This window comes from Camellia sinensis, chromosome 8 (genome assembly GCF_055761805.1).
Source record: "Camellia sinensis isolate YWXY chromosome 8, ASM5576180v1, whole genome shotgun sequence".
NCBI lineage: Eukaryota > Viridiplantae > Streptophyta > Magnoliopsida > Ericales > Theaceae > Camellia > Camellia sinensis.
The window spans coordinates 13083590-13155521 of record NC_138968.1 but is presented as its reverse complement, the minus strand read 5'-3'; the positions used below and the strand labels follow the sequence as shown (position 1 = coordinate 13155521).

General features: G+C 37.2%; 5 protein-coding genes and 1 long non-coding RNA gene across 7 annotated transcripts; 5 read left to right on the top strand and 1 right to left on the bottom strand.

Moving 5' to 3' along the window:
- Window positions 1-17529: 17529 nt before the first annotated feature.
- LOC114291553 (receptor-like protein EIX1) lies at window positions 17530-20848 on the top strand. Its single transcript, XM_028235401.2, has one exon. It carries the CDS (start codon window positions 17864-17866, stop codon window positions 20819-20821), a length of 2958 nt encoding a protein of 985 aa, XP_028091202.2. The 5' UTR covers window positions 17530-17863; the 3' UTR covers window positions 20822-20848.
- A 4151-nt stretch (window positions 20849-24999) lies between these two features.
- On the top strand, window positions 25000-31504 carry LOC114291756 (protein IQ-DOMAIN 21). 2 transcript variants are annotated; one of them, XM_082882083.1, is made up of 5 exons: window positions 25000-25175; window positions 25330-25435; window positions 28130-28435; window positions 29513-29815; window positions 30609-31504. In XM_082882083.1, the coding sequence occupies exons 2-5, from the start codon at window positions 25352-25354 to the stop codon at window positions 31278-31280; spliced, it is 1365 nt and encodes a 454-aa protein (XP_082738209.1). In that variant the 5' UTR covers window positions 25000-25175; window positions 25330-25351; the 3' UTR covers window positions 31281-31504. The 2 variants fall into 2 exon arrangements, with proteins under 2 accessions (XP_082738209.1, XP_082738210.1); XM_082882084.1 differs by having other exon boundaries at window positions 25006-25175; window positions 30612-31504.
- A 6226-nt stretch (window positions 31505-37730) lies between these two features.
- On the top strand, window positions 37731-43009 carry LOC114322154 (uncharacterized). Its single transcript, XR_014339264.1, has 6 exons — window positions 37731-38047; window positions 39750-40067; window positions 40188-40280; window positions 40423-40524; window positions 40620-40724; window positions 42835-43009. It is a non-coding gene; the product is annotated as an uncharacterized LOC114322154 (long non-coding RNA).
- A 3507-nt stretch (window positions 43010-46516) lies between these two features.
- LOC114292108 (SNARE-like superfamily protein) lies at window positions 46517-47980 on the top strand. Its single transcript, XM_028236025.2, has one exon. The coding sequence runs from the start codon at window positions 46928-46930 to the stop codon at window positions 47750-47752; it is 825 nt and encodes a 274-aa protein (XP_028091826.1). The 5' UTR covers window positions 46517-46927; the 3' UTR covers window positions 47753-47980.
- Window positions 47981-48463: 483 nt separating this feature from the next.
- LOC114292100 (PP2A regulatory subunit TAP46) lies at window positions 48464-54669 on the bottom strand. The gene is made up of 9 exons (XM_028236017.2): window positions 54385-54669; window positions 54176-54298; window positions 52441-52527; window positions 52156-52260; window positions 51863-52024; window positions 51005-51040; window positions 50831-50902; window positions 49229-49506; window positions 48464-48966 (listed from the first exon to the last, which is right to left on the bottom strand). The coding sequence occupies exons 1-9, from the start codon at window positions 54478-54480 to the stop codon at window positions 48717-48719; spliced, it is 1209 nt and encodes a 402-aa protein (XP_028091818.2). The 5' UTR covers window positions 54481-54669; the 3' UTR covers window positions 48464-48716.
- Window positions 54670-69162: 14493 nt separating this feature from the next.
- LOC145797559 (protein FAR-RED IMPAIRED RESPONSE 1-like) lies at window positions 69163-70167 on the top strand. Its single transcript, XM_082884941.1, has one exon. The coding sequence runs from the start codon at window positions 69163-69165 to the stop codon at window positions 70165-70167; it is 1005 nt and encodes a 334-aa protein (XP_082741067.1).
- Window positions 70168-71932: the final 1765 nt, after the last annotated feature.

The window sequence follows — 71932 nt, the reverse complement described above, 5'->3', positions numbered from 1 at the left end:
TCCAACATCTTTTGATATAATCAAAAGACAATCCGTCCAAACCCAGTTCATCCAACAGTTTTTCTTGATTTCTCTAATACAAAAACCATTTTGGAATTTCATCGAACAGGTCATCCACATACTCTCACCATAACCAAATTCATATAACAATTATATAGTATATATATAGAGAGAGGGAGGGGGGAGAAACAGGGGGTAAAAGGGAAAAGAGGGCTGATGGTGGTTGTTCACGGTGGAGAAGGAATATACTCATGAAATGACTTCTGAGGAGTCCATTAGCAGAGGAGGTGAGAACAATAATTAATTCCATTAGCAAAGGAGGTTAGAATTGAAAACAAGATTGAAAGAAATCTAAATCGAAATCTAAATCTAAATCTAATTCGAAATTAGCTACACATATATTTGTATGTATAGAGATATAGATATATATATATATATATAGAGAGAGAGAGAGAGAGAGAGGTTACCATTGTTTCACTTTGATTTGTAATGATGCGCGACAGCGGAAGATCGAGGGTGAACGACGGTGGAAGACCGACGGTGATTGTGAACGGTGAATCAACGATGGTGAGTCTGAGAGAGAGAGAGACAGAGAGCGCAAGAGACTGAACTTGTTTGGGTCTATGTACATATTGATAGAAAATAAATTCGGTGGTAATGTAAAAGTGTATTCCCACCAAAAACATGAATCTGTGTTTTTGAAATTGTTTAACTTTATTGCCGACAAAATGTTTTTTGGTCACTAAAAATAAGTATTTTGCCGACCACATTTTTGGTCGGCAAAGATCAAAAGTAAAAAAATTTCATTAATATTTGGCGAAGAAAATATTAGTCGTAGAAAGGTACCTTCGCCGACAAATCTTTTTAGTCGCCAAATCTCAATCAACGGCGACTAAAATATTAGTCGCTAAATGTATTAATTTGGCGACTGATTTTTTTGGTTACTGAAAATAAGTTTTTGGCGACCAAATTTTTGGTCGCCAAAGAAAAAAATAATTTTTGGCGACTAAAAGACCATATTAGTCACAAAAAAAATACTTTCGCCGACAAATATTTTTAGTCACCAAATCTCAATCAACGGCGACTAAAATATTAGTCGCTAAAAGTACTAATTTGGCGACTAATTTTTTTTGGTTGCTGAAGATAAGTTTTTGGCGACCAAATTTTTGGTCGCCAAAAAAAATGTGACCTTCCGCGACCAAATTTGTAGTTGGTCGGCAAAAGCATACTACTTTCTGCGACCAACTCATTTTTTGGTCGCCAAAATATAACATTCTGCGACCAATAATATTTGGTTACCAAAAATAATGATCATTCACGACTAATTAATATTTGGTCGCCAAATATCATTTTTTTGCGACCAAAATTTTTTTGGTCAGCGAAAGTGGTCGGCAATTGTGTAAATTCCTGTAGTGTGGCTTGCCTAGCCTTCGCAATCAACTCAGAGATTAAACAGACTATCGAAGTAGGTTTCATCCCGGAGCCAAGCATTGGCCCTTCGGAGGAAGTCCAGGTCAACGTTATAGAATCTACACCAAGTTGGATGGACCCCATTGTTGCATTCTTATTTTCCGAACAACTACCAGAGGACAAGAAAGAAGCACACAAGCTGCGAAACAAAGCCATGCGATACTACTTGGATCCGCAAGGAAGGCTTTATAAAAAATCCCTCTCTGGCCCATATTTGGAATGTGTGCACCCGGACAAAGTCGAGGAGCTTCTGACCGAGATACACGAAGGCAGTTGTGGTGCCCATTCTGGCGAACCCTTTTTGGCCCATCGAGCTATGACGCAGGGGTATTATTGGCCGACAATGAGAGCGGACGCCGAATGTTACGCAAAAAAGTGTAAACAGTGCCAGAAGTTCTCCCCGTTAAACCATTTACCTGCTGAAGAGTTGAACTCTATCACCAGTCCCTGGCCGTTCGCCCAGTGGGGGCTCAATATCGTAGGACCATTGCCAAGGGCCCTAGGAAACAAGCGATACCTGATCATCGCAACAGATTACTTCACGAAATGGGTCGAAGTGGAGGCATTAATACACATTCGGGATGCTGATATTAAGCGCTTTGTGTGGAGGAACATCATAACACGATTCAGCATTCCAAGAGCTCTTATCTCAGACAACGACACCCAGTTTTATTGTGGCGTGTACCGAGAGTTGTGCAGCAAGTATGGTATCCGGCCTTACTTCTCTACGCCGGCTTACCCCCAAAGCAATTGTCAAGCCGAAGCCTCTAACAAATCCATCTTGGACGACATTAAGAAGAGGCTGGAGAAAGCCAAAGGCAAATGGGTCGAAGAATTGCCGAGTGTATTGTGGGCCCATCGAACTACGCCGAGAAGATCAATCGGAGAAATGCCGTTTGCCCTATGCTTCGAAACCCAGGTGATCTTACCCTTGGAGATCGGCCACCTGACCCTCAAGTCGCAAGTTTTTGATACGGGCCGAAACGACATGATGCTAGCTTTGGATTTGATTTTAATCGAAGAACGAAGAGACCGAGCCCTTGCGTCCATGGCACAGTACCAGCAGCAGCTGGCAAAGTCGTATAATCAACGCGTTCGGCTGCGCCGCTACACACCAGGAGAGTTGGTCCTGAAGAAGGTGCTTCCAGCCGACAGGAAACCGGCCGATGGAAATCTGGGTCCAAACTAGGACGGCCCCTACCAGATTGATTCTATTGCGGGAGCGGGGACGTACCGGCTGAAAGATATGTCAGGAAGGAATCTCCCACGGTCTTGGAATTCAACACATTTACGTAAATTCTATCATTGACCCGACTTGTGAGACTTGATATTTGTATAAAATTTCACTTCTGCAATGCGAAGTTTTTTATTTCTTAATCACGCGATTCAGTTCACGAGCTTCTTGGGCTGATAAAGCCTCCAGATTCGGAGCGCCTTTCGTAGATATCACGATTGGCCGATTAAAGCCTCCAGATTTGGAGCGCCTTTTGTGGATATCACGATTGGCCAATTAAGCCTCCGGATTCAGAGCGCCCTTCATGGATATCACGATTGGCCAATGCATGTCTCCAGATTCGGAGCCCCTCTGGTGCATGACACCTTTGGGCCGGTTAAGCCTCCCTATATGGAGCCTCATTAGCGCATTACGCTTTCGAGCCGATAAGGTCTCCCTATACGGAGCCTCGTTGGCGCATTACAACTTTGAACTGATACAATGCCCCGAATAAGGAACCATGTTTGATGAAGCATGTAAACGTTCAGAATGAAATGCTTAAACAATAACACACGAAAATATGTGTATGCCGAATAAATATTCAATGTTTATACATTTATTCAAGAATTTATGCAAACACGAGAGTGCTGAATGAAAATTACAATAAAACATTTTACTCAATCAGGCAATAATTACATAGTTTTGAACGCGCTCTGCGTTCGAACGTTACAATGTGTTTTTATACGACGTCGCCCTCACCCTCACTCTGCTTGACTTCAAAGGCGGAAAATGAAAAATGGTTACGTTGGTAGAGTGGCAATGCCGAATCGACGCCCGCTGCTCGGAGAGCTTCCTCGGCCTGAAGCGCCGTGATCCAACCATGCTTAAATCTACGATTTTCACATCGGCAAACTTCCTCGGCAAGTTTTTCCTTGGTTTTCTGTATCCCTACTTTCCGGCCTTCATGGAAGCCTTTTTCATAGGCCCTCCCCTTCACGGACTCAATTGCGGCAAGGCAGTACTGATGAGTCGCTGGGTAACCCTTTCTTCCATGATTTGGTTAGCTTGTCCGGCAAGTTGTGTCTGAACGGCCTTGGCCTTCTTTAGTTCACGCTCGGCCGCTTCCACGCGAGCCTCCAAGCTTCGAATGCATTCATTCTTCTTTTCTATTTCTCAGCGAGCAGCACGGAGACGCATGCCGATTTCGTAGGCAGTGTAGAGCCTCTTCACCGCACCGTGAATACCTTCACGAAACACTTCGAAGTCCTGTCGACCTACCATCGACTGCTGGACCTCGGGTGGAAAAATCTGTCGAGCAAACTCGACTGCCACATTTGGATCTCGAATGATCGAGTCCGCCTCTATCATAGGTCTATTCCCCACGAAGACTACAAAACTCAATGGGCATGGGTTCGCGTCGGGCTCCCTTTCAGAACGGGGTTGTGGGGATTTGCCATGTGGCTCCTTGTCCTTCCTAGGTGACCTACTTCAACGACGAGGAGACTGGTGTCTCCCCCGATCCCTCGAAATCCTACCTCCCCTGCGCGAAGGTCCGCCACTTCGATCCATGTCTCCTCCCAACTCAGCTAGCGTCCTCGCTTCCCCTTTGCTGTTAAAAAAGAGTCTATTCGACATTCGCACTTGTTTAATCTTCCCTAAAAAGCTGGACTAAGTTGTTCATTGAGCACATAAGTAGGACGTCCATTCATTTATTCCCTACGAGGGCAGTACCTCCGAGGCAATCTCATTAATATTGAAAAACTCAATAGCCTGTCGCCGACTGAGTCATATGTCCCCATCAAATATTACTATTCAGCAGTCTTAACGTCCGCAAGGGCAGATTGATCTCAATATTTATAAGCTTGTGTTATTCGGCGTTTAATGTTCATGAACCAGCTGGGGCAAGGGCAAATTCATCAATCTATTCGGCTTGAGTGCCCCAGCCGCCCCATGAAGTGACTCAATATTCATAAGCTCGTGTTATTCGGCGTTTTAATGTTCATGAACTAGCCGGGGCAAGGGCAGATTCATCAATCTATTCAGCTTGAGTGCCCCAACCGCCCCATGAAGCGACTCAATATTCATAAGCTCGTGTCATTCGGCGTTTAATGTTCATGAACCAACTAGGGCAAGGACAGATTCATTAATCTGTTCGGCTTGAGTGCCCCAGCCGTTCCACGAATTGATTCATCAGTACAATATTCGGCACCTCATGAATTCATTTCAAGTAGCTCAGATCCATAAATTTAATCGGTTTTTAAGTTCGCCGTCTCATGGGGGGCAGATTCATCGATATATTTGGCTTGAGTGGCCCAGCTGCCTCATGAAGCGACTCAATATTCATAAGCTCGTGTTATTCGACGTTTAATGTTCATGAACCAGCTGGGGCAAGGGCAGATTCATCAATCTATTTGGCTTGAGTGCCCCAGCCGCCCCATGAAGCGACTCAATATTCATAAGCTCGTGTTATTCGGCGTTTAATGTTCATAAACCAGCTGGGGCAAGGGCAGATTCATCAAAATATTCGGCTTGAGTGCCCCAGCCGCCCCATGAAGCGATTTACTAATAAAATTCCCATGAACTAATCCTATTCGACGCCACAGTAACGAAAAGCAAAACTGCGTACAAGTAATAATGAAATGGAAAGGAAATTTTCATTAATAAATTGAGCGCAGAAGTAACTAATTTATACATGAAAATTACCTTGTACTAACAGAAATCCACTAAACAAAAACATACATTGAAATTGAAAATAATTAATAAAACTAGAGTGTCTCCCAAATCAATCCTCGAGATTAGACTCAAGTGGCTCAACGTCCACTTGCTCGTATGGAATTGGCAAGGCCAATGTAACTCCACCGGTAGCAAGAGCCTTGAGCCACCCATGTTTGAATCCCCGATTCTCGAATTTGGGGACTTCTTCTACATAATCTTTAAAAATGGCACTCTTTCCAACCTCGAATGCTACAGAAGCCTCAGAGTCGGCTTTTTTCTTGGCCTTCTTCAACTCTTCTAACTCGGCCTCCACCTTGGCAAGCGCCTCCTTGACTAACTTAAGCGATTCCTCGCTCGCATTCGCTCTACCCTCGGCTTCGCATCTGAGTTAGTCAGCAGTCCAAGCCCTTTCATTCTCAGCTTCGACCCGAGCACTTTCCATTGCGGCCCTCATCGCCTCGAACTTGGCCCTACTCTTCTCACATTCAGCTTCAAACTTCAAGCTGCCAATTCTTTCAATGGCATCGTGATGCCGGCGGCCTAGTTCGGCTATCCTTCCAACCGTCTGCAAAACAAGGAGTTGGGATCAGCACATACCAAGAAATATCGTACGAAAACCAAACCAAACAAGAAAAAGAGTCATATACCAGAAGGGCCGACTGGGCAGCTAACGCTACAGCTACCAAATTCTGGCTCTCCACGAAAGGTGGCCTTGTCAGCCGGCAACGAAACTGAGGTGGCCAAGCTCAATGCTACGGCTGGATCCTTCATGGCGGATGCGTCAGAGGAGATCGGCGTGTTTTTGATCTTTGGCTAAACGACGAAAGGAACCACGTCTGATTCCTGTAATCGAGGCCGTTTGCTAGTAGGGATATCCTCGGAGCCGACTTCTCCCTCGGCGGTACGTTTTTTGCCCCGCCCTTCTGGAATCAGTCGTTCTTCTGTAAACTGCTGTTCAACTTCCTTTTTCGTCTCGGCCATAATAACTTGAGCCGTCTCTCCTCCAATAACGGTTTGCGAAGACTCAATTCGGGTAGGTTCAGAACGGGTGACCTCGGCTTTCTTTCATGTGGCCATTCGTTCGGCATTTCTCTTTCGCGCCATCTGCGTAAGATTTTTCCCAGCCATACCTTCAGAAAGAGAGTCGGGTAGATCTTCCAAATTTATAAAATATCTCCGAAGGAAAATTTCGCCCGACCCGAAGTGGACGGTGAGTTAGGGTGGTTAAGACCGGCTGCCTCGAACGCTGAGGTTAGAGCTTCGTCGACCTCTTCGGCCTCCGTAGCAAACTCTCTCATTGGTTCGGCAACTACCTCGACCACCGGCGCTACGTCTTTCTCCGAATCAGAAGCTTCGAGACCAATTTGCCTAAGGGTCTTGAAGTTGGGGAAGATTAGAGCCGTAAGGTGATGTTCGCCGGTTGGGATCGGAATGTTGTCCGCAGCCGATAACGTAGTGTAAGTAGGCTTGTACCGCAAGAGTATATGAACGGATCTCCCTTGATTCTGTATGTTTAGACGGCCAAAATACTTTAGTGCAGCCCTAATTTCCGTAAGGACTGCGTCGTCAACCAAGGTCAAAATCCTCTTCAACTTACTGCTTGTAAAAACAAAGAATTAGACTTGAATAAAAAGCCGAATAAAAGAAAGATCAATAGACACAAGGGGTTACACGGCAACCTGGTTCACCTCACTTTCTGGGAATAGGGTCTAGGCGATCTTCGCCCTCGCCGAATTTCCAATTGCCACGGACATTGACCATTACATCGTCAACTCGTTTGCCAGAGCTGGCAATCATGGTAAGCAAGTGATGGTCAGTGTCCTTGGCCCTGAGAAAATAGCCCCCGAGTCGACCGGAGGATTTGGCTAAGGCATAGCAGTGCCGAATCGCCGAAATGCCAAGGTTGATCCTAAGGTGCCGGTTCAACTCTACGATTCCCATTATGACTTGAAAGAAGTTCGCATTGGGTTGGGAAGGAATCAGACCCCAATGACGGAGGACGGCCCTAAGAAATGGGTGAAGGGGAAAACGAACCCTGCCCTCCGCAATGGATAGGAGAGGAAAAAAGATGGTATTTTGGTCTTCCCTCTCCATATCAAGGGTATTATCCGTTACTAGAGATAGATGGACATCGTTAGGGATAGAGAAATGTCGTCGGAACCCAGAAATTCGACCCTCGGAAAGGAGGTCTTTCAAATGTTTAGCCATTCTCGTAAGGACCTAAGGATATTCTAAATTAAAAATAAATATGGAAAGTAGGATTACAAAGAAAAGAGAATAAAACTTACGAAAAGCAAAGGAGACAAGAAGAGACGGAGAGGAGTTGTAGAAAACATGAGTCAGAGAAGTGATACCGACTGGCAATCCAGGAGGCTCAAATATTCGAAAAAGCGTGCATTCGAAAGGATTGAAGTTTCAAATCGTAATAAATGCGAGAGAAGCATGAATGCGGTGGGAAAGCGTTACAATGACCAAAAAACATGTACGCATTCTGCAACACATCGGGGAGAGGATTAACCGTCGAATCTTTGACTTCCCAGACTAGAAGCCAAACACGCCGACTAACTAGTGCTAGTAGGGGAGTTTGGGGGGCAATTGTGGAGGCCAGATATTTGGAAGAATCAGAAGCGTACTCTAGAAGACAGATATTACTCGACTCTTTTCTGCATGATCAGGAAAGCCGAATAAAACAGATAAGCCGAGTAGATACCGAACTATAGAGCCGAGTAAATAAAAGGATAATGAGTGAAAAGTGGACCTGGCCCCGAGGCCCAGGAAACGAGTATAAATAAAGGAACAACAGACTAAGAAAGGTATGTGAGAATTGTGTGCTTAAGTTAGAATATAAGTAATCTTGAGAGTTGAGACTGACTTGTCCGTCGGAGTGCTAATTCTGGCACCCCCGACCGGAGTGTTTATTCCTTTTCAGGTGACTATCAGCGGATCACGAGCGTCCCCCAGGATCAGAAGAGTATTTCTAAACCACTTCTCCACAAGTTTCAATTTTACAATTGTTCATAATCCTAAAGAATTCAAACCCAAATATGTAACAGGTTGTGTTGCTCAGTGTAAATCCTTTAATTGCCACATAATATCTTTTTTTGTGAGGTCATGTCTATAACAATTCTTTAAAGTGCCATACCCGATCAGTAGTTCCATTGCTATGATTTCTGCTGTTTTGAATTATCAAGTCACCCAATTGTCCAAAAGCTTAAATGAGCCCAACAATATGTATCATGCTACAAAGATCAAATTAAAGAATATTACGTAAATTAAAGAATAGACCTATATAACGGATTATGAGAAAATACATATACTTCAATCAAACTCAAGTCCAAGAGGCTTAGGCCCAATAAGATGCTTGCCTCCTAACTGAAGTATATGATGCCACAAATAAGTAAGTACACTAAAGATATTATATGGAAGCAAAACAATGACTCACCAATATCAGGCTCCAGCTTTGCTCCATTCAAGTCAGAGACAACCTTACTAATAAACTCTTTTGTCCCATTCTAAATAAAAAAAAAATAAAAGAATAGTCAATAAAATTAAAAAGAATAAAATACATGTACTGTTTACAATTTCCAACAGCACGGTAAGTAAAACAGTGTAAAAACAAAGTTCGTAAAGTGTATGGCACAAAAACATTGAAATATATGCACGAGTAACAGTACAATACTCAAAAGTTGCAGAGCGTAGTGAATACAATATAATTTGTGGATTAACACTTTCAAAATCTTGGAATGAAGTTGAAACCAGATCAAATGGATAGGAAGTTCCAAATGAAAACAACAGCATACATCACTATTATTGCACTATTTCAATTTGAGGGACCAATGAAAAGTATACTGATGTAGTTATTACATAAGAGTCATACTAACAAAGAAATAATCAGCTTATTTTCTTGTTCTCTTTTAGTCCTTAGTACTACGTATTTTTCCTATATTATCTTCTCCAAACCTTATCTTCCAATAAATACTCCAAGATACTTAAACCACATTTTTTTTTTTTTTTTGTGATAGCTCATGACTAGGAACCTTCAAACCTATTAAAAATAGACTGAAGAAAGAAAATCAGTGTGGTTATTGTTTTTACAAATTCTTTTGAAACTCCTCAATTTCATCATCCCAAGTGAAGCGCAACAGAGAAACTGAAAAAAATGAAACCAACTGCCCCAGACATAATGTTGAGTAAATCTACCTTCTCAACATTAAAACAAGCCCCCCCAAGTTTCTAAAAGAAATTTAAGAACAGGAAGAAGAAATTCTCCCTGGTGAAGTCTCCTTCTGAGTTGAAAGGAATAGACACCCATCATCGAGTAAAAAGGGTAGACGGCCAAATGCAGACTCTAAACATTCCCCGTAAGTTCAATACATAAGCAAGTAAGCAGGAGTTCTTAAATTGATGAGATATTATGGTGCCTACACATTTCACTCGCCAAAAAAGAAAAGAAAGGAAATGAAACAAAATTACTTAATTGGCAAACCCATTGACCACATTTATTATTTCTTGGTGAAATAGCAGATGTTTGGGCCGTTACACCTGAAGGTTCACATTATCCTATTAGGACCATTCAAGTTAAGTTTCTCAAATGAATCCTTTTGTAAGTTTTCTTTGGTGTGTAAAAATGACAGGGCTCCTAATTTTTGGAAGAGTACAATGTCATTCTTTGAGTTGCAAAATTCCCTTGCTTATATCCAATAATATCTTAAATAAACTTATATAATGTGTAAGGTGACAATTTCAAAATTGTTTCTATGGAAGTATCATGGCTCGCAAATCTCAGTATACCCAGGTTAATTTCTTTCTAAATATATAGATTGGCATCTAAGTGGCTGTCCAAAATCAAGCTCATCAGCTTGAATTTGGGATTTATGTCTAGAAATCAAACCCTATCGCAAGTGTGAGAAATCAACACAAAACTGTAGACCAAGTGTGAGAAATCAACACATAATGAACACAAAATTTGGAATTTTGAGTTAACAAATCAACACACAATAAAACAAAAAAAAAAAATCAAATAAAACCCTAGAGCAAGTGTGAGAAATAGGGAAATAGAGGAAGGAAGAGAGATAGAGAGAGAAAGAGAGAGGCTGAGATGGACAGAGAAGGAGATAGACTGAGAGCGACAGAAAGGAAGAGAGCCCGAGAGCGACAGAGAGAGAAAAATACATGTGATTATGTGGCGGTGGTGATTTGCAGGTGGCGGTGGCGAAGTGCGACAGTGGCAAACACCAGTGGTGAGCGCTAGTGGTGAGTGGGGGTGAGGTTTGGTAGTGTTTGAGATAGAAGTGTGTGTGTGAGAGAGGAACAGAGCGTAAATATATCGGGCGCCAAAAATAATTTGTTTCCCTCTAAAACAAATAGTACAACCTTTAGCGACTAAATAAATTTTTGGTCGCCAAATAAAAATAAATAACGACTAAGTATTTTGCAGCCAAAGATTGAGTAAATTTTTGGCGACTAAAACTTTAGTTGCCAAAGAGAAAAAATAATTTTTTTATTTTTCATTCGGCGACTAAATATTTTAGTAGCCAAAAGTCAATATACGATGACTAAATTTTTTTTCGTCGCTGAAAGTAAGTTTTTGGTGACTAAAACTTTAGTCGCCAAAGAAAAAAAATAATTTTTTTATTTTCCATTCGATGACTAAATATTTTAGTACCCAAAAGTCAATATACGGCGACTAAATTTTTTTTTGTCGCTGAAAGTAAGCTTTTGGCGACTAAAACTTTAGTCACCATAGAAAAAAAATAATTTTTTTATTTCCCATTCAGCGACTAAATATTTTAGTAGCCAAAAGTTAATATACTGCGACTAAGTTTTTTTTTTGTTGCCAATTATAACATTTTTAGCGACTAAATTTTTTTTAGTCGCCAATAATGAATATACCCCGACTAAAAAAAATGCTGGTAGCTAATTTCATAACTTTTGGCGACTAAATTTTTTTTAGTCACCAATTTTGGTAGCCGAAGGTGCTTTTTTTTGTAGTTGAATTTTAGTAGTTGAATTTTTTTGTAGTTAGATGTGATATTTGTGAGAAAAAAGTGAAATGATTATGGGTTTAATGTGACACTTTATCTTATTAGCTATTTTAGCCTATTTTATCATTTTGTGAATTTTAATCCAAAAGGCCAAAAAATAGCCTTTGCCAAACATCCCCAGTCAATGCATGGGAGAGTTCTTAAAAATATATATATATAGACTCCAAAAAAAAATTTCTTACAATTTAACTATGTTGACATGCTTCCTTTTGTGGTAGATTTAGAATTGTCCTATTGTGGGCTTCACCGCATTGCACCTCTACCGTATGTTAACTTTACTTCTTTGGTTGTCCTAAATCTTTCTGAAAATGAGTTTAACTCCTTGATACCTAGGTGGATTTTTAGTCTTAGTAATCCCATTTCTCTTGATTTAGGTTTTAGCTATTTTGAAGGTCCAATTCCAAGCGGTCTCCAAAACATGACCAAACTTAGAAATCTTGATCTTTCTCTAAATTATTTCAATTCTAGCATACCCAACTGGTTGTACAATCTTAGCCATCTGGAGTTGCTCGACCTTAATACAAATCAGTTGGAAGGTATGATCTCAAGTTCTATTGAAAATCTGACTTCTATTGCCACTCTTGATCTATCATCCAATGAACTAAAAGGAAGAGTAGCAAGAGTGGTGGGAAAAACCTGCAACTTGGAAAACCTTGATTTGTCACAAAACAAATTTTGGGGAGATATGTCAGAATTGTTTGAAAGTTTGACTAAATGCAAAAGTCTAAAAATGCTTGTCTTGGGCAAAATTCATTTTCTGGTCCTATTCCAAAGAGTATTGGAAGATGTCTATCCTTGGAAGACTTAGACTTGGGAATGAATCAATTGAATGGTACTCTTCCTAAAAGTCTTGGACACCTTTCAAAGTTGAAAAGTTTGTATATCGATCATAATTTGTCAGAAGGATTTGTGTCTGAAGTTCACTTCGTCAATCTCTCGAGTCTCAAGGAATTTGGTGCGTCTAGAAACCAGTTAGATCTAAAAGTTAGTTCTGAATGGATTCCTCCGTTCCATCTTCATAGAATAGAACTTGGCTCTTGGAATTTGGGTCCTCAGTTTCTTGCATGGCTCCATTCACAAAAGGGGTTTGTGGACCTATATCTTTCATGTACTGGAATTTTAGATAACATTCCTAGTTGGTTTTGGAATTTATCTCCCCATTTTAATTATTTAAACCTTTCTCACAGTCAAATCCAAGGGAAAATTCTTGATATTTTAAAAGTTAGTAGTGAGTTTTCAATGATTTACTTAAGTTCCAACCGCTTCAGTGGTCCATTACCCCGTGTCTCCTCAATGGTAACTGAGCTAGACCTTTTCAACAATTCATTTTTTGGAAATATTTTTCATTTCTTGTGTGATAGGAAAGATGAACCAAATAAACTAAATATCCTTCATCTTGGGGAAAATTTTTTAACAGGAGAAATTCCTGACTGTCATTGAACTAGGAAAAATTTCAAACTCCTTGGGGTATTTAAGACAATTGCAATCGTTGCACTTGCAGAACAATAGTCTCTCTGGAGAAGTTCCTTTGAGTCTAGAGAACTGCACAGAGCTGATAAAAATCGATCTTGGCTGGAATCAGTTTGTTGGAAGAATACCAACATGGTTGGGAGGAAGCCTTTCAAAATTGATGATTCTCAGTCTTCGTTCAAATAATTTCCATGGAAAAATTCCTTTTGAATTGTGCTACTTGACTTCTTTTCAAATCTTAGACCTTTCAAATAACAGTTTCTCAGGATCAATACCACAATGTTTCAAAAATTTCACAGCCTTGACCGTAAAACAGAATTCAACCGTTCATATTTCTTATTCAATTTACTAGGGAGTATGCTTTGAAAAAGCATTTGTAATGACCAAAGGACAAGAGTTCCAATACAACACCATACTAATATCTATTCAACTTGATTTTTAGTGAAAAGGTTATTAATATCTATTCAACTTGATTTTTTTGTATATTTATTCTACTCGATATATTTCAAAAAATGAACAATTTGGATCATTAAAATAGATTCTAAAATAGGCCCAATAAGTCATGCTTCGTGAAAGATAAATTGATAGAGAGAGAATAAATTGTATGTATTATGATTGATGTTAATTTACAAAGAGAGCCTAGCTCTCTTCTTATAGCCTGTGATGTACATTGGATGCGAGGCACCGAAAGCATAAAGTTGAAACATAAAGCTAAAGTGGTGTACACTAACAAATGTCTAGGCTAATGGGTCGTGACTGTACATAATGGGAGGACAGCTGGTTGCTATGAATAATACACTAAATTAACACTAACAGCCCCCCTCAAACTCAAAGAGGATAGACACAAACCAACTTGAGTTTGGAAAGAGTAATAAAACAAGAAAATAAACTAATACATAAAATAAAATAAGATAAGAAACACTGTATGGTCGTATCAGACCGTTGGTGAAGACATTGCATGATCGTGTCGGACCGTTGTAGCAGCTAACCGGAATCAATGTCGGGACAGTTTACGGGGTCATGCTGGACCATTGTAGAAGCTGACCGGAATCAATGTCGGGACAGTTTACGGGGTCATGCCGGACCTATGTAGAAGCTGACCGGAATCAATGTCGGGACAGTTTACGGGGTCATGCCGAACCGATGTAGAAGCTTTTGGTGGTGCACGAAGGAGGCGACTTAGGGAGTGCGCCATGGGGTGGCTAGGGTGGTTCCCATGGTGTATAACCATGCTCACCAGCTTTGGTGGTTCACATGGTGTGTAACCATGCTCACCATGAAGTATGTATAATACCCCCCCGCAAACTCAAATAGGTTTGAAAATAGAAACCTATTTGAGGTTGAAACAAATTGATGGATAAAGTGGAGCGGAACGGCTCAACACAGAGTAGAGATGTTATAAAAAAAAATGCTAGAAAGAGTTTTTTTTTTTTTTTTTTTTTGTAGGTAGAATATAAAAAATAATAAGAAAATGGAAAAAGGGTTGATTGTCACCAACGGAGTTGTATAATAATAAAATATTGATGGAAAAAGAAAGATAGAAAAAATAAAATAAAATAAAGGTAGTGGGAACAGGAACCTGAAAGGGCTTACCAACTGAGTGTTAAAATAATGAAATTTCGAGAGAAAAGGGATGATGGTTTTTTTTTTTTTTTTTTTTTTGGAATGAAAAAAAAAAGAAAGAGAAAATAAAATAAATAAAATTGCTAGAGAGAGAATAAATTGTATGTATTATGATTGATGTTAATTTACAAAGGGAGCCTAGCTCTCTTCTTATAGCCTGTGATGTACATTGGATGCGAGGCACCAAAAGCATAAAGCTGAAAACATAAAGCTAAAGTGGTGTACACTAACAAATGTCTAGGCTAATGGGTCGTGACTGTACATAATGGGAGGACAGCTGGTTGCTATGAATAATACACTAAATTATCACTACACTAAATTAACACTGACACTTCGAAAGGAAGAAATATGCGGCATGAATAATGGGAGGAAGGTGTTAGGAAATTGCTTTGGGAGAAAAAATTATTTTAATCCAAGTAAATTCAACCATCAACTACATAAATTAATTAATTTTTAGTCATTCTAACTAATTGTATTAAAGAGATATTTTCAAAAATCATTCTATTTTATTATATAGATTATATTTGAATATTATGGATATAGTCGTGAGTACTGTAATTATTATAATTGTTAGATTATTGAATGCTTTAGACTTTCTTACAATCCAGCCAAATTAGACCGATGAAAAAATCATATACTATAAACATTAGCAGTCAACTCTCGCTACATGGGAGAGTTCCAATATATATATATATATATATTTGAGACACTAAAAAAAAATTTCTTACAATTTAACTATGGTGTAAGATAGATGTTGATTTTTTATTTTGTTACACATCTACTGATATACGACATAACTTCTTCTTTTTTGACTAAGATTATAGAATGTTAGTTAATTGTTTGTAAAGTTAAATTACAACTTAAGAGGTTCACTGTTATTTTATCAACTTGAACCCTAAGCCTCCTTCTAACCACATCTTAAGTTATGGCTAGACTACTGGGCCAAAGCCCAAGATTTAGACCCAACTCTCTTGTCACATCATTGTGACTGAATTTATAGATTCAAAAGTGTGAAATCTAAAAATAATAATAAATTAATTAATTGTTATGGATTTGAATAATTGCCTTCTGGGCGATTTATTTATTTATTTATTTTAGTATGACACATATGACTCAAGGCCCTATTTGTTTCATTGGATATAAAATGGAGGATATAATATGATATAAAATTTAGTCAGGATATATAATTAATAGGATATATGTATTGGATAATATATCCCCCAATTCATGTTTGTTGACTTGATATATAAAACTGGATATGTATTATTCATGTTTGTTTTACAAAATATATTGTGGGATATAAATAAGTAATTTCCAAGATTGCCCTCATAATATATTTTAGGAAAAATTACAAACACCCCCCTCGAGCTTTGGTAAAAATACAGATTCCCCCCTGAGGTTTGAGAAATTATACATTGCCCCCTGAGGGTCAAATTTTCATAACAAATTAGGGGAAATTAGGAGGGAATCTATATGAAAATAAAAATCTCAGAGGGCAATTTGTTGTGGAAATATAAACCTTAGGGGGCGGGATGTAATTTCTCAAACCTCATGGGAGAATCTGTATTTTCACCAAACCTCGAGGGAGGTGTTTGTAATTTGCCCTACATTTTAAATACCCATATTGGAACTAATGCAAATAAACAAATTAAAAATTCAGAACTAATGCAAATAAACAAATTAAAAATTCATATTATTTTTTATTAGAACAAATTAAAGATTCATATTAAATTCAATAATTTTTCCAAACAAAAAATAAATTATATTATATTAATGTCAACTTGATAATGATAAAAAAAATTATATTATATGAAATTCAAAAATTATCTTAAATTAAATTCAATAATTATATTATATTAAATTCAAAAATTATATTATATTATATTAGATAGACAAGGGGGTAAATTGGACTTTTTAAATCATATCCCAACCTATGGGATATGATATAATGGGGGATGGTGGTATTGTATATCCTTCAATTTTGGGGATATACAATCCCATAGTATATTATATCCTCTTTAAAAAAAAATTGCAAACATGGGATATGTGGACCCCATTGTATATAATATCCAATCTCACCCTTTATATCCTAGAATCAAACAGGGCCAGGGTCCTGTTTAATTGTCCATATTGGATATAAAATTTGAGAAGAATATGTAATACCTAAGAAAAAGATGAGATATAATATGTTGTAGGATTCGAGATGAATTATATTTACTATGAAGTCACTTATATTATGTTTGGTTAAGATAAGATATATGATGGGATAAGAGGGGAGAGTGATTATTTTTTACCTTTAGATGAAAGATTTCCTACATTCGACGTTGGGGATATCCAATACCATGTGGGGGTGGTATTGCATATCCCCTTTTACATCGTATACTATCCAAACTCCCTATATCCGAAGCGACCAAACACGGGATATAAGGAGATAAGAAAACATATGGGATCCACCTCGTATTATGTCTAGCCCCATCCTCATATCCACCGCTTATATACAATAAACACATAGGGCCAAAAAGTTTATGTGCATATTACATTTAGAGGAAATTCTATTATACAAACCCCTTGCAAGGGTGTACCATATGCACTTTTAGTTATGACATTTTCTTCTTTAGTTATGACATGATTCATGAGATTTTTTGTTATGCCTCATGTGGTGTTAATTGGTTATGACTTTTCTTTCTTTTTTTTGGTTATGACTCAGAAAATATGAAATTATACCATTTTTTTAAGCATATGGTACACAATAGTCTTTCCCTACATTCAGTTGTATTTTAAGATTTAACTTATTTAAAATATATAAACGTAGAAATTATTTTTTGCTATGTAAATTAAATTAAGAACAAAATTTAAATATTTGGTTTAATCGGATTATAAATTTATTATATCTGTACCACAAGCAAAGATTAATAATTTTTTTCTCATGGAGTTTCTTATTGACTTCGTTATTGTGCTGATAATTTCAACTCTATCATGAAGTTCTTTGGTAGGGTGGTTATTGGACTTCTAACATAATTGGATTATGTTTATGTGAATGTAAATAACGAATTTTTTATTTTTAAATTTTTTTTGCCAAACTTTTTCCATGAATTTTTTGTTTATTTGATATTTGACTTGACCAAGAAAGATAAAGAAAGACCAAAAGGGTTCCCATTCTATTTGGTCAAAGTTGAATTCGCCTAGCAACAAATCTCCTGGAAGTTCCGCAAGAAAGAAAACACAAGATAGATATGTACACATATATATATATATATATATATATGTGCATAGCTAGTTAATGGAAATTAATAAACCGCTCACCAATTAACATATTGTTCAGAGTTGCATGGGTGAATCCAAGAGAGTTGTTCAAGTTCTTTTTCTTTGCTTCCTTATAATAGCAACAATTAGCATAATTCCCTGCTATGGAAACCTTGAGGTGGTTTGTTTGGAGAGCGAGAAACGAGCTCTTTTAAGCTTCAAGCAAGGTTTAAAAGATCCTTCAAACCGACTTTCCTCATGGGATTTGGAAGATGATTGTTGCAAATGGTCAGGAGCTGTTTGCAACAACTTAACTGGCCATGTCCACGAGCTCCACCTTCAAAATACCTATGGTTACACAACTCAGGCTGAATTCAAAGTTTATATGAAATCGAAGTTGAGTGGTGAAGTGAATCCTTCTTTGCTTGATTTGAAGCATTTGAATTACTTGGATCTAAGTGGAAATGATTTTGGAGGGATTCCAATTCCAAGCTTTCTTGGATCTCAAGTATGTCTCCAGTATCTTAATTTATCTGAAGCAGGATTTGCAGGAATTGTTCCTCATCAACTTGGAAATCTCTCTAGTTTACGCTCTCTAAGTCTAAAAGGTCCTTCTCCATATGATGAGTTGATGTTGGAGGTTGAGAATCTTCAATGGCTTTCTGGTCTTTCGACATTGGAACACCTCGACCTTAGTCAAGTGAATCTCAACAAGACACCTAACTGGCTGCACGAAATTAACATGCTTCCTTCTTTGGTAGATTTAGGCTTGTCCTATTGTGGGCTTCAGCGCATTGCTCCTCTACCGTATGTTAATTTTACTTCTTTGGTTGTCCTAGATCTCTCTGAAAATGAGTTTAACTCCTTGATACCTAGGTGGATCTTTAGTCTTAGTAATCTCATTTCTCTTGATTTAGGTTTTAGCTATTTTGAAGGTCCAATTCCTAGTGGTCTCCAAAACATGACCGAACTTAGAAATCTTGATCTTTCTCTGAATTATTTCAATTCTAGCATACCCAACTGGTTGTACAAGCTTAGCCATCTGGAGTTGCTCGACCTTAATACAAATCAGTTGGAAGGTATGATCTCAAGTTCTATTGAAAATCTGACTTCTATTGTTACTCTTGATCTATCATCCAATGAACTGGAAGGAAGAGTAACAAGAGTGGTGGGAAAAACCTGCAACTTGGAAAACCTTGATTTGTCACAAAACAAATTTTGGGGAGATATGTCAGAGTTGTTTGAAAGTTTGACTAAATGCAAAAGTCTAAAAATGCTTTATCTTGGGCAAAATTCATTTTCTGGTCCTATTCCAAAGAGTATAGGAAGATGTCTATCCTTGGAAGACCTGGATTTAGGAATGAATCAATTGAATGGTACTCTTCCTAAAAGTCTAGGACACCTTTCAAAGTTGAAAAGTTTGTATATCGATCATAATTTGTTAGAAGGAGTTGTGTCTGAAGTTCACTTCATCAATCTCTCGAGTCTCAAGGAATTTGGTGCATCTAGAAACCAGTTAGATTTAAAAGTTAGTTCTGAATGGATTCCTCCATTCCATCTTCATAGAATAGAACTTGGCTCTTGGAATTTGGGTCCTCAATTTCCTGCATGGCTCCATTCACAAAAGGGCTTTGTGGACCTAGATCTATCATGTACTGGAATTTTAGATAACATTCCTAGTTGGTTTTGGAATTTATCTCCCCATTTTAATTATTTAAACCTTTCTCACATCCAGATCCAAGGGAAAATTCCTGATATTTTAAAAGTTAGTAGTGAGTTTTCAATGATTTACTTAAGTTCCAACCGCTTCAGTGGTCCATTACCTCGTGTCTCCTCAATGGTAACTGAGCTAGACCTTTCCAACAATTCATTTTTTGGAAATATTTTCCATTTCTTGTGTGATAGGAAAGACGAACCAAATAAACTAAATATCCTTCATCTTGGTGGAAATTTTTTATCAGGAGAAATTCCTGACTGTTGGATGAACTGGTCAGCATTGAAAGTCATTGAACTAGGAAACAACCATCTAAGTGGAAAAATTCCAAACTCCTTGGGATATTTAAGACAATTGCAATCCTTGCACTTGCGGAACAATAGTCTCTCTGGAGAAGTTCGTTTGAGTCTAGAGAATTGCACAGAGCTGATAACAATTGATCCTGGCTGGAATCAGTTTGTTGGAAGAATACCAATATGGTTGGGAATGAGCCTTTCAAAATTGATGATTCTCGGTCTTCGTTCAAATAATTTCTATGGAAAAATTCCTTCTGAATTGTGCTACTTGACTTCTCTTCAAATCTTGGACCTTGCAAATAACAGTTTCTCAGGATCAATACCACACTGTTTCAAAAATTTCACAGCCTTGACCGTGAAACAGAATTCAAGCGTTCGTATTTCTTATTCAATTTACTCGGGAGTGTTCTTTGAAAATGCATTTGTAATGACCAAAGGTCAAGAGTTCCAATACAACACCATACTAACACTTGTAACTAGCATGGACTTATCAGACAATAATATGTCCGGAGAGATACCTGAGGAATTAACTAGTCTATTGGGATTACGATCATTGAATTTGTCAGGAAATCATTTAACTGGAGTGATTCCAACTAGGATTGGTGGCATGGTGTTATTGGAATCTCTTGACTTGTCAAAAAACCAACTTTTCGGTGAAATCCCAACAAGTATGTTGAATTTGACTTTCTTGAGTTATTTGAACTTGTCTTATAACAAATTGTCAGGGAGAATTCCATCTGGCACCCAGCTCCAGATCCTTGATGCCTCTAGCTTTATCGGCAACAAACTTTGTGGACCTCCACTCACAAGCAATTGTACCACCGATGGTGGCACACCTGAGATTGGAAAAAGAGATGAAGGCGGCACTAAATCTGAAGTGGATTGGTTCTACTTGGTTGTGGGATTGGGGTTTGTGGTGGGTTTTTGGGGTTTTTTTGGTCCTTTGTTGTTCAACAAGACATGGAGATTTGCCTATTTTCAATTTTTAGATGAGATGTGGAACAAGATTTGTAATTGTATTAGCAAATGCTAAATTTTAAAAGCTGGGAAATGCTGTGTTGTATACCTTCTTGTGCAATAAAGGATTACCTCTCTACATCAATTGTTTATGTAGTCAAATTTTTAATGTTATACTTGTATTTAAGTTTTAGGGTATGTTACAAATACATCCCTTGAATTTTACTTAAAATACAAATTATTCTATGTAAATTATAAATACACTCCCTAAAATTTAATTAATTCACTAATAGTTTCAAGTAAAATACATATTCAATTTAAAATATAACATATTATATATATATATATATATATTTTTACCTTCGATAATGAATTAAACTATATTAACTTAATTACAAAATTTTGAACACTTAAGGTTATAAAATTCAACGATAACATTAAAAAAAAAATTGAGAAAAAATTAATAGTCAAAATAATAATACTTTACATCTTTTTAAAATTATTATTTTTGATCTTTGTCAATACCCATATGGGTGCAATAACACTTGAATGATATTTTTCTAACCTAAATGGCTAGTTGTCCGGTCAAGAATTCTCAATTTTAAAAATTCTTATCCATCTATTCATGATACACTCTAAATAATAGAACAAAATCTAAATATATGAAAATACAATAAAATAAAGAATCCTATGGTCAGTGGTCCTTGTTTTACTTTGATTTAGAGTCACTTTAACATTGTCATTGAATCTTGAATTTGAGAATGATTTGTAGATAAAAATAAAATAAAAAAAAGTAAGTAATGTAAATAAAATATAAATATAAATTATTATTTTTTTTTTTTACATTTTCCTTTCTTTTTCTTTTTACTCCATAATTTCAAGATTCAAACAACATGGTAGTCAGTGCACGAGCGGTATAAATATGATGAAAAGTGCATGTCACCTAACCCAATCAACCACATTAACTTGCAAGGACTTCTCTCCTTCCTAATTCATCTCTCTCTTACTCTTTCCTTCAATTTTTCTTTAAATGCAAGCAAAAGTTTTCTACCTAAACTCAACTCACTTTTCTATTTTCACTTCTTTTTTAAAATTAAAAAAATAAAAAAACCACGACCAATTGTGTAGAGGAAGTTGGTTTGGCAAATTGTGGGTGAGAGAGTTAAAATTTAACAGCTCACCAAAAGTGTGATGAGTTCGTATCATGTGGCATACTGCAGTGCCTTCAATTTTAGGTCTTAAATATATGGGTCCCTTATGTTGCGTTTGGTTGGAGAATTTGAGGAGGAATTTGGAAAAGGAAAAGAAAAAGGTGTGTGAAACTAAGTGAAACATAAACATGTTTTATTCACAATTCACCTACCTTTTCCATTTCCTTTTCCAAATCCCTCTCCAAATCTCTCAACCAAACACAACATTAAAGTTGACATGACCGAGGGCTTGAGGATCATCTAAATAAGTAGTTGTTTACGATGTGTTATTGTATGTTTTGACTTTTTGATTAAAAAAGTAAAGAAAAAAGATGTATATTTAGGATAACTTTTTGAGCTCTTGCAAAAAAAATGTGTACTAAAATATTGTAATAAAATCAAAATGATCATTTTACCATTTTTGACTTTTTGACTTTTTTGGTAGTTGAATTCAAAGGATAAAATAATAATTTTGCCTTAGTAACTTCCCCCACAAACTACCTTGAATAATATAGACTTTCTAACATTTTAAATAATTTTTTGACTTTTTTAGTTTATCTCAAACAAGGCATTAAGACTTATTTTAAATTATATTATCTCTTAATTTTTTTGTATATCTTTTTATAAAAAGTCAAAAAATACGCTAAGCAAACTTCAAAGACTAGAACTTTATTTTTATAAACATAATATTAATATAAGTTTATAAATGTATATTGTGTCAACTGTATCATGTGTCTGTAATAGTACTCGTACTTTTGGGACAGATAGAATGTGTTGCCTCTAGTGAGGGTTTATTTATTTATTTATTATTATTATTTTTTTGCAAATAAGATATTTTTATGTAGTAACATATTTGAATGTATTGGTTTATATAGTAAAATATATCATTTTATATTGATGTTCTAACTAATAAGTGAAAATTAATGATCGGTGATAAGTAATAGGAAAATGTCTCGTAACTCAAATTTTGTGGCTCAAAAGTGGCTCAAATGGCCAAAACGACGTCGTTTTGGCTATTTTTATGTTGTTCTGTACTCAAAACGACGTCGTTTTGGCTATTTTTATGTTGTTCTGTACTCAAAACGACGTCGTTTTGGCCATTTGAGCCACAAAATTTGAGCTACGTAGCATTGTCGAAAGTAATATTATACCGTCTCTTTCTTGAATTTTATTGATTCACGAGATTATTTTTATTGATAAAAACAATCCATGAACTAATAAAAATTAAGGAGAGCAGATGAAAACAAATGGTCTCAGTTTGTGTTCAGTTGGTATATTTGTTAGCATGTTGATTAGTGATTTTTAAAATTCTCAACAAAATGAGAAATTATTTAGAGCTATTTGGGGCTCCGTTTGGGAAGAGCTATTTTATATAGCCTAAGGCTCCGTTTGGGAAGAGCTATTTGGGATTTTTTTTGGTTATTTTAGTCACAAAAGACAAAATAAGTTGTTTTAGCCACAAAAAACAAAACATCACATCTAACCCATAATCATTACACTCCTCTCATAAAAAAAGTCAAAAAAGTCAAAAAAGTCAAAAAGCCAAAAAGTCTTTCCCAAATCAAGTTTTTTAGTCCAGGCTAAAATAGTCAAAAAGTTAAAAAGTCAACCCACTCCCCAAACGACACCTTAGTAAGTTCAAATGCCTTTATTATTGTTAAGTGGACACACCATCATGGGATAAGCTAGATTCGTCAAATATAAGCATACTTTTTATTTTTTTATTTTTTTTGGATCATATTACTTTTGTATTTTTTTATACATCTTTTTATAAAAAAATATTCAAAAAATACACTAAGAAAAAAAATTTGACATTGATCAAAAGGCAAAAATATTTGTATCAAGTGGCGGTGTTACCATCAAATGAATTAATCTCACTTTAATATAGTTAAATTAGTGAGAAATAAGACTTGTCTATTTAATTTTAAGTTAAATTATACTTTCACCCTTATAGTTTAAGCTAAATTTTACTTTAATTTTTATTATTTTAATTTTAATAATTTAGATATTACATTTTAAGTTGATTTTTGATTTTATCTTTCCATTAAAATTTTGAAATTAATAACTTTGTAAAACGTGCCAATCTTTTAAGATATACACATTGAAAAATCAATGTCTATTTGGACGTAAAGGCTGGATTAAAACTAAATTTAAAATATACAGATTAAATTATTTAAATTAAAACAATATGAAGTAATATGAAATTCGATTCAAGTTATAGGATAAAAAATATATTTTGCCTTAACTTTGTGGACCTGGAACCCCTCCAATTCTTGAGGGTATTGTTTAGGTCTGTAGAAGTCATCACAGATCTCATTTTAATGATCTGAATCGTTTTATCAAGCATTTCACAAATATCAATTACAAAAAAAAAATTAGATTGATTTGATAAATGTAATATATACAATTATTACATTTGTGACCAAAAAAATAGATGAAAATTGTGTTTTTAAAAATAAACCATTCATTTTTTTTTCATGACAAATGCAATGAATTGGATAGGTTACTATTATCAAACCAACCTAATTTTCTTTATGATTGAAATACACAAAATGTTCAATAAAATAAATAATTCTAATCATTAAAACAATATCTGTAGTGAACTTCACGGTCGAAACAATGCACTCTATCTGGATTAAAGAGCAGAGATGATCCACTCGCTAAATTTATTAGAAAATGCTAAAAGTCCAAAATTTTAATCAAATGCCTCATATGAATGTAGACTTTACACTTATGTGGGACTCGCTTCACGTGAAACATTTGATAAAATATTTGATAAAAATTTTGATATGTCTAACATTATTAAAATTTATTTAGTTAATAATGACACGTGTCAGAAGTCCATTCGCAAAGAGCGCCAATTGTCGGGGACTACACAATAAAAAAGAAAAATGCTATAAATTTTAAATTTTCTACTAAACAAAATGACTAAATGACTTACATGAATATAGAATCCACATCCATATAATACATTTAGTCATCTATTTAATAAAAAATTTGATACCTCTTGTGTTACGGTAAAAAAAAACCCCGTGAGGACGTTAAATAGTAACGGCAAATGCGTGGGACTGAAGTCACTGGTCGAACACTTATCTTTCTCTCTTTCTCCAAAAGTTTCTCTCTCTAGTAGAGTCTAATATTCCATTTTCGTTTGCTGTTTCGATGATGATGATGATATATAGATGTTCGACAAAAACGAACGCGAAGAGGAAAGAGATCATAATCTAACATCTATTTCAGGTTTGATTCTTATACATTCATTTGATTATTATCTACAGATTATGATGATCATTACCGACACTCTGATTTATATATATATATATATATATATATGTTTAATATGTAATTATTATTTGGTTGATTTGTGAATTTGATTCTGAATTTTATATTGGAGGTTGTTGAATTTGGGGGCTGTAATGGAGGGGAAGAAAGGAAATCGGTGGTTTTCGAAGGTGAAGAGAGTTTTTAAACCTTCGTCTAAGGACTCGCCGGAGAAGAAGGTCTGTTCATTTTTCACGTTATACATCTACATATCTCTAATTTAATTACCATACATCATAATTATATAAATTACATCGGTATTTCTTATACTTTCATATTTATGTCATTTCAGTGGTTATAAATTAATTGACTCCATTTTAATTATGAATTTATAATTTCATCTCAATTTATGTATTATATTTTTTAGTGTGTTAATTTCAACTAATTCAGTAATCATTTTTTATGTATAAAAAAAATACTAACGACATTATCAATTGGTCTAATTGATGCAAAATCTAAAATTACGAGATAAAATTGAGTAAATTAAAGGTGTAAGGACCAAAATAAAGAAGGGATAAAATGTAGGAATCACTAATGTAATTTGTCTTAATAATAATAATAATCATTCTTATGGTGCTGTGAAGAAAATTTCTATTTAGTTGAATTTTGAGAATCCCTTATTTAAAATTAGTTTAGTGGGAAAAAAATTATGAAAAACACTCCTCATTTTTATATATATTTTTTTTTCTTTTTGGGTTAGATATAATTATTAATTTTTTTAAAATTCTGGGTTTATTTTTGGTCAAATTAATTTTTTATTTTTATTAAATTAAAAAAATAAGTTTTGAAAACACAATCAAACAAATATCGCCAAAAATAAAATGTTAACAGTTTAGTGTGTTATATTATTACTATTGTGTGTTTGATGATTTTTCACAAGTTAAAACTCCAAACTTCCCCCTCGAAATCAGAAAAATATACTTAATTCAAAATTTAAATATATAACTCATATTTAGTATTCTGAAATTCACATTAGGATAAGTCTAATCCATACATTCAACGTTCGAAATATTTTTTTCCAGCATAACAATACTGAAGTCTCTTAATTTGTCAAAGATTGCCCTCTCTTTCTTCCAATATTTTTTTTAATAAAATTGAATTAAAAAGATAATTTCATTTTCTTGGTATAATAAATTCCAAACATGTGATCCAAAAATTAATGGCATTAATTTTTTTTAAATACCCCTCATTCATCTCCATTTATTTGTTTTGATTTCTTGGCACCACCTAGTTAGGGTCATCATACATATATCATATATGCATGAAGCATACCCTAATACCAAGAATCAAAATACAAGAGGATAAATCCAGGAAGAGATAATGAAATAAAAGTATCTATTTGGCCATTAATTTATGATATTAGTTTGAAATGGATAATTAATTACATTTTAGTTTTTTTGCCTCTAAAGGATGAATAATCTTATACCATATTCCAAGTTTAATAAAGCTTTATTTACTATCTTTTTATATGATATTTAGTATATCATCTTATGTGGCAAATCTAATGTTCTTGATAAAATGGGTCTTACCTGAGTTTTGTTAATACCCAATGGTACACATCTACAATTCTTGATGCAATGGATCTTACATGAGTTCTGTTAATATCCAACGGTTGTGGATGTGTCACATGAAATGACATACTAAATGTGGTATAAATATGATAATGTACGTATTATTTAGGAGAAATTACTCTAACCTCCCTTGAGGTTCAGAGAAATTATATTGAGTCTCGTAAGGTTAGCACAATTATATTGAGATCCCTTATTGTTTTTGTTCACATAACCCTTAACATCTTTTTCATCCGTAATTCGTTAGTCATATGGATGGAAAAATAATATTTGCATTTTTTATTATATTAAATATGTATTTACCTTGTTTATCCATGTGTCTAAACCCCATTTACATTAATTTTGAACATGTGAAACCGGTTTAATTATATCAAATTTATGTGATTTATTGCAGTTTTTTTTAATCTAAAAATGCTCAATGTAATTTACCCTATTATTTAATATCAAGATATTATCATTATCTGATAATAATTAATCTCGGTAACAACTAACTCATATCACAATTTTTGTGTGCTCTCATTTGTAGACATCTGATAATGTGTACTTCAATTTGAACAATAATGATCAGCTGTGTGTGATAGGACCATGAACATAAACCAGAGAATATGGTCCCCCATCAACTTGGGCCAAACATTGTTATTGACATATACTTATCATTCCACCTAAGCAATCACGTCATCCACGTTGACCATCAAGTGATTTTTATGTTAGATCCCAATCTTTCCCATGAATTCTTCCTATGTATAAACTAGGGTATCGTAGGTAAGCTGATCCACCTGAGTAATTATTGATTTGTTTATTATTTGAACCAATGTTAAATAAGTTTTGATCAATTGGAGCTCAAAGATTGACTTGAGCTGGTCCAGCTGTGTGTGATAGTACACATAAGTTTATCGAGCCGAGTAATAAGTAGTTCAAGATTGACTTGAAAACTTAACAAGTTTAAAAATGTATTCAGTCTTGTCTTTTTTAAGAGTATTTGGAAAGCGTTTTTAACATATTAGTTTGATACATATTATTGGACTAATTTCTTAACAATTTAAGTTTTAGGGACAATTGGTGATCTAACATGATATTAGAACTGTAGTTCTAGAAGTTTTGTTGTGGTTGCACATAAGAGAAAGTAGGCTTGATATGCTTTGCTAGCTCATTAACACTAGAACTTTTGTAGAAAATTCATGATCCAACACACAAATTGAACATTAGTCGAGCTCAGTAGCTTGATTTGATTTTCAAATAGAAATAATTATGTAAGTTTTCATTAGTGAAAAAGTAGAGAGGTCATAGCAATGACATGGTTTTCAGAAAGACAATGTGGAGAAATGGCAACAACAACAGGCACCAGAGGTTGTGTCATTAGTACATTTTCCGGCAGAAAGTTCCCCCGATCACATCACAAATAACTATGAGAGCAACGAGTCATCATCTCCAGCGATTCCTCAAGATCGAAACCATGCCATTGCTGTTGCAGTTGCAACTGCTGCAGCTGCAGAAGCTGCAGTTGCAGCTGCCCAAGCAGCAGCGAGAGTAGTTCAGCTGGCAGGCTATGGAAGACACCCTAAAGAAGAAAGGGCTGCAACTCTCATTCAATCATATTACAGAGGATACCTGGTATCTCTCTCTCTCTCTCTCTCTCTCAATTAACAGTTGTTTTATCAATATATTTTTGAAAGTAGAGGATGTTGGCCTGAGTTTTTGGCTCCAAATTGGGTGGAAGAAAATTTCCTAGCCAAAACCCTTTTTAAGAAAGAAAAAAAAAAATGCACAAAACAGTGTCTGGCAATTCTGCATTCATCTTGGATCTGGCTCATAGTCTACCTAAATGAATGCATTCTCTGCACTTTCGGTGAAAAAATTAATATGTTTTTAACATTATTGATGTGAAAATGACGAATATGCGAAAGTAGAATTGCTCAATCAAAGGACAATGTTATTTCTGGCTCAATCTGTAGTTTCATGTTAAAAGTTATTTCTGCCTCAGTTTTTGGCTCCAAATTGGGTGGAGGAAAATTTCCTAGCCAAAACCCTTTTTAAGAAAAAAAAAAAATTGCACAAAACAGTGTCGGCAATTCTGCATTCATCTTGGATCTGGCTCATAGTCTACCTAAATGAATGCATTCTATGCACTTTCAGTGAAAAAAATTAATATGTTTTTAACATTATTGATGTGAAAATGATGAATATGCGAAAGTAGAATTGCTCGATCAAATGACAATGTTATTTCTGACTCAATCTGGAGTTTCATGTTAAAAGCAATTAAAGGAATTCTAAGTCATAAAAGATTGGAAAAATCAGGCCTGTAATCCCTATATTTTGGCTTTGTCCTTGTAATGTCTCTTAGCTCAATTTTGACTCTAAATTTATGATTTTGTCTCAATTTGGTCTAACTAATTATCACCGGTCTTTTGTATGAATATTGGGCACATGAGCGGAATGTATTAAGCTTTTAGAACCAAATTTGAGTTGTGAGTTAATCTCAACCAACCCAGTAATCATTTTTCATCAAAAACTCTAATCAACGTTATCAATTGGACTAAATTGATAAAACACAAGAAACAAATTGCTCTAAAAATTTGATAGTCTGGCAAGAAGTCTTTTTGTTGTGTAACCACTAATAATAGTATAATCTCCTAATTTTTGAACCACTCGATTGATTGATTGGTATGTGGCAATTGGTTTCATAATAAGGCAAGAAGAGCATTGAGAGCATTGAAAGGTTTGGTTAGGCTACAAGCCCTAGTGAGGGGATATAATGTTCGCAAGCAAGCCCAGATGACAATGCGTTGCATGCAAGCATTGGTTCGAGTGCAGGCTAGAGTTCGTGCACGCAGGCTCACATTAGCACAACCACCGAAGAAGCTTTTTCAGATTCAGAAAAGTGCTAAAGTAGTAGAACAAGAAGAAGAACAAGACCAAAGTACTGCTGCCAGAAAACATGATTATGGTGTGATGAAAAGAGAGACAGCTCTTGCTTATGCTTTTACCTACCAGGTTGGTTACAATGTTTATGTTTATTTTAATTTTTAATTTTTAATTTTTTTAATGTATGGTTGACAACTGTTTTTGTTTTTAAAGAAAATAAAAGGTTTTAATATTTATAGAATTTTTGGAAACAAAAATATTTTAATTTGTTTGGCAAACCATTTTGGGAAAATTGTTTTTGAAAACAACTTACTTTTAAGAAGAAAAAAAGTAGGTTTTTTGTTTTTAATTCTTTTAAAAATGATTTTTTGCATGAAAAAGAAAAGGATCTTCAATGATGGATCATTTGAGATTTTTCATTATTTTTATTTTTGAAATCATGAAAAACAAAATTGAAGAAAAAGATTACACACCCAAACTTGCATTGCGTGCTTTGAAAACAAATTTTATTCCCTCTTCTTTCCCCACCACCTCCAATCAACCCCCCTCATCTATTGGGCACCACTTCCACCCATCCCTCTAGTCATTCCTTCGGTTACTCAGCAAGCATTTTTTTCTTTTATTTTTATAAAAAATTAAACAAATATATGTTTTTTGCAAATAAAAATAGTAAATTATTAACATTACCAAATGCTACTATATATGTTATTACTTTTTTTTTTTGTCAATGTTTCACCTTCTATATTAATATCTTGCTATGTGAACAGTAAATCAAAACGAAGAAAAGAAACAGATGACATATATGTCATCGTTCTATCAAAAAAATCTTTATTTCATGGGTTCACTACTCCTACAATAGTCTTCTCCGTTTTTCTAAGCATTTTCATTATTTAAATTTTCTCAATTGCAACACCAACACCAGCAGCAGCAGCAGCAACAAAAACAACGACGACAAGAAGTCTTGCATTTAGACGAATCAAAAGGCAATGACGTTGATTTATACACCAATGAGCGTGAAAATGAGCACCGGGGATGGAATTGGCTTGAGCATTGGATGGCATCGCAGCCATCCCATGCCCGAAACATGGGGCCAAGGGAGAGCCGCTATGTGACACTCGCCACTACCGATGACACCTTCAAAAAGGCCGTTGAAATGGATTTGGTAACACCAATGGGCTCAAAAAATATCAATATGGGTCGGATCAATGGTGGCTCAATTGAATCAAATCCGTACCCAACTCACCCGCGAATACATTTAGGCTTTGATGGTGTCCCAAGCTATATGGTTCCAACCCAATCTGCAAAAGCCAAGGTGCGGAGTCAAGCCACTGTGGGCCAGGTTAGCCCATCAGTAGCAGCTCGCTGGAATCCCTCAACAAAGACAGGAACAACTGTTGGGTCGGGTTGTGATTCACCGGTCTCAAGTGGAGGATCAACTACTTATCAGGCCCCAAGAAGCCCAAGCACAAAATGGAATCGGCCTAACGGGCCTAGTGTTCAGGCTCAATGGATTTCAGGCCGTAGCCCGGATTCTAGCAGGGATGGCAGGGCACTTCCATTGGGAAGTCATAAATGGAGACACACTTTTGGTTAATTGTGTTGAGAGATCCTTCTTATAATGTGTGATAGTTAGACTTTCTCATCATTGTGTGTGCGATTATTATCACTTATTTATATGTTGTACAATTTTATTTATTAGTATTATTATTTTTAAATTAGGCATATATAGTGTTTGTTGTGGTTCTGTTCTATTCTTTGTATTTTGACAATAATGTGATCATTGTTAAAAGTATGTCTCTAGAGGCGAATTTCTCATCATAGTAGAGTTCTTTTCTTTATACCATTGATCCTTATAATATGAATGAAATTTTACTTTCATTATCATAATTTTAATTTAGATAATTTTAATTTTGTTGACATGCGATCCCTATATGAATTTTGAACCCAAGAAGATCATGTACGGGACTTTTGCATGAAATTTTGTTCTATTCAAAATTCTATCAGTAAGTGACGGAAAAAACATATTCAAACACAAAATTGAAAATGTATAGCTCAAATTGTCCAATTGAAACTACAAAAACTAATACTCTGTTGGCGTTTGGTATAATAAAAAAACAAAAGTTAATAGAAAATATTTCTTATGATCAACGGAAAACAAGTTTATTTAGACAAAAAAATATTTTTTACTTTAAAAAGACTGGAATTCTAAATTAAAGTTTGTAAGAGGAGTTAATTTGAGCCCATTAAATTAATTAACCCAATAGTCTAAGGTTGGTAAGCCAGAATTTATCGCAAGTCCAAGATTGGTGGGTCCAGATTTATCGCCATCAAACGGGCCGAATCGCTCTAAGCCTCGAAAGGGTTTGGATCCATGAACTCAGAGACTTACTCGGGTTCGGACTCGAAAGGGTTTGGATCCACGAACCTAGAGATCCGAAACACTTGGCTTCAAACGGATTTAGACGCAATCTAGAAGCCGCTCCATTAATGAGTCCCAGAACATTTGCGGACTCGGAGCTTTCTGGGATCTACGTACCAGAACCATGGGCGTAATGGAGTCTGAATAAAGGGCCCGATCCCGAGGACAGTAAGTGGAGATAAATTCACTCTTCAGTTAAACTAGCCTATACTCGGGGCGAGGTGACACGATCTAGGGGGTCCTTGAGACTCGGCAATATTTGCGGAAGGGCGTTCTCTTGAACTACCCCTGACCCTTCTGCAGCAGGACGTCCTCTGGGACTACCCCTGACCCTTTGGGATGATTGGGGATCATTGGCTAGGTGAGGCTAAGAAGAAGGGTTCGCCGAGAGGTTGATCTCCTCTTCGAGGGTTTTCCTTATCCTCAGAGAGGTCACCTCCTTGGACAAGGTGGTTAGAGAGAATATTCTCCATGTGCCTTGCACATGAGCTCCATCCTACATGATGAGGTGTTTATAAATAGCATCCACCCATAGCTTTACAAGGGATAGATTTTAGAGAGACAACTCTTGGGAAAAAATTAATTTCTTTTCTCCATTATCAACCTTGAGAGTGAAAGTGAGAGATCCATGGGAGAGCCTTGCCATTATTCTCTCTCTAGCTACTTTGTCTTCTTCTTCACCCAATCTCTTGTCTCCATCATCTCTTTGCTTTTGTGTTCTTAGTTGAGACTATTGAAGAATCTAAGCCTCTCATTATCTTCTAGAGAATTCGAATTTTTCTTCAAGGATCCTAGAAGATCTTCGAATTTTGCAACAAAGTTCTTGAACCCTCTCATACATTTGGCGACTCCACTGAGGAGGCGAATTAGTTAATGGTCTCAATAAGATCCGGAATATACACAACTCCGGTGAAAATGGCGAGAGAAGAAGAAGTTCATCAACAAGGTTCTTCCAACGGTGGTAATGAGAGGAATCAAGTTCAAGACGCACCTCTCATCGTTGAAGCCATTCAAGGGCTCCAACACACTCAACAAGAGATTTTCACGACCCTTCAAAATCTTACCCACACCATGTTGGTGATGAGTTCGAATTTCGCACCACCAGCAACAAATGGAGGTCAAATTGGTGCCGACAAGCATCAACAACTTCATGGTAATGTTGGGAATGGTCAAAACCATCAAGATCCACTCCAAATTCTCCCTGAAATTATACAAAATGGTGTGCAAAATCAAGTGCTAGGAGGAATAAGTCATGGCCAACCTGCGGCCCATGAAGCGCAAAATCGCACACCTGAAGAATCGAGTCATGGTCCAGCAGTGGTTGGAGGAGTTTTCGGCGCGATGAATGGTGTTCCAATAGCTGTGGAAGTTCAAGGAAGGCCTATAGAAATTCCTTTACAAAATGGTGCTCCATCTATGCCTGATTTTGTTCCACCGATTGTAAATTCTACTCATGTACCGAATGGGTCTCCTTTGGCTCCGATGCCAAGTTTGCAAGTCCAACCCAGTATAGCCGTGGCACGCAATGAACTTTATGGGACCCAATGCAACGTTCCATCACCAAATGGCATGTCCATAGGTGTCGATGGCCAATATCGTCATGTGTCTTCACTGATGATGAATTCTCAACATCAGAGCGGCCAAGTTGCTCCTAGTTCAGTCTTCGAGTCCATAAGCCAAGTTCCGGGAATGCCACCATCAAACTCTCTCCCTCAACAGTTTCTCACTCTCGCCGATGTGCAAGCCATGTTCAATCTCGAACGCAGCAAGAGGACTTTACTCTCTTTGCCTGATCCGGATGTCAAGCCACCTTACCCTATCGAGATGTTGAGTTATCCATACCCGGAGGGGTACACAGTGTCGAAGTTCGTTAAATTCGATGGCAAGCAAGGAAATGCTCGAGAACATGTTGTGTGGTTCATCGAGACTTTGGGGATTCATGGTTCAAATCATGTCCTCCAACTGAGAGAATTCTCCAAGTTCCTCACCAACCGAGCATATAGTTGGTACCTTAACTTGACCCCAAACTCTGTTCGGAGTTAGGAGGAGATGGTTAACAAATTCCACACCAAATTCTTTCAAGCGGTTGAGAAGGTAACCGCATTTACCTTATGTAAGGAAAAAAACGAGAGGGTGAAGACATTCTTGAATATGTAAAAAGGTTCCAAGACAAAGTCGTAGACTATCATGAGGCTGTGGAGGAAAGCTACATGGTCCAAATCTGTGTTGAAGGGGCATTGAACGGGTACAAGATGCTTCTTGTTAATCTCAAGCTACCCACCTTTTCGGCACTAATTGAAGCATCTCGGAACATCAACATACCTCAATCTCAGGAGAGCGGGTTCGAGACTAGTTATAAAACCAGCTTCAAGTCATACCGAGGACCTTTTGTCACTGCGGCTTCCGCATCTTCTATACGAAAGTCGCAGGGAGAGGAATTCAAAGGTCAGAAGAGGAAAAACTGTGAAGATGGCACTCATTTTTTGTGTAGTGTAGAGAAGGTGAAGGTCTTAGTTAAAGAATGGGTGGCAGACGCGGAACTAAAGTTGCCTCGTATCAAAGAGCTTTTGTCGAATAAGGACCGCGAGGGTCCTAATTATTGTGTTTTCCACCAATCACTAGGACATCCTATAGAAAAGTGCCGGACACTTAAGAAGATCTTTAGAAAGAAAGTCGAAGCAGATAAGCTAGAGTTTAAAGAACAAGGGCCCCATGATATCTTAGAAGACATGGCTATGATGGTGCGTGATGGCCACAGCCCGAGCAGCTGGTGAAAGCTTTCCAAATGACCTTGCAACTCTAGGGGCAAATGTCAACATTCCACAGAAAAAGTCTATCTATGACATTTACAATTTGTATTTACTGCATTGTTCAAGAATTTTCTATCTTTTTTTTTTATGTTATGAAGAAAGTTATTTCCTCAACATTGTGTATCTCTATTAGAAGTTATTTTTTCTACATTGTATATCTTCATTGTGTTATGTTGCTTGAAACAGTTTTCAATTTTTTGTTGGCCCTTAAAGAAGAAAGAAGAATAGTAAACTCGGTTACTAACTTGAAGGGATCTTTCTTGCTGAAGTAGTGTGTGCTCCTTCTCGGACTTCCGAAGAACAACCCTTACTTTCATCAGTGCGAGCTTCGAGGATCTTTCTTGTTGAAATAGAGTGTGTGCTCCCACTCGAACTTCTAAAGAATAGCCCTTACCTCATCAATACGAGCTCCGAGGATCTTTCTTCAAAGTAGAGTGGACTCTTACTCGAACTCCCGAGGGATAGCCTTTGCTTCCATTAGCTGCCAAAGTAGAAGTGCGCATCCACTCGGACTTCCGATGTTTTCGCTCAGACTTCTGAGGGAGAGTCTTGTTTCCGCTCGAACTTCTGAGGAACAGCCTTGTTTCTGCTTGGATTTCTGATAGGCAATTTTTACTTTTGTTGGTGCAAGCTTGGTAGACTTGGTTGCTTTCCAGAGGGATCTTTCTTGCTGAAGTAGGGTGTATGCTACTTTCGGACTCCTGAGGGACAGTTTTGCTCTCGTTCAGACTTCTGAAGGACTGCCCTTGCTCTCATTAGTGCGGGTTCTGAGGGACCCGAGATTGTGGATTTCGCACAAAAATTTATTTGCCTGAAATAGTAAAGCCGACAAACTAGATAAACAATATCGAGTTCAGATTATGATTTAAACATTACCGAAATAGAGGCGACATCAACAATAGTAATGATCTACTTAAACTACAACAATTTTATTCCTCTGAGTGAGTTCATGAAAATGCAACAATCAAGGTTTTGTCTCTCCGAGCCGACGTAAAGCTACAACGGTCACACAAAATTTTGGCATCAGCTATGTATTTCCCAAGCATCCACAAGATCAATGAAACTATAATGATCAATTGCTCGACAACAAAATTTATATTCAATAATATGGGTTCAAGATTCACTCAACATCTTCAAGCTCAACAAATTGCAGTACCAATGTGTGTATCATCAACATATAGATTTCAAGTTTCTATCATCAATAAGAGGTGTAATGCCATAGGCCGTTTTGTGATGAAATTCAAGCGGGTCATTTTCTCAAAATTATTGTGTTTCATATTAAAGATTCAGCTTATACAAGGCTCAAACTGTGGGTAGAGTAAAGTTCAATGGCAAATTTCAGACCCAAGATCAAAAGTATTTTTATATTTTTCATCCGTAGCAAGATTTAGTAGATTGTCCAACAAATTGCAAGAGTGTTCCTCCCAAGTCAATGTTCATAGCCTAGAATTTCTTTGACAAATTTCGAGTCAAAAAAACCATTTAAATAAAACTTACAGCCTATTTCGAAAATTGCAAAGCCCAAACAAGTTCAAGTTCCACATTCGAATTTCAAATCACAAATATTAAGGCTTAGTGTATCAAAGTCTTTGAGCAAAAAAATAAAAAAATGAAATTAGAAATTCTGAAAAGCTTATTTTACAAAAAGCTTACACCAAGATTAACATATATATATATATATATATACACTTACCCACATATCTGAGAAAGAAGGAGCAAATTCAAGGCAACAATGACCAAGAGAGAAATAAAGAATAATGTAAACTGAGGCTCAACGGTGCTAGGCAAGACCACACACGTCGCGTTGAGTGGGCAAACGTGTGTGGTCGGCGTTGGACGATCGAGTCCAGAAGCAGCGGTGATGCTGCAGAGGAGTTGGTGACCACACACGACGCGTTGAATGGGCGACGTGTGTGGTGGGTACTGGAACAACAGTCAAGGCCGGCGGCGAGGTCGCGGCAGAGAGGAGCCAACAGTGGTCGGCGTTGGGCAGTTGAGGCCGAAAGTCGCAGTGATGTTGCTAGGGACGTCGCAGAGTTGTGACTTTGCAGAGAGGTCGGGGTCGGTGCTGGTCGGCGGAGCTGAGCTTCGGTGTGTCTGGGTCTCTGAGGAGCTGCGCCGTTACACTGAAATGAAGCACCAACGGTGAGCAGCAGCTTGGGTCGTGATGCCCACGGCCGTCAGAGCTGGGACAAGGCGGTGGCTGGGCTGCGACGTCTGCGGCAGTCAGAGCTGGGTTAAGTCGGTGACGTTGCTTGGAGTGGCGATGGAGGTCAGTGTGCAAGTAGCAACAACCTCTGGTTTGTTGAAGAAAGAGAGCACGACAGTGGCCTCTGGTATTGTAGAAACGGAGCTTTCTTGAAGAAAAAGCTTGGTCTCTCGGTTTAGTAAGAGAAAGTATGCTGCCGAAATGGCTGTAGGCCAAAACAGAAAAGGGGCTGTTGCGGTACCTGGGCCGGAATGAAACACCGACGGCAAGTAAGGCTAGCGTCGGTATGGAGCTCCTCGGTTATTATACAAACAAAGCATAGCACTGGTATACTGTTCCTGAAATAAACAATGTTGAAGGTTATGGGTTTTCAAGAGTGTGTGCGCCGCAGGATTTCAAGAAAAAGAAGAGGTATTGATTAGGTCTTTGTCCCTTTTCTTTAAATAGAAAAAAAAGGGAAGGTGTGATGCTGGAATATTCTCTCAGATATATTATTTATACATATATTCAGATAGATGGATCTGCTGTATTGCCAAACAAGGAAAGAAAAAGTTTGGTTTGTGAGGCCACTCAAATTATTCTACTCTCTCCCTATATATATATCTATATAATAAAGGAGAGTTGTTTTTGAATTCTGATGGGACTGTTGTCCCTCTGTCAAAATATGAACCGCAGGATTGATTCAATCCAATAGCTACAAAATGTCCAAGAGACATTGTATTTCAATGGTGGATTTACAACAGTGAATCAATCCTACGGTGGTTCTTCTACCATGGTTCTTCAAGAGCAGACAAACCCATCTATCTCTCTCTCTCTCTCTCTCTCTCTCTCTCTCTTTCTCTTTCTCATTCAAGAGCAGATCGGCTAGATCGGTGGTAGCCTTGCTAGATCGGTGGGTTCGGCGACATCGCAGCAACAAATCGGTGAGGTTCTCCGAAATCTTGACTATATTTTTTTTTTGTAAGTTTTTCTTTGTGCGTAGGGTCATTACACACCTGACCTGATGGTCCAGGAGTTTCTGAAATAAGCCTAGATCGGTGGGTCCAGGAGTTTATTGGATGAGAGCCCCAATCCTTGAAGAAGATTACAGAAAGGAGGGGACCCAAATCCAGTCTTGGATTTGGCATTGCACCACTTCTACATGTTCTGTTTTCCATAAAACAGAGCTTCATTGACTTTGATGCCATAGAATATTGATGTTACTGTGAATTTGTGTATATTGAATTTGTGATAGACTTTGACAGAGCTTCATTGACAGAGCTTCATTGACTTTGATGCCATAGACTATATTGTGAATTTGTGTATTGTGAATTTTTGATATTTGTCGGAGATGGACGGAGGGAAAATGCAGTTCATGTATTCTCAAATATACCAGAAAATATATATGTAGACTATACCAGAATTTTTATATATATGTAGACTATACCAGAAAATGCAGTTCATGTATTCTCAAATATACCAGAAAATATATATGTAGACTATACCAGAATTTTTATATATATGTAGATTATACCAGAAAATGCAGTTCATGAATTTTTATATATGTAGACTTCATTGACTTTATATATATGTAGACTATACCAGAAATTTTTGATATTTGTCGGAGATGGACGGAGGGAAAAATTTAAAGGGAAGAAATATACCCGGTTAATTTTTGACTCACATATATTGTGAGTCAATATACCAGAAATTTTCAGTTTATGTATTCTCAAAAAATTTCTTTCGTTGGGTGTCTAATTTTTTATGTGATTTGTTTCGCATTCGGGTTTGATTGTGTGATTTATATGATTTATGTGATTTATATTATGTGAACCTATTATGTGATTTGTTTCTCATTCGGGTTTGATTGTGTGATTTATATGATTTATGTGATTTATATTATGTGAACCTATTATGTGATTTCTGGTAAAATTTTATGTGAACCTATATTATGTGAACCTATTATGGGTTCAGAGTATCAAGTAAATTAAATAAGGATTGTTGAAAAAATTTTGATTGTGGAGTGAATTATTTTGTTGTTCCAAATTTTATACTGTTGGGTTTAGTGAATTATTCCCATTCAATGTTTGTTATTTCTCGGCTAATTTGATTTCCGTCATGTGAATGGTCATGAGTTGATTTAGAAATCAAATGGGCTTTGCTTTTTTTTTTTCACAATTAATTAATAAACATGGCAAATGATACCAAATGGGTTCAGAATCCCAAGTAAATTAAAGAAGGTATATTGAAAAAATATGTGATTTTGTGGAGTGAAAAATATGTGATTTTAGGTAACAGACTTTGATGGACGGACTGACTTCATGCATCTAAGAGGATTACAAATGTGCTATTTGGGTTGTGTGTTAAGAAGATAATCTCTCTCTCTCTGTCTCTCTGTCTCTCTCTCTCTCTCTCTCATATGCACAAGCGCTCCGCAAAGCTCAAAATGATATGAGACTGGAATGTTGCTTCTGAAAATCTTATTTCTTAGGGAAATTATTGTGCTTGCTAACTTGATCAATATTGTCAAATATCAACGTAAGCTAGATGATTGTACGAAGCATAATTTCAGCGGAGTGTTTAAATTTGATCTAAATAAAATACGACATTAACTATTGTTGGCTCTGATCGCATTATGAAAACCAGGTTGAACTTGCAGAGAAGCTTCCTCATATACAGTCACTTTGTATTCACGAGATGGTCACTCGAGTTTTCAAGCATGTCCTTAAAGCCTTTATTGTTTCTATTAATAATGTGGCAGACTTATCCACAGCAGTAGCTTCATGCTTGAATTTCTTGCTTGGGGGCTACACGATAGAAGATAGTGAACATAACTTGAGTGGTGATCACATGCTCAAATTGCAGTGGTTACGAACTTTTCTAGCTAAAAGATATGGATGGACTCTAAAAGATGAGTTTCAACAATTGAGGAAATTAACAATTCTCTGAGGACTTTGCCACAAGGTACCATCTCCTTTTATTGCCTTCGGTCATGGTTTCATTAGAATGAGATTCTAATGTTTCTTTTTTCGTTTGTTTGTTTGTGTTTTTTTTTTTTTTTTTTTTTATTTTATAAATATCCAGGTTGGATTGGAGTTACTTCCGAAAGACTATGATATGGAAAGCCCAAGCCCTTTCAAGAAATCTGATATTATCGGCATTGTTCCTGTGTGTAAAGTAAGGGTCTCTCTCTCTCTCTATCTCTTCTTCTCACTTGCACACATTCACACAAATTGCATTTGATTTGAAAGTTTTACAATCTAAATTTAGTGTGACGTGCTTTGCAATAACCAAGATGTTTGAACCATATGCTACACAGCATGTAGGATGCTCTTCTGCAGATGGGCGAACCCTATTGGAGTCATCAAAGATGGCACTCGATAAAGGATAGCTAGAAGATGCTGTCAACTATGGAACGAAGGTACCAAAGCCATCCTGTCTGTAGTAAGCTGTTTAATTCTATTCTTAACGGGTACAAAAAGCAATCACAATTTTTTGTATTACTTGATTCTGAAGGCATTGGCAAAGATGATAGTTGTCTATGGTCCCTATCATCCTACGACTGCGAGTGCGTACAATCTGTTAGCTGTTATGCTTTACCACACTGGAGACTTTAATCAGGTAGATATATATAATATTCTTTTGTTAATAATCAGGTAGTCTGTTAACTGATTTGTAACTGTGATTTTGTGGACAGAATATATTGTTTCTATCCATACCTCATCATTTTTTTCCTTATGTATTTTGATTTCAGTTTCACAACTTGAAACTACAGCATCTGTTTGAGTCTCATCTCTATGTTCATTTCATCTCATCTCAACTGTCTCTCTTAATTACAATTTGTTATTTTCATTTTAAAATTTCCAATACATATGTTTCTTATGCCTGTAGATTTCAATACAATTTGTTTCTCATTTATATTGTGTGTGTCTTCATGCATACACCATGTTCGGTAAAATGGCTCAATTAAAATAGTTTATATAATTCTAAACTTATGAACACCATGCTAGCTGCTTATATTAAAATAGTTTACATAGTTTATTAAAATAGTTTATACACCATGCTAGCTGCTTATATAATTCTACTTGAGAATATATAATCTTATGAAAATCCATCAAAACATTTTTTTTTTAATTTTTCTTTTTCGGATTTTTTTGTTTTATGTCTCTCTTTGTATGCATTCACTATGTTCTGTAAAATGCCTCACATAGGTCTCTGAAATATTTTTCTAAAATGGGTCTCCAAAATGCCTCAAAATTTTTATTTGGGTTTTCGTTAGGTGTCTAATTTTTTATGTGATTTGTTTCTCATTCAGGTTTGATTGTGTTTCTCATTTATATTGCCTCAATTAAAATATGTCTTTTCACCTCTCTATATTTTGTGTGTGTTTTCATGCATACACCATGTTCGGTAAAATGACTCAATTAAAATAGTTTATATAATTCTAAACTTATGAACACCAGGCTAGCTGCTTATATAATTCTACTTGCGAACATATAATCTTTTGAAAATCCATCAAAACATTTTTTTTTCTTTTTCGGCTTTTTTTGTTTTATGTGTGTCTCTTTGTATGCATTCACTATGTTCTGTAAAATGCCTCACATAGGTCTTTGAAATATTTTTCTAAAATGGGTCTCCAAAATGCCTCAAAATTATAATTTGGGTTTTCGTTGGGTGTCTAATTTTTTATGTGATTTGTTTCTCATTTGGGTTTGATTGTGTTTCTCATTTATATTATGTGATTTGTTTCTCATTTATATTGCCTCAATTAAAATATGTCTCTTCACCCCTCTATATTTTGTGTGTCTTCATGCATACACCATGTTCGGTAAAATGGCTCAATTAAAATAGTTTATATAATTCTAAACTTATAAACACCATGCTAGCTGCTTCTATTAAAATAGTTTATACACCATGCAATCTGTTTATAATCTTATGAGTTGGATGTTATTTTTAATAGAGGTATATTTTTATAGGTTTAGCAAAAATAGAGGTATATTCAAATTGGTGACACAAATAGTGGGAGTTGGATGTTATTTTTAATAATAAACAGTAGGCAAATTTTGGATTGGAGCTTGCTTACTTATATTTTCTAATCTTTGGAATGACATAGGCTTGAGATTGAAACTTTCTAATCTTATATTTACTTATTAAGATCATTTGAAGCTTTCATTTGCCTGATATTAAAAATTTAAAACTTCCACGGCCTCTTTCTCTCTCTCTGATGCTTTTAATTTTATTTTTCAAGTTGTGGGCCCCCAAATGGAACTTAATTTAACAGTACTAAGAATGGGAATAAAGGAAAGACTTAATGGAAAAGAGTAATTGGAATAGAGAAAACTTGCAGCTATGCTTTCTTTCATGTCTTGGGTTCTGTCAATTGATTTGGCAAACAATTTCATCAATATTTTAGCAATGCCTTCATTAATTGATGAGCGGTTCTCTTTTTCCCTTAAAATGAGTTGTTTCTTCACTACTAGCCGTGCTGTGTCAATCTCTTAAGCAATTTCGGTGTTCAAACAGTTCACAATATCAATATCAATATTGTGGCCTAATTTTTTCTTTTTTTTTTTGAATCCAAATTTTGTTTTTTGTTGTGACAGTGCGTTGGCTACTTCCCATGAGCAAACCAAATGGATCCAAAAGTGTTGGTTCATATTTTGCTTATGGGAGGATTTGAATAGTTGGAGCTATTTGAATATATATATTTTTTTGTTTTTGTTTTTTGCAGCTGCTGTCCATAGCATTTCAATGCACCATGTTGACCCATTAAAGGTATCACAATTCTTTAATAGGATGCTTGGCTTCCATTGGGAATAAAATTGTTCCATCTGTTTTTAGTTTACGAATTTTTTTAAATTTAATATTGTCATTTCTAAGTTATTGAAAATGATTTATGAATAAAAGTGCAGAGTAGAGATAGAGGGAGGCAAAAAGTGCAGATAAATGAATAAAATGGTGTGAGACAAATTGCATCTTGAAAAGTTATCTACCTCTGTGCTGAATTCCATGTCTCTAAAAGGTTGACATTTTCAATTTTAGAAATTAAATATATTTGTTGAATCATTAGTGCTTGATGATGGAGGGAGGCATTTATAAATATTAGTGCTTGATAATGTGTTTAAGAGCTAAAATCTAATAATGTGTTTGGAACTTTCAATTAGTGCTTGATGATTTTTGCTTTTGCAACTATTATAGATAGTGCTTGATGTTTTCAGATTGGTGTAATCCATAGACATATATGCTTGATTGGAGGGTTAGGTGATTGCCCAAAGAGAGATGGTTTTGTTGATTAAGGTTTAGTTTCTTCTTTTTTTTTTTTTGGTTGATTTTTACTTTCTATTTTTCTCTTCCTTAGTAATTGGCAAGAGAGAAGTGTAATATGAAGAGTCTGAGACTTAAGCTTAGTAAAGTGAAATGAGCGTTGTAACTAACTAATACTACTGAGACTTGAGTGTAATATGTTCATGAGCTTGCTAATCATACATTTTATTTAACTAATTGATACATTTTTCTTGCTATATTTTCGGCTTCGATACACTTTAATTTTGCACAATGGGGGTGAGTAGCAATGCATAATTTTTCTTTCCATGCCATTTCTTTTTAAATATTACCTATCAATAGTTGACATGAGAGATGGTTTGTTAATATTGCAATCACTGAAATTATATTCTTTTTAAATTTTAGCCGAAGTTCAAATGAGACCAACTCTCCTCAATTAGAACAAGAAAGATTGATAGCTTAGGTAAGTATAATAGTGATGGTATAAGAAAGGAACAATTTTTCTCTGAAATTATTTTGTGAATAAATTTTTTACGTACTACATAAAAGATTGGATAGAAAAAGATCAATCTAATATTATTTTCACCGTGCCTTTAGGCACGGGCATACACTAGTATATATGTATGGCCTAAGTTATGTTAAGATTTGTTTGGCTGCCAAAAAGTGAATTTTGAATAAAGAATTTTGCTGGTGGTCTTCAACAATTACATAAGCAAAGTCAAGTTTGACTCTAAAAATAAATAAATAAATAAATTGGTGGACCCTCGGGTGTTCATGAAAGATCAAAAATCCGGAGTCATGCAAGCTTTCCAGATAATTGAAAAATTTAAGTTGACTTTCGAAAAAACAAATCAGTGGAAAAAAAAAAAAAAAGAAGTTAAAAAAATATAAATAAATAAATAAAGAAAAAAAAAGATATATTTATTTATTTATTTAATATTATTTGTCGATTTTATTTGTAAATTACGGTGAGTTCTCAGCTTTACCCTTAGACTCTGTCAAAGACTAAATATTCCTGAAAACGTAATGCGAAGCATGGCTGATAAGATGAAATTATGCATGTCCAAGAAAACCACTATTTCTCATACACGCAAGGGGCAAATGTAAGAGGAGCTAATTTGAGCCCATTAAATTAATTAGGCCCAATAGTCCAAGGTTGATGGGCCCAAATTTATCGGCATCAAACGGAAGCCTCGAAAGGGTTCGAATCCACGAACTTAGAGACTTACTTGGGCTCGGACTCGAAAGGATTTGGATCCACGAACCTAGAGATTCGAAGCACTTGGCTTTCGAACGGATTTAGACGCAATGTAGAAGCCGCTCCATTAACGAGTCCCAGAACATTTGCGGACTCGGAGCTTTGCGGGATCTACGTACCAGAACCATGGGCGTAATGGAGTCTAAATAAAGGGCCCGATCTCGAGGACGGTAAGTGGAGATAAATTCACTCTTCAGTTAAACTAGCCTATACCCGGGTCGAGGTGGCACGATCTAGGGGGTCGCTGAGATTCGGCAATATTTGCGGCAGGACGTTTTCTTGAACTACCCCAGACCCTTCTGTGGCAGGACGTCCTCTGGGACTATCCCTGACCCTTTGGGATGATTGAGGATCATTGATTAGGTGTGGCTAAGAAGAAGGGTTCGCTGAGAGGTTGATCTCCTCTTCGAGGGTTTTCCTCATCCTCTGAGAGGTCACCTCCTCGGACAAGGTGGTTAGAGAGAATATTCTCCATATGTTTTGCACATGGGCTTCATCCTACATCACGAGGTGTCTATAAGTAGCACACACCCATAGCTTTACAAGGGATGGATTTTGGAGAGAAAACTCTTGGAAAAAAAACTAATTTCCCTTCTCCATTATCAACCTTGAGAGTGAAAGTAGGAGATCCATGAGAAGGCCTTGCCATCATTCTCTCTCTAGTTACTTTGCCTTCTTCTTCACCCAATCTCTTATCTTCATCATCTCTTTACTTTTGTGTTCTTAGTTGAGACTATTGAAGAATCTAAGCCTCTCATCATCTTCTAAAAAATTCGAATTTTTCTTCAAGGATCTTCGAAGATCTTCGAATTTTCCAACAACTTTCTTAAACCCTCTCATGCAAAGTCTTATTAATGTCATCACATTATTACCGTCACTATCATCTCCACTACCACACCATTATCACTACTGTCACTACCACTATCACCGTCGTCATTACCACTACCACCACCCCAACATTGGAAATGTCTTTTTGTCCAAACAAACAAAGTATAAAATGAGATTGCACTTGAACTACAAAAATTAATAATGTAATTTGTCCATGTTAAATAATAATTAATGGGACAAAATGTAATTAACCCTTAAAATAACACAATTTTGATAAAGAAGATGGGCTTATTTTTGAAATTACAGGAATATGTAGGTGTGAATGAGGAATTATTCTGTTAATTAGGCTATATACTCTTTTAATTCTATTAAGTGTGTTTGGTTTAAATTTTCTGAATTAAGTTATTTTCACACTTTTTTGATTTTTGTATTTTTTTTTATTTTTAGTGAATATTTTTTTTATTTTTTTAGATGCACCTTACTTAGATATATCTAAAAAGTAAAAAATTTGTGAAAAAATATTTTAAAAAATTAATAAATACATAAAAATATAAAAAAATATATTGAATTCTTGTATTTTTTTTTTTTTGTATTTTTAGTATTTAGTGAATTTTTTAAAAAAAAATTATAATTTTTTTACTTTTTAGGTGTATTTATGTTAGGTTTGTCTAAAAAGTAAAAAAATTGCTTAAAATATTAAAAAGTTTAGTAAAAACAAAAAAATACAGAAAATAAGAAAGTAAAATTTTCTGAAAAGTATTTTTTGAAAAGTGAAAACAAGTAAAGTTTTTTTTATATAATACATAAAAAAATATAAAAAATAACAAACAATAATGATTGAGGGCCACAATTTTTGTGGCTCAAATGGCTCAAAATTGCTAAAATGACGCCGTTTTGAGTACAAAACAATTTTAAAATTATCAAAACGACGTCATTTTAACAATTTTGAACCATTTAAGCCACAAAAATTGTGACCCTCAAACATTTTCCAATAACAAATATGTAATCAATAAAATCATAAAGATATACACGTAAAATATGGGGCCAACTTATGTGATAATTTTGGATGGGAGGGTCTAGGTCGGTTGAAGATTATCGTTATTCCAGTTTTTTGTTCTTTTTCTTCTCTTTCCCGATGGCTCGAAAGAGCTCTTCTTTTGAGAGAAGACCCACCACCCCTCCTTTTTCCCCTCTCCTCTCTCCTCAATCCTAACCCTAGATCCCTCCCTCCCTCTCTCTTTCTCTCTCTGTGCTCCATTCTCGATCATCTTTCCTTCCAATTACTCATTCTTCCATTTACAATCCTTCAAAATCACCAGAAAAAACATACAGAAATGTGTATCATCGAGGGTTTTCTTTGGGTCGATTCAATGGTGTAGGTTGGGGTTTCTACTCTACTCTATTCGATTCGATTTGATTTGATTATCTGCATGTCTTTTTCTGGAGATCTCGAACGATGATTTCGAATCCCAGTTTGATCTTCTACGCCTGTGTTTCCAAAGGAACTACGATTCTCGCTGAATTCAATTCCCGCGATGCCGATCTCGCAACCCTAGCTTCCAAATGCCTCGAGAAAGCCCCTCTCTTGCACGTCAATTTCTCTCACACCGTTCGCAAGAAGACCTACACTTTCCTCATGGACGATCCTTTCGTCTACTTCTCAATCTACGATGAATCTCTCGAGAATTCAGAAGCTCTCTCCTTCCTCCACAGCGTCAAGAAAGCCTTCGACAAGATCATCATCAGTGAGAACGTTCGGTCTAAGGAGAATCTCAATTCGCATCATTTTCAGGGAGAATTCAATCCGGTATTCCACCAATTGCTTGCTTCGCTGGCGACGGAGATGATGGAAGGTCCGCAATCGCCGCTGGGGCACTTGAAGCACGGACGCAGTGGGAGTTTGGATTCACCGAGGGGGAAGAGGATTGGGTCGGTGCCTTTGCTTGGGGGTGATTCGAGGAGCTTGAAGAAGAAGAAGAAAAAGTTGAGTAATGAAGGCAATGGTGAATGCAAAGATGGATTGGTTGAAAACAAGGTCGATTTTTCAAAAAATGCCAATGCCATTGTTTTGAGCAGAGATTTCTCGATGTCGATGCAGAAGGGGGGGATGTCGATGCAGAAGGGGGGATTGTTTGGGGACGATTCGGGGCAACAGCAGAAGGCGAAGAGGGTTTGGAAGAGGCATGTTTGGGTGGTTTTGTCTCTGGATTTGATTGTGTGTTGCATTTTGTTTGGGGTGTGGTTGTGGATTTGCAGGGGATTCAAATGCATTGATGGTTGAATACCTGAATTGGGTCTGAAACTCTGTTGTTTGTTCTGGGTTTGAGTTTGGGGAATTTCTCTGTATATTATTAATGTTTAACTATCTATCATCATCCACAACAGACACGAGTCTTATACTAAAAAATCTATATGATTATTGGACGAGCTATATATTGAATTGTTGTTCAGCTTCTACTGGTAATATCTGTATTTTCTTTGTGAGAAAAAATCAAAGTCTTTGTATGAATTTCTGAGTTTGTTTCTAGGTGGTCAGCTGGTGGTGACCAAGGTCGGTTGAGACTCTTGCCCATTAGTTTTGGCTCACTTGTTCTTTACGATTATGTCGGGTTAAGTTATGCCTCAAATCTGTCCTCAGGAATCCCCGGGAAGAATTGAATTCCGTCATAGTTTTAAAATTGAGAAATTTCACATTTTTTTGCATTCAAAATAGAGAATTTTCACATTTTTTATTTTTGAAACTGTGAAATTTCAATCAGCATGTCTTTGATGAAGACAAAGCGAATTTCCTTAGAATTATCTGTGTGCATTGCTGTCAAACAGCATTCAGTATGAGAACTATGGGAAATCACAATTATTCAAGGTTTTATGCCACAAATTCATATCTTATCAAATAGCTTACAACCAATTCAATTTGTAGAAAGATAAAGATCACGAAGTGACAGAAAAAGTTTCCGTCAAATTTGCAAAGTGCATATCAATCAACTCCATATTTCGAAAAACCATCCAGAAAACCCATCATAATTAGATTATGAAAGAATACAAGACAGATACAGCAGCTCTTATCCATGAATAGGTGAACTATACATAGAAATAAGCTCTTATTGGGATATCGTACCAACAACAAAATTTTGTATAACAATTATCCATCAGCCAGGGAGTTAGATACTTGTTCATGAGAAAGTAACCCATTAGAATTCTAAAGAACACATGAAGCACATAGAACCATCACGTGCCGCTCACTCTTAACCACAAGGGGTGAGCTTCTTATTGCCTGCACCTCGAGGATTGTCATCTTTCCAGTCATCCCATGACCTTGCCTTGTCTTGGGCAGCATCGTCATCTTCATCGTCTTCTTCACCTGGCCTCAACTTCTGACTGGCCTTGTACCATGACGAATTAGCTTCTTCCATAAGCTTGGCATTTCTCTCCTGAAATTTATTCATTATCTCCATCTCCTTCAAGCCAGCTTCCTCAATGCTCATCGTTGGCAATCTATTAATCCCACACAAATAATAAATAGATAATAACAAAAATAACTAGGACTTCTCAGAATTTAACTGCTTAAAAGATTGTTTGAGATGTTCTAAATAAATGCATTTTTTGACTTTTTATAAAATATGGGTTGGATTTGAAGTGATGTGGTAGAGAGGTGATGTAACTTAAATAAGATGATGTGACTTAAATAGAATAGTGACTTTTTGACTTTTTTAAAGGATGCCAAACCTATTGCTTGCTTATCAAGATAAAAATATACCTGTAACTAGGTTGGAAAACCTGAGCTGCCATCCTTTCCCTTTCACTTGTTGGGTTTCCACCCACAAGACTAGCTGGTCCAAATAGCAGCGGCTGATGTTTGTGCTCGTGTGCCTGTGAAACCTTTGCTCTCCCTTCTATAACATCTTGAGCAAAAGTTGCACATGTAATCGGTTGTACCGGCCTCGTATAATGAGCTCGAGCTGCAGCATCACGATGCCAGGCTTCTCTCTTGGCGCGCTCATCGAGAAGAACTTGTGAAATATCCTTGCCCCCTTCCTGCAAAAGATAGCAAATTATTGACAGCACCTAGATCTGTGTGCATAAGACCTATAGCATAACTGACTGCATAAATTAAACAAAAAATTGGGTTGTCCAAGATTCAAAAAATAGAAGTGTCACTTCAAAAAGGGCCGGTTGATGAGTCAAAGAAGATAAAGAATAAAAGACAAGAACATAAAAATAAAAACAACCACAACAGCCAGCTTAGTCTTGCAGTCTCAACTCACAAAAAAGGAAAAAAATAACAAGAACATGCCCTTCTGTTTCATGTTCTCCTTGGTTTTCCTCTATTTCTTTACTATCCTCTGCGTGGATCAAATCACTCCTGTAGGCGCATTAACTGGTCTATGATTCAAATGTCAATAGCATCTCAAACGATTTTCCCTTGTTCCTCATGAATTCATTTCATACTTGATCTTTTCTTGTAATACCACTCATCCATCTCAACATTCTCATTTCAACTACATTCGGTACCATACATCAAATCAGGTCTTATAGCAAACTTCTAATATTTATCTTCTACAATAACACAGCACAGGACTCCTTCCTAATGAATTCATTTCTTACTTTATCTGTTCTTGTAACACCACTCATCCATCTCAATGTTCTCATTTAAATGATACCGTACATAAAAAATCAGGTATTATAGTAGACTTCTAAAATTCATCTTCTACAATAACACAACACTCTTGATACACAATTTCATTCCATCCACATGTCATCTAATTCTGCATCACATCCTTTTCAATCTCCCCATTCTATGAAAAATTAATCCAAGTCATCGAAAATGGTTAATATTAAGTATCTCTAACCTGATCTAATTCTATGTGCCACATCCTCTTCAGTCTCTCCATATTTATGAAAAATTAATCCAAGTTATCAAAAATGGTCACTCTTAAGTATCTGCAACCCATCAAGTTTTACTATGTTTCCAGCTTTTCCAAAACTCCACAATATGTCTCAAAGAACACTATCACATGTTTTCGTCTTAAGTATCTGCAACCCATCAACTCATCTGAACCATATGAATGCTTTTGTACTTTTTCTTATATTTTTCATCAGTCACCTAAGTAGAAAAATAAGTTTCATAGTAGATCTCTCGAGCATAAAACCTAATTGATTTTCTGAAATTGTGGCTTCATATATTAATTTCCACTCAATTACTTTCTCCCGAAGTTTCATTATATGACTCATAAGTTTAATACATTGATAATTAGTACAGCTTTGGATATCACCTTTTTTTATAAATAAAAAGATTAATTCAGGAGGCAACAACAGGGTGCAACCCGTAAATATTTTCAGCTAGTTATCTGTAATTAACCTGTAATTGCTTTTCCTTTATAGCAGAAAGCATTTCCTCTTCTTTGCTTAGCATTTCCAGAAGATCAAAAGCCTGTAATATGATTTCATGGCAAGAAAATATTATCAACACTGGAAAATAGTCATAAAGGAAAAATTGTAAACTTCCAAAACCCGAGGAAATTATAAGACCAACCTTACAAATAGCCAAGGAGATGGTAGTAAGCCATGCCTGCACAAAAACAATACTTTTCTTTTCAGAGAAACTCAAAACCCTTGAGACAACCAAGTATTTTAGTACAACCAAATAATTGATCAGACCAAACAAATCTTATGGTTTATTCAAGGTACAAAGATTAAACCCTATAATGACATCCTCAACAAAAGCAAAAGTAAGCATAACAATGCATTTGAAATAATAAAGGGCACTCAACACAAGAAGCAAATATGCATGCTAACCAACTTGTAGTTTTATCAATTGTAATTCATAGAATCAAAGTAAGTTGGCTCAATTGAAAGAGTACTTCTACCATATTATGCAATTGATCGATACCAAAAAAATTGGAAGGACAATTTATACTTTGCTGATGCTTTCTTTCCTTTTCATTTTTGGATAAGTAAGGAACAAAGGATAAACTTCAATATAAGGCCATAAGCTATCAGGAAAATACATTAATAAAAAGTCAAGGCATGGTATGCATCTTAAGCAATGATATAATCAATTTATAAATTAAATTTATTATAAAATCAAATTAAAACTAAGATATAATTTGAAATATATCCCTGGATTACGTCCAAACTCTAATGCTCTATTTGGTTCATTGGAATGAAATGGAATGAAACGATGATTCCATAGGCTTTCTTATGGAATGACAATTCCCTTAAAAAGGTGAAAATTGATTCCTTTGTAATACATTTGTTATTATTTTTTTAGTCTAACCAAACATAGAAATGAATATTTTGATGGAATGATTATTCCATTCCACTTTATTCCATTGAACCAAAAACACCAAAAGGCTTTCTCATTACATAATCAGTATAGATCACAACTAACCTCCCTTTCTTCCTCTCCATCGTCATCCAACAGATCTTCCTCTCCTGCCTCCACAGGTGTAGATAAGGCAGCTGCTTTAGTTGATCTCCCACGTCGCTCCTTCCGCTCCTTTATTTCAAGCAGCTTGGCTTCTGCAGCTCTTTGGCGTTTAAACCGAGCAATCTAAAGTGCCAAAATTAGATTCAGCACTCCGTTATAAAGCTTCCAGATGCATTTAATTAAACTTTGCACAAAATAATCATGACTGACATGAAAAGCTTAATGGAATTACGGTTGAATATCATTGCTTCTACCTTCTTAGCCCTTCGGTCTGCAAAAGAATTTGGACCACCTTGTGCAGTTGATTCTAACTCCTCCTCGGGCACAAGCTCCATTGCCTCACAAAATGACATAAATTCCTACATATTCAGACATGTTGACAATTTTCAATGACTACATGAAACACAACATACTTCAAAACAGAAGTTGAATTTTTTTGGCAGACAACAAGAATTAAAGAACATTTAATGTCCAAAGACTAAAATTCTTTTAGTTCAAATAAACTTAGAACTATGACTTTGGCACAGAACAACAATCACCTTTAACTTTGCTATTGATGCCTTAATAATTTGTAACCTGTCATCCTGTGCAATTTTTTCTGTCAATTCAGCAAGATAATATGGCACCTGCAGTAAAGAATTGTAAGTATTTTCTGAGACATATCAAAATATAGTTACAAAAAGACTGATTTCAGATAAACCTTTTGTAGGACAGAGATGACATGGAAAACTTCCAACCTTGATATAAACATTATTTGTCAAAGTAAATGCTCTTCTTCTTTTCTATGAACGTAACTAATCTATACCACTTCCTAACTACAGTCAGACCAGGTCTTCTAGAGTGAACTGGCAATGTAATGTTTCAATATTTTGTGCTATTAGAACCACAAAGAGACAACTGACACATCAACTTGAAGGACGCCTTTTCCTTAAGAAATTCTTTCACCATCTAAGGTCAAGGAAGAACCTGAGGGAAAATCTGTTTTCTTACCAATTAGAAGGAAGAAAGAAGGAGCTGCTCGACCCAGGAAACAAAGTATGCTTTGGTGAGCGAGAAGTAGCCAGATAAGCAAGAAGGGGCAGTTGGTTTAGTAAAAACAGTGAAAGGTCCCACTTGGTGAATCGCGCCTCAGCTCGGTTTAGTAATTAAAATCACTCAGCATGCAGCGGACTTGTTTGAGTGGAAAGACATTTCTCTATCGGAAAAAAACATAAGATTTGTTCACTAGAGCTCATCAATGAAGAAAGGTGGCTAGACTTTTTGGATTTAGAGAAGAAGAACCTCAATATGAACATGATGTCAAACCACAAAGAACTGTTGGGCTATAATAGTTATCAAGAACAATTAAAATCAGAAAGGCTAACACAAAGTAGAATGTAAATCAAATTCATACAATTTAGGTCTGTTTGGAATTCTTCCAAAAGTCGTCGTAAAAACACTTGAATATATAGAAATTCAGTCAAGTTTTCTCATTTTAACATTCTGAATAACCAAGAGAGCATTTTGAAGTCGCTCACGCATCAAATAGCGAGCCTTTAGTGCCCAATATAAAACCAATAAGCCCGTTTTGGCTGCTGACAAAGCGGAACAAAAAGAACATTCATTCAAATTATAACTCTTAAATTTACCAATGTTTCAGACCCAAAAAAACTTCACTAACTAAGACAAATATAATGATTTGGTACAATTGAAGTTAAGTTTCTATCTTATCGAAAATTATCAACTTTCATAACTTCCCTGACTTCACCCTAAACATAAGCCACAAGAATTAATATTCTTTCCCCTTTTTTATCAGTTAGACAAGGAAAATACTGTGAGCTGGCCCCATTCGGGGAAAGGCACAAACTTTGGATATTTGCATCCCAAAGTGTGATCTGAAGCCACATATTGTAAAACTAGGCATCCAGAACAACTAGCATTATAACCTCAACGTCTTACTGTTGGTTGTAAAAATATGTTTATAAATGCCATAATGACCTTGTTAAAGTCGATCAATTTGTATCTTTTCATGCTATGATAAACACAACAGACCCAATTCTAACTGGCTACCTAATAGCAAACTGGCATGACAATTAAACACAAATCAAGGCCTGCTACGAAACCTGAGGATTACAAGTTTTTTCTCATCTTAGGGACAATTGAAATTAAGTACATTTTAGATTATTTTCCTCACTTTTAACTCATTAATTAAAAGAGAGAAAATTCTGAAATAAAACTTCACTAATCTACAAATACAAAGCACAGAGTCTCAAAATGCTTAAAAAAAATCATTACCAAAAGATATTTGAGGTTGGTTGTGCTAATATCATCTTTCGTCTCGTTCAACGAAAACAGCCCTAATTTGCTTGTCATTTCCTCGCACTGTTGCAAAGCTTCACATCCCTTTCTCAGAGATTGCTACAAAGCCCCATAATCAATCAATCTAATCAGAGATTCATACACTAATATTTACATCAATATATTCGTATATAGAGAGGGATTACCTGATCAATGCCAGATTCGGAAGCTGATCGATGAATCTTCCGAGCCTGATCGAACAGAGCAGGCAGAGACATCTCTTCCATCTTCAATTCGCCCATTGGTGATGTAATCGAAATGGAAAACCCTAGAAATTGAATCGAGGGATTGGAAGAGAGAATCCAGAGTCGAATTTCAAACTGTAGGTTAGGGTTTGGAGTTTTGAACTGAGAACAGTTGCGATGCCCAACAAAACAGGTGTGTACGTTAGTGTTTGTCCCTATTAGAAATGGGTAATGGATATCAATACAAGAGTATTTAGGCCATCTCGAACTTTAATTAAATCTATCGCTAAATTTAAATTTGAAAAAAATTAATTTTTTTTAACAATTTTATCAAATAGTTATTAAATCAAAAAATTTATTTTTCTTTTATCACACTGAAAATCAAGGTGTGTTTCATCAAATCACTATTTATTACCATTGTCAGATGTTCGCCTAGTCATCCCTTGGATGACCGCCTGAAGGCAAAAATTTGTGAAAAATTACACTGATCGATCGTCTGCTCGGTCAACCGGTAATTTGATAAAATTTTAAATGATATCAAAAGAAGTTTTTACTCAAATTTAATAATATGAGAGTATTTGAAGGGATTCACATTCCATCTGTGGGGATATATTTTCTGAGTACCAACACGTGGCAAGGTGACGCCGACGTGTCAGCCGAAGTGCCACGTGTCTTGGTCATTGTGCCGAGGTCATCTCGGCTAGGCCGAAGTTGCCTCCGAAGATATCGAAAACCGAAATAAGCGGATAAGGGACAAGAGTCCTAGAATGAAGAGGGAACTCAACTTAGATATGGACAAGAGTCCTAGATTGGGAGAAGATTTCAGTTTGGGTAAAGATAAGACTCTTAGAGAGTTTATCCTAATCTCACTGGGAGTCCCAAGTTAGCAGTAATCCTAAGTCCATTAGGGTCAGGCTCCTATTGGGACTAGGATTGTATTGGCTATAAAAGAGAGGCACCCCCATGGGTCAGAGGTATGTTTTTGATACTCAAGCTTGTGAGTTTAGTATTTGATTTATCTTTGAGAGATATACTGACTTAATCGTCGGAGTGCCCCCGGGTGGTCGAAACCACCGCGGGATTCTTATATTTCCGTTACAGGTCAGTCAGGTGCCATCTATTCTGCCAGTGCTCTCCAGCTGATTACTAAGCGGGCAGTGTGGTCGGAAAATCACCCACACAATTTGGCGCCGTCTGTGGGAACGAAGGAAGAATAGATGGCCAGTAACGGACAGCAGGAGAAAATTGGGGATGACGCTCCCACTGGGAGTGGCAGACCAATTGACCTTGACATTGAAGGAGACAACCACAATGCAGAAGCCCGTGACCAGGGTCACAGAGAGAACGACGCCATCCCGGAAGGCGACACGTCAAAAAGAACAAACCAAGGAAAGTACTACAATGAAGATAACCTCCAGGTATGGAGGGACAGGTGCCTACGGAGGGATGAGGAAGTAAAAGAATTGGCGAACAAGTTGGCAGATCTTCAGTCAGTCGTCAACTTCATGATGCAGAATAATGTTATGCAGCCACCATACCCGCTGCAAGATACGCCGATGCCAGCAACCAACACCCAAAAGGGGGGAAGAAGAACAATCCCCGAGGTCCCTCAGCATACCAGGAGCGGAAGGCATTCTCACCGGCCTTCCAGGGAAGTCGGACGGGAAGAGCTGAGGCAAGAAGAGTCCCGAAGGACGCACCACATGAAGAATCCAAAGCCCAAAGAGCATCGACATGTTCAGGGGCAGGTACTCCACTTTGACGAAACCCATAAAGAAAGATCCAAACGGATCCACCACGAGGCCGAAAGCAGTGTACCAAAAAGACTAAAATCCAAAGACAACCAACCTCCAGGGAGAAGCAAAGAAGACCTGAGGGACTACCTCAAAAGGAGGCAGCAGAATGCTGAAGCCGAGGTAAACTCCCCAGTAAAACCGAAGACAGCCTTTTCAATGGAACTGGACAAATTCGAACCACCCAAAAGATTCAGTATGCCGAGGTTTCAAATCTATGATGGTAAGTCAGATCCAAACTTTCATGTTGGGCTATACCTGAATTCAATGGCATTATATAGCGGAAACGAGCCGTTGCTCTGCAAAGTATTCCCCTCATCCTTTGGGGAAATTGCATCTGATTGGTTCCATAAGTTACCAAAAAGAAGCATAAAGACATGGGAAGGCCTAGCCGAGATGTTTGTGACCAGGTTCGTGACCAACAAGCTGCAACCCCTGAGGGTTGATGCTTTGATGGCTCTAAGAATCACCAAGGAAGAAGGCCTTAGGGCCTATGCGAAGAGGTACTACAAGGTGTTCAACCGAATACCCGAATGCAACCAGGAAGTAGCAGTCGTGTCTTTCAAGAACGGCCTGAAAGATGACTGCCCACTACGGAAGTCTTTGGCAAAAACATTGCCAAAAAGCATGGAAGAACTCATGGCAAGAATTGAGAAATACGCCAGGGCCGAAAAAGATACATCGGGAAACAAAGAGGTAAAGCAAGAAAAGGGAAACGGCTCGCCAAAGCGAGGCCGAGTCAACAATGGGCCGACCAAACAAGAAACAGAATTAAGAAATGAACAAGCGGTAACGACAGTATTCCGGATCCCAATCCATAAAGTCTTAGATCAGATTCGAAATCAACCTTATTTCAGGGCTCCGGCAAGAGCACCAGGGGAATTCATGGGAAGGAACGTTGGTAGACGTTGTGCCTACCACAATGAAGAAGGGCACCCAACTCAAGGCTGCAGAGCCTTGAAAGCACACTTGAAGGACCTGGTAAGACAAGGCCTTCTGAGGGACCTGGTCGATGAGGCCAGGACAAGGGAAGAACAGGCAAGGTTGCCTCAAGCACCAGCAGCACCGCCTCCCCCAGCACAACTACCACAAGCAGGAGGACCGAGGGTGGCTAATGTGATCCACTCAAGGGTCAACGAAAACGAAGTCAGAGGAGAAACCCAGAGGGTAAGACATTTGCAGCAAATCTACCAAGTCGGGGAGAAGAGACATCGGCCAGAAGAATGCCAAGGCCCGATGATAGCCTTTACTGAAGCCGACCTGGAATGGGTCCAACATCCGCATAATGATGCCTTGGTAGTATCCCTCCAGTTTGGGGAATGCCAAGTGAAACGCATCCTAATAGATCAAGGCACCTCCTGTGACATCATGTATGTCAGATGTTACAAAGAGCTGGGCCTTCACCTTGATGACTTAGAACAATCCAGCGGCCCGATGGTCGGCTTTAATGGAACGCCGACATGGCCACTGGGCGCAACAAGCTTGGAGGTACAAGCCGGCACTAAGAAGATCCGGACGGAATTTCTGGTAATTGACACACCATCACCATACAACATCATCTTGGGAAGGCCGTGGTTGCATGCAATGGGGGCAGTTCCCTCAACGTTGCATCAACTATTGCGGTTCCCAACAGAGCATGGAATTGAAGAAGTCAGAGGGGATCAACTACAAGCAAAAAATTGCTCCATGGCAGCAATAAAGTCCACCTGTAGTATACGGGAGCCAAAGAAAGCAGAAGTTGAAGATGAGGACATGGAAGTCCTAGAAGACGTCGGGAAGGAACCAGCCGAAAAGAGCGAAGAAGCGCTAAAAAAAGTTTTCGTCCAAGAGGACGACGAATAGTGTTTCTTTCTTCTCGGCTCAGGATTAAGTAGAGAAGAAGAGAAAGAACTGGAAGATTTTTTAAGGGCGAACATAGAGGTGTTCGCCTGGACACCTTATGAAATGCCAGGCATCGACCCCGAGGTCACTTGCCACAGGCTGAATGTCGACAGATCGGCAAAACCTGTGATTCAACGAGCCAGAAGACCGACGTTGATGCACGTCGAAGCAGTAGAAGAAGAGGTAGACAGACTCCTGGAGGCCAGGGCCATCCGAGAAGTTCAGTACCCAACATGGCTGTCCAACACAGTAGTAGTAAAAAAGAAGAATGGCAAATGGAGGGTTTGTGTAGACTTTACTAGCCTCAACAAAGCCTGTCCCAAAGACAGCTTTCCCCTACCAAAGATCGACCAACTGGTAGATGCTACTTCAGGATATGAAAGGATGAGTTTTCTAGATGCATACAGAGGGTACCACCAAATTGCCATGTACCCTCCAGACGAGGAGAAGACCGCATTCATCACCCCTAAAGGCTTGTACTGTTACAAGGTAATGCCTTTTGGGTTGAAAAACGCAGGAGCAACCTATCAAAGGTTAGTAACAAAAATGTTTAAGCACCTAATTGGTAAAACAGTAGAAGTTTACATCGATGACACGGTCGTAAAGACCAAGGAATCAAAGGGTCATCTTGCCGACCTAAAAGAGGTCTTCGACATACTCAAAAGATATCGGCTCCGACTCAACGCCTCGAAGTGCGCCTTCGGAGTTGGATCGGGCAAATTTTTAGGATACCTGGTAACAAGAAAGGGCATTGAGGCCAGCCCAGACCAAATCAAGGCCATCCTAGAACTACAGAGCCCGACATCGGCAAAGCAAGTTCAAATGCTTACTGGAAGGGCCGCAGCCCTAAACAGATTCATCAGCAGAAGCTCAGATAAGTGCAGACCCTTCTTTAACCTGGTGAAAAAAGCCACAGAGTTCCTATGGACAGAAGAATGTGAAGATGCCTTAACCGACCTAAAAAAGTACTTGACCTCAACTCCGGTTCTTTCCAACCCAGTTCCAGGAGAGGAGTTGTTTTTGGTCTTAGTAGTCTCAGAACACGCAGTCAGTGCAGTACTAATCCGAGAGGAAAAAGGGGAGCAAAAGGCTGTCTATTATGTAAGTAAAACTCTGGCCGACGCAGAAACAAGATACCTACCACTGGAAAAATTAATGCTGGCCTTAGTAATGGCTTCAAAGAAATTGAGCCATTACTTTCAGGCACACAAGATTGTGGTCCTAACAGAACACCCACTGAAGTCCTTGTTGCAACAAGGAGACTTAACAGGAAGGATAGCAAAATGGGTAGTAACCCTGGGCCAGTTTGACCTGGATTTTAGGTCGAGAACAGCAATAAAGGGCCAAGTTTTGGCCGACTTCGTCGCAGAACTCACACCTGAAGCCATCGCACATCGGGCTCCGTCGAGCCAAGATGAGCATTATCCCAACAAGCAAAAAGAATCCCAGCCAAAGAATAAAAAGCAAGAGAAAGAGAAGCTCAGACCCTGCAGCATCTACATCGGCGATTCATTCAAACTATTTGTCGATGGAAGTTCAAACCGCCAGGGAGCAGGGGCAGGAGTACTGCTGATATCTCCAGATGGAGAAATAGTAGAACAGTCCATTCATTTGGGATTCAAAGCCTCAAACAATGAAGCAGAATATGAAGCATTAATCGCAGGGCTAAAGCTGGCAGCAGCAGCAGAAGCAGATGAGGTAATTGTTTTTTGTGATTCACAACTCATTGTTAACCAGTCAACAGGAGAATTTGCAGCCAGGGACGAAAGAATGTCGGCATATGCAAAGGAAGTCATTAGACTGGCAGCCCTATTTCAGAACTGCAGATTACTCCAAGTTGGCCGAGATGACAACACCCACGCCGACGCGTTGGCTAACCTGGCCAGTTCAATTCAAACTGGAAAAACAAGGACAATTATGATCGACTACATGTCGGCCCCAAGCATAGATAAACAGAACACCGAACAAGAAGCAATGTGCGTGGACTTGGGACCAAGCTGGATGGATGCAATCATTGCATTCCTAAAAGAGGGGAAGCTGCCAGAAGACCATAAGGAAGCACATAAAATTAGACTGAAGTCGGCCAGATACGGTCTAACAGCAGAAGGCCATCTCTACAGGAGGTCCTTCACGGGACTGCTCTTAAGGTGCGTACATCCTTTGCAGGTTGAAGATTCTCTCTACGAAATTCATGAAGGAATCTGTGGAAGCCATACGGGGGGCAGATCATTAGCCCACAGGGCAATTACCCAGGGGTATTGGTGGCCCTACATGCAAAAGGATGCCGAAGCCTATGTAAAGAAGTGCGAACAATGCCAAAGGTTTGCACCTTTGATACATCAGCCAGCTGCTGACCTGAACCCAGTATCCAGCCCTTGGCCATTTGCCCAATGGGGCATGGATCTAGTTGGACAACTTCCCCAGGCAACTGGGCAGAGAAAATACTTGCTGGTAGCAACAGACTACTTTACAAAATGGATAGAGGCAGAACCTCTTGCAAAAATCCGAGATGTGGACGTCAAGAATTTCATATGGAGAAACATCATCACCAGATTTGGGATTCCAAGAGCAATAGTTGCCGACAACGGAACACAGTTTGACAGCAAGCTCATCAAGAACTTTTGTGCAAAATTCAAAATCAAGAATTATTTCTCAACACCAAGTTTTCCTCAAAGCAATGGGCAAGCAGAGGCATCCAACAAAGTAATCCTGGACGGAATAAAGAAGAGGCTGCAGGCAGCAAAAGGAAAGTGGGTAGACGAGTTGCCCAATGTACTTTGGGCATATCGGACTACGTCGAGAAGATCAACGGGAGAATCCCCCTTTGCCATGGCTTATGGCACAGAAGCAGTCATCCCATTGGAAATCGGCATCCCAGGGATCAGAACCCAGGGAGTAGAAAATGGCACCAATGACATACTCTTAGCCCGAGATCTGGATTTGTTGGAAGAACGAAGAGAGAAAACTGCAATTCAGCTTGCAGTATACCAGCAACAGCTTGCCAGGACTTACAACAAGAAGGTTAATCCAAGAGATTTTCAAGTCGACGACCTAGTACTAAGGAAAGTCGTCGGGAACAAGAAGGATCCCAGGGAAGGCAAGCTTGGCCCAAACTGGGAAGGACCCTACAGAATTACTTCAGTATTAGGCAATGGAGCTTGTCGACTTGAGGATAATGAGGGCAAAGCACTACCCAGACCTTGGAATACTTGTAATTTGAAATATTTCTATCATTAAGATGTGCATCATTTTTTGATCGACGTCATCAGTAAAGTCTCTTCAGAATTCTTTCAACACATATGATTGATAAAGTTATGCATTGTTATTTATTGAAAATGTAATTAATGTGAACCCAAGTTAAACTCAAGTTCACATTGGGGGCAAAGAATAAACCGGGATTATTCCTTAATTCACTTGTTGAAATTTGTAGCAATTTACAAGTTGGAATTAAGCTGATTCCTTATCTTCACTTGTTGAAATTTGTAGCAATTTACAAGTTAAAGTTAAGCCGAGATTATTCCTTAATTCACTTGTTGAAATTTGTAGCAATTTACAAGTTGGAATTAAGCTGATTCCTTATCTTCACTTGTTGAAATTTGTAGCAATTTACAAGTTGGAATTAAGCTGATTCCTTATCTTCACTTGTTGAAATTTGTAGCAATTTACAAGTTAAAGTTAAGCCGAGATTATTCCTTAATTCACTTGTTGAAATTTGTAGCAATTTACAAGTTGGAATTAAGCTGATTCCTTATCTTCACTTGTTGAAATTTGTAGCAATTTACAAGTTGAAGTTATACCGAGATTATTCCTTAATTCACTTGTTGAAATTTGTAGCAATTTACAAGTTGGAATTAAGCTGATTCCTTATCTTCACTTGTTGAAATTTGTAGCAATTTACAAGTTGAAGTTATACCGAGATTATTCCTTAATTCACTTGTTGAAATTTGTAGCAATTTACAAGTTGGAATTAAGCTGATTCCTTATCTTCACTTGTTGAAATTTGTAGCAATTTACAAGTTGAAGTTAAGCCGAGATTATTCCTTAATTCACTTGTTGAAATTTGTAGCAATTTACAAGTTGGAATTAAGCTGATTCCTTATCTTCACCTGTTGAAATTTGTAGCAATTTACAAGTTGAAGTTAAGCCGAGGTTATTGCTTAAGTTCTCATAGCAATATGTGGGTTGCTTAACCCTAAGGAAAATACTTAACACTTGTTGAAATTTGTAGCAATTTACAAGTTTATGTTAAGCCGACATATGATCACCCGCTGAGGTATACAGAAATTTACAGGTTGAAATAAAGGCTAAGTATATTGTTCACTACTTGTTGAAATTTGTAGCAATTTACAAGTAGGATAGATCGAGATTACTGTTTGAAAACTTACTTGAGAAGAAACTTGCAAAGTTTACATTCAGAAATATATGTTTTATACTTGTTAAATTTTATGAAAAAGTTTGCAGGTCAGTATCTTGCCGAAGTAAAAGTTTTGTAGTTATACCCGAGGTATGAAACCCCGAGAAGATTGCACAAAGGAAGCAACATGAAGAAGCATGCAAAAAAAAAAAAATTTCTAAGTACAAGACTATGCAAAAGCAGTCAACAGAACATCACAAGATTAAAACATCCAAAGGAAGAACAGTTGCAGTTACATATTGAAAAAGCCACGTCAGCCATAAGAAGGAGTTTTGCATTATCCAGAAATTAAAAGAGTACAAAATGCAAAAAACAGAAAAAGAAGGAAAAAGGTACAAAAGACATTTTTTCAAGATTCTTCAGTATTAGCCGCTGCTAGAACTGGGACCTCGGACGATTCTGGTGGAACCTCCTCGGCAACCCTTTCTGCTTCAATCTCAGCATCAATCTCAGCCAGCGTATTATCCACATTTCTTTCGGCCAAAAGAAGGTCGGATGATAGTTAACCGATGACAATCTCCTTAGGTGCCTCCCCCACCTCATCACCCTCCTCATCCAGGGTTAGATCCATAACTTGCTCAGCAGGAGGAAGGGACTTGGCTTCAACAGCATCCTTGGGTCTCCTCACCAAGGCTTCATCTTCATTTTTTTCTCCATCCTCATCCTCGACATCGGCCTCAGTCTCTGATTCGTTTTCAGCCTGACTTGGAGGAGGAAATGGTAGGGGGATGGCATCAGCATTCCGAAGGGGCGAGTCAACAGGGAGATCAACCTTCTTTATCAGGGACATCCAACCAAGGGAAAATCCCCTGTTGCATGCCTGCCTGACTTGAAGCTTATAATCTTCTGCGACGTCGGCCATACCTTGGGCATAGGCCTTTTCATCGGCCTTTTTGACTTCGGCCTCCTTGGTGGCCAGAGCTTGCTGGAGTTCTTTCTCCGCTTGGGCCCTCTTAGCCTCGGTCTCTCTTTTCTCAGCTTCAGCAACTTTTTTAACGGCCTCAGCGGATTCGGCCTTCTCAAGAGCTAAAGTTTGGACTTTAGTGGCAGTCTCGGCCTGATCCTCCAGTTTTTTCATTTTTGATTCAAGAGACTTTATCTCCTTCTTCAGAGAGGACGCCTCCCTCTTCATATCAACCAATCTTTGACGATTTTCAAAGGATTGCATTGAAAATGAATGGGCGTGTTGGATAGCCTGAAAGAAAACAGAAGTGTCAGAAAATTTTCTCAGTAAGAAACAGAAGGAAAAAACACAAATGCAAACAGAAATGCTTACCTGAACAGAATGTTGGAGCATGAGAGCATAATTCTCATACTCACTAAGCTTAGCATTTCGCTCCAAATCATTTGGAAGCAGAAGAGCAGTGCTGAGGGCGACACCAACGTTAATATCGTCGGCACTTTCACTGGCCATGATAGGCCTATCCTCCAGAGTTAGCTCAGGAGCCCATGGAACATCGGGCTTCTTTGACGCCGAGGTCGTCGCAGACGATGACCTTGGCCTCTTTGATTGTGTAGACCCTGAGGGTTGGCCCTCAGCTGACCTCTTGGTGGAAGCAGAGGTTAATTTTCTGCTTTCTGCCAGCTTAGAAATAGGCAAAGCATCCTCAGCTTCGGCATCTATAGCCTTGGCCTTGGGCTGAGCCTTTTTAACTCTCTTTGGCTTTGGTGGGAGCATTGATTGCGTTGGCGCAGCTTCGGCGTCAGTTGGAAGGTCGGCGAGAAGGTCTTGAACGACAGGCCTTGGATGAACCATCTCGGCATTCTTTACAAGCCTTCGTCAACGTTTACGTTCTGGAATTGGTATTAAGTAGGGGGCCGAAGTTGATGGAAGATCGGCTGGGTCAGATGTAGACTCTTGGTCTGTTCGGGATGTAGAAGCAGTTAAAGTTGTAGCCGTGGGTGGAGAAAGGCTCTTCTTCCTTTTTCTTGGGACGTCGGGTAAAGTGGATTTATATGTAGGGATGAAGTTTAGTAACAGTGGGCTTTTCGTTTATGGATTGGAAGGTTAAGGAGTGTTTTCAGATCTGTTCCTGGGAAGAAGGATTGACGAAAATTTTTCGGTGGCTGATGAAGATCTGCAGGACAAAAAAACAGACGTCAGAAACAAAAAGTATTAAAGACTTAAATAAAAACAACTAAGTGTTGACTCAGGGCTCTTACTCTTGCCATCTGTAATTGTTCGAGGAAGAGGGTAGAGGTGGACATCTTCATCTGGGCCAAATTTCCAATTTCCAGAAGCAATGACAAAATCATCTCCAGCCCCCTTGTTGGAGTCTGGGAGGTCGGCTACAATTTTGTACTGGGTAGATCTCGGCTTAAGGTAATAGACAAAACCCTTATCCTTCAGGTCGAGAGGGCACATAGTATAACAATATTGAAGGTCGGCTAGAGTGATTCTGAGGTTTTCCTGCCTAGCTAGGGCTATGATACCATTAATCACCCTATAGGAATTGATAGTAAGTTGCATGGGGTTCAGCTTGTAGAAATGAAGAACTTCGCGAAACAGGGGATCAAGTGGAAGCCGAAGTCCACATTCGGTGAAAGCTACTATAGGAAAAGGCATTGTATGATCTGTGGGCATGATAGTGTCGCTATCCCCAGCTAGCTTAAGGTGAACATCGGCTGGGATAGAGAATTCCTGCCTAAAGTATTCTAGTTTTGTTGGGGTATTTACCCTATGCCTCCACATACCCATCACGTCAACTTAACAAAAGAAGAATGTGTTTCAGAAGATGGACGTTTAGAGAAGGGTTGCAAGAACCTCGGCAAAGAACTAGGAGTGGACTGATAAGGCTTGTTTCAGTTTTCCCTAAAAAAAATTGAAGGTTCTACACACAAATCCCAAGCTAAGGAACTACAAAGAACAAAATCGAAGGCACAGATCTGGGACAGATACGAAAAACAGAAAATAGAGACATAGTTTCAGAATCAAGAACAGTGGCAAGAAAAATGGTAAAATAGTACAAAAGTTCAAGATATAGCCAATATCCAGGATACAAGAAAATCCAAGGCTTCGAACAAAAGCAACAATGACAACAGACAGACGAAAGCTCATGAAAAAAATTTTTAGAGTGAAAGGAAAGAATCTTACCAGAACAAATGAAGCCGAGGCAATGTTCGCCGAACCCAGAAATCGGTCGCAACAGTGGAGAAAGCTTCGCAAGAATGGGAGATTAAGAACAGTTCCAGAAGGGAGATCGAAGCAATGGCAGATCCGAAGAAGAAAGAGCTTTCAGAGAGAGAAAGAGCAAGAAGTCAGAATGAAAAAGTGAAGGAAAAATAGAGGCAAAGAAGAGTTTTGTCAAAAATTTGAAACGGCGGCAAAATTAGGGCAATTATTACGCCTAGAGCAACGCACGCGTCAGACGGCGCAGACGAATGACAGACAGCTTTCAGGCGCGTCACCGACACGCTCCAATGAAGACAAAGCACGTGAAGGGAACAGTTAGATATGCATGACAGCTCATGCGTGTATAAAAGTACGATTGAAACCTTGTTCTCCGAAGAGAACACATCGGCTGAAAGTGGATTATCTCGGCTAAAACAATTTTTGAGTCATTACTCAGAAAAGGAATATCGAAATATCGATATAGGTTCCATCACCTCAGAATGCCGAGGTAATAGAACCTAGGGGGCAGTTGTGGGGATATATTTTCTGAGTACCAACACGTGGCAAGGTGACGCCGATGTGTCAGCCGAAGTGCCACGTGTCTTGGTCATTGTGCCGAGGTCATCTCGGCTAGGCCGAGGTTGCCTCCGAAGATATCGAAAACCGAGATAAGCGGATAAGGGACAAGAGTCCTAGAATGAAGAGGGAACTCAACTTGGATATGGACAAGAGTCCTAGATTGGGAGAAGACTTCAGTTTGGGTAAAGATAAGACTCTTAGAGAGTTTATCCTAATCTCACTAGGAGTCTCAAGTTAGCAGTAATCCTAAGTCCATTAGGGCCAGGCTCCTATTGGGACTAGGATTGTATTGGCTATAAAAGAGAGGCACCCCCATGGGTCAGAGGTATGTTTTTGATACTCAAACTTGTGAGTTTAGTATTTGATTTATCTTTGAGAGATATACTGACTTGATCGTCAGAGTGCCCCCGGGTGGTCGAAACCACCGCGGGATTCTTATATTTCTGTTACAGGTCAGTCAGGTGCCATCTATTCTGCCAGTGCTCTCCAGCTGATTACTAAGCGGGCAGTGTGGTCGGAAAATCACCCACACACCATCATAGATTCTATTTTTATCTAAATCGTTTATTTTTTACAATTTATTAAGTGAAATATTTATGTAAAAAACTAAGATGTTCCGATATCGATAATTATATATTTAAATTAAATTTATATTACAAAAAATGAATAATTATTCTTGAAATTATATTTATCATTTATTTTTTTAAAATAAATATGATTTAAATATATATCTATCGATATTCAATTATCTTGAATTTTGTATGAATATTCTACTCAATGAATCTAAAAAAGTAAACGGTTCGAATCATCGAAATTGATTTCAAAATGGACCTACCAAATTCAAATGCTCTCTTAAATTCATATGCCACTTAGAGAAGCCAAACCCATTAAAAATATACAGCGCTAAAAGGTTGAAAAAATGGTAGAATAAAATTTCAAAAAAATGTTTTCTAATTTTTTTTTGAGAAAAAAGAAAATAATTTGATAAAAATAAATATTAAAAGATATTTTTAAAATTATTTTTTATCCCAAAAAGATTAAATTATATAGAAATATAAATATTTTTTTATTTTTTTACTGAATCAATATTTAATTTTTAAAAAAAATTAAAAACCTAACCAAAGGCAGCGAAAATCTCTAAAATTTAAATAGAATGTTGCTTGTTATAATCGTAATTCTTAGAAAATATTTATTTATATATGAAGATAAAAAAAAAAAAAAAGAATTAATTTAATCTCAAATTATATTGTGATCAACCAGTTCAATTCATTTGATATTATGAGTCTAGATTTTGTTTGGTATTTTTTTTAATAAACGGTTAAAATATAAAGTGATGAGACTAAATTTTATTTTTTTATTTTTTGTAATAATTTATTTTTTAAGTTAATTTTATCTTTTCAAGTAATATGTAAAAATATAAAAATCCCATATAAAGAGTTTGCTCCCTTTGATGACTTTTTTTTTTTTTTTCTTTTCTTTTTGTTGAACATTCAAAAACAATTTCCAGTGGTTTTACATTTTACACTAAAAAGTATTGAAAGCTTTTTTTTTTTTTATAGTTGAAAATAAGGTTAGAATTTCCATTTTTTTAAAAAAAATATTTTGTCTTTACTGGCGTTGAAAAGTCCCCCCCCCCCAAAAAAAATAAAAAAAAAGGTCTAAATCAGTACCTACCAAACAAGGCTTTATTTATCTTTATTTTTTTAAAAGTGAAGTATCAATAAATCTCAAAAAATAATTTTGTGAATGGTTTAGTCCTCCCTATTTTCTTATGAACCCAAATGTGTCATTAAAGTGAAAATTACATAAAAGAATAGTCACTTACACGTTTGGATTTAATTTTCGAGAGATAAAAACGGATTTCTCCAATCAACACTACAGAAGTTTTGGATTTTCTCTCTTTCTAGAACAAATCTCATATCACGAATAAGAACGTAACACTCCAATAATGTAACACTCCAATGTAACAAACTAAAAAATTTCTTAGTATAATTTTTTTAACAGTGGCGATACAGACCCCCTAAAAAACAAACCCCCTCGACCCCCTCTGAGGTGGCACCTGCTGAAGTCATGTGAAGAAGAATTGCACAATGAAGAAGGTGTGATACACACACCTGAAAGACAAAAAAAATATACTGAAAACAAAGACTAAAAAAAAAGTGGGAATAGCCATAGCTCTCCTTCTTCCCCGTCCTTGTTCGTCTTCCCTCTTCCATCTTCCATCTTCCATCGTGCGTCCACCATAGCTCTCCTCTGTCGACCATAGCTCTCCAGCCATAACTCTCTGTATCTCGCTCTACGGATCTTCGATCGCATTCCGATAACATTTTGTCAGGTAATGTTACTCGAAAACCCCTCATTCTCCCTCTCCCTCTCTATCTACATACATTGATCAATCTCTGTGAAATTGAAATTGAAAATGAAACTAATAATGTACACATAATATCTATATCACCACACATTTTATTATCAGCTAAAATGAAACTAATTTGAATGTTGAAATGTCTGTATTTTTTATTAGTTTCATAATGTCTGTCTTATGAAACTAAGTCATAATGAAACATCTGTGATGATTGAAATACAATGTTTGTCTTGATAATAATTTTAGACAGACTAATGTCTGTATTTTATAAGATGAAATACAGTGGCGATACAGACCTAATGTTTGTATTTCTTGATAATAATTGAAATACAGTGGCGATACAGACCTAATGTCTGTATTTCTTAGTTTCATAATGAAACTAATTTGAATGTTGAAATGTATGAAACTAATGTCTGTATTTCAACATCTGTGGCAATACAGACATTTCAACAGCTAAAACTAATAAAAAATACAGACATTTCAATTTTATTATCAGCTAAAATTATTAGTTTCATAACAGTTTCAAAGTTTCCAATCATCTTATAAAATAATTATTCTAAAATCATTCTATTTGAATTTCATTTTTGATTCTCATATAATGGAGGTTGATTCAAATGGTGGTGACAATCCTTCAGTAAATGAGGGTGAACAAGTTGAATATGATTTTCGACCCCCTCAAAAGCAAGTTGAAGAACCTAAGAAGAGTATGTGTTTTAACTCAAGGGAAGAAGTGTACACATTTTATGCCACATATGCTAAGCATGTTGGCTTTTCTATAGCTCATAGAGCACAACATTTTGAAGATGATGGTGAATTAAAAAACTTTGCAATTGAATGTTCTCGAGCGGGGGGGAGAAAAAAGAAATCAGAAGTGAACCCTTTGAAGCCATCTTTGTCTACAAAAATTGGTTGCAAAACAAGGGTACGAGGTACTCTACAAAAGAATGGGACATATATGTTAACCGCAGTTAACCTTAAGCATAATCATGATTTGATTCCCATCAACTCTCGTCATTTTGCAATGAATAAGAAAATTCGTACTCCTGTGAAAAGAAGATTAGAAATCAATGATCAAGCAGGGATTGGGGTATCTAGGAACTATCATTCAATGGTTATTGAAGCGGGAGAATACGAGTCATTGACATTTGATAAGCGAGATGCAAGAAATTACATTAATAGAGCTAGAAGATTAAGGCTTGGTGAAGGTGATGCCGAAACACTTCAAAGTTATTTTATGAGGATGCAAGCACATAGTGAGAAATTCTTTTATGTGATTGATGTTGATGAGGAGTTTCGCATTAGAAACTTGTTTTGGGCTGATGCAAGGAGTCGGGCTATTTATGAATCATTTGGAGATGTTGTTTCATTTGACACAACTTATCTGACGAACAAATATGGCATGCCATTTGCTCCATTTGTAAGAGTCAATCAACATGGACAGTCTATTTTGCATGGTTGTGGATTGTTATCTAGTGAAGACACCGACACATTTGTTTGGCTATTCAAGTCGTGGTTAAATTGCATGTCAAATAATCCTCCAAAAGCTATCATAACTGATCAATGCAGAGCTATGCAAAATGCTATAGAAATTGTCTTTCCATAGGCCCGGCATCGATGGTGCTTATGGCATGTAATGAAGAAAATACCGGAGAAGTTGAAAGGATATGCTCAGTATGAACCCATAAAGTTGGCTATGCAAAATGCAATTTATGATTGTTTGACAAGAGATGAATTTGAGGAAAAATAGAAATAGATGCTTACTAAATTCAATCTTTATGATAATGAGTGGTTGGGGGTACTATATCATGAGTGGCATCGATGGGTTCCTGTATATGTCAAAGACATTTTTTGGGCTGGCATGTCAACAATACAACGAAGTGAAAGCATGTGTAATAACCCTCATCACTGCTTACCGATAAACATTGATTACCGTCAAACTGAACTGATTATGACTGATAATTGAACTGATTAAAGTACTGAACTGACTGACTGAAAACTGGAACTGAACTGACTGAGTATATGTGTTAATCTGTATTCTATGTGTTTGATTGTTTACTTGATCTGTTCACGTTTTATGTTTAAACTGCTAATTGAAGGCCTTATCGGCAGCCAAACCGAGAATTGATTGATGTTTTATGATCCTCATAATTAATGTGATCTTACGGTGTATTTATCTGAAAACTGATTAGGTATGATTAAATCAGATTAAATATTGATCAATTGCTTAAGTTTGACTTAATTACCATTAGACCACTTAGTGGCCACTACCTCCCACATGTTGAGCCTTGTACACACTTAAATCAAAACATTTGCTCAGCCTTCCTCCTTGCCATAGCCGACCGAGAGAGAAGAGAGGGAGAAAGTGAGAGAAATTGGATTCATCTTGAAGAATTGCTTGGTAATTGAAGTGTAGATTGCTATTTGAGCTCCTAAATCTTGAATACAAGACCTAAGGTAGAGTAATTGCCCTCTTGTTTATGAATTGAGCTAGTTCTTGCATGATTCATGCTTCATTGTAGAACTAAGTCATGTTTTGGTTCATTGTTGTTGAATTGAAGCTCAATCCTTGCATGCATGGTTGTATTGTAGATGTTGAGTTGCTTTCATGGCAAAAGGGTACTTGCATGTTCACAATTATGTTTAAATCCATGATTTCATCATGTTTTGGAAACAATTGGCTCCTTAGAGCATCAAATTGAAGCTTTGAATTGATTTGAATTCATGCATGTTTGCATGTTCATCCTGTTCTTGAAAATGGTTTGAAATTGGGTTTGAATTAAACACCCTTGGGCTTTGATTTCTCAAAGTTGAGTTTTGAATCATGTTTAACTATGTGTTTACAAATGTTTTCTGGAAATTCAGCCCAAGAGGTCGAGTTTTGAGTTGTTAAAACTTGGTTTTTGGCTTGGAGGTGCAATCTGGGTTTTCCAGATTTTGCACTTCCGCTCGAGCGTGGAAAGTAGCGCTCGATCGTGGAATCCGAGCATCCAGTATTTTCTCTGCACTGTTTTACAGTCCGCTCGAGCAGAGGATTGGGCGCTCGAGCGGAGGCATGTGTCTCACGATCAAGCGGGCGTCGAGCGTCCGTCGAGCGGAGATTTCACCCATCCAGTACTTTTACAGTACGCTCGAGCGGGAAAGTTGACGCTCGAGCGTGTACCATATTGCACGTCCGCTCGAGCGGGTAAAACCGCGCTTGAGCGGGACTCTGTTTTTCTGAAACTTCTGAAACTGCTTTTTGAGTACATCTTTGCATCCTCATCCCATTCTAGGCATTCTTAGGCCTAGTTTAAGGCGTCTTGTTGAGGATATAGATGTAGAACACACCGAGGCATTTAGGGATTAAGTTACTATCTTTCCCAGCTGTG

What these genes read in the sequence shown, in the direction of transcription:
- LOC114291553 (XM_028235401.2), top strand. Translation starts at nt 17,864, where the DNA reads ATGGGTGAATCCAAGAGAGTTGTTCAAGTTCTTTTTCTTTGCTTCCTT.
- LOC114291756 (XM_082882083.1), top strand. Translation starts at nt 25,352, where the DNA reads ATGGAGGGGAAGAAAGGAAATCGGTGGTTTTCGAAGGTGAAGAGAGTT. An exon ending in CATATTACAGAGGATACCTG is followed by an intron (nt 28,436 to 29,512) that starts GTATCTCTCTCT and finishes TTTCATAATAAG; the next exon opens with GCAAGAAGAGCATTGAGAGC. An exon ending in CTTATGCTTTTACCTACCAG is followed by an intron (nt 29,816 to 30,608) that starts GTTGGTTACAAT and finishes CACCAACACCAG; the next exon opens with CAGCAGCAGCAGCAACAAAA.
- LOC114292108 (XM_028236025.2), top strand. Translation starts at nt 46,928, where the DNA reads ATGATTTCGAATCCCAGTTTGATCTTCTACGCCTGTGTTTCCAAAGGA.
- LOC114292100 (XM_028236017.2), bottom strand. Translation starts at nt 54,480, where the DNA reads ATGGGCGAATTGAAGATGGAAGAGATGTCTCTGCCTGCTCTGTTCGAT. An exon ending in CCGAATCTGGCATTGATCAG is followed by an intron (nt 54,299 to 54,384) that starts GTAATCCCTCTC and finishes GGGGCTTTGTAG; the next exon opens with CAATCTCTGAGAAAGGGATG. An exon ending in TCTCCTTGGCTATTTGTAAG is followed by an intron (nt 50,903 to 51,004) that starts GTTGGTCTTATA and finishes ATCATATTACAG; the next exon opens with GCTTTTGATCTTCTGGAAAT.
- LOC145797559 (XM_082884941.1), top strand. Translation starts at nt 69,163, where the DNA reads ATGGAGGTTGATTCAAATGGTGGTGACAATCCTTCAGTAAATGAGGGT.